Source organism: Hippocampus zosterae, chromosome 2, assembly GCF_025434085.1.
Source record: "Hippocampus zosterae strain Florida chromosome 2, ASM2543408v3, whole genome shotgun sequence".
Taxonomy (NCBI): Eukaryota; Metazoa; Chordata; class Actinopteri; order Syngnathiformes; family Syngnathidae; genus Hippocampus; species Hippocampus zosterae.
Genome location: NC_067452.1, coordinates 28,364,109 through 28,436,197, shown reverse-complemented (window position 1 = coordinate 28,436,197; position 72,089 = coordinate 28,364,109). Strand labels below are relative to the sequence as shown.

The 72,089-nt window shown below is 42.0% G+C and overlaps 4 protein-coding genes and 2 long non-coding RNA genes across 7 annotated transcripts in view; 2 read left to right on the top strand and 4 right to left on the bottom strand.

Moving 5' to 3' along the window:
* syt6a (synaptotagmin VIa) overlaps positions 1-809 on the top strand; it is a 56,267-nt gene extending 55,458 nt beyond the window's left edge. For both annotated transcript variants that reach the window (XM_052059479.1, XM_052059480.1), the window contains exon 7: positions 1-809. This exon is cut by the window's left edge and continues 1,685 nt beyond it. The gene's annotated coding sequence lies outside the window, so the exon portion shown is untranslated.
* Positions 133-2,062, bottom strand: LOC127596767 (uncharacterized). The gene is made up of 2 exons (XR_007961557.1): positions 1,096-2,062; positions 133-1,060 (listed from the first exon to the last, which is right to left on the bottom strand). It is a non-coding gene; the product is annotated as an uncharacterized LOC127596767 (long non-coding RNA).
* Positions 2,063-4,843: 2,781 nt separating this feature from the next.
* Positions 4,844-12,332, bottom strand: olfml3a (olfactomedin-like 3a). The gene is made up of 3 exons (XM_052059519.1): positions 12,008-12,332; positions 9,831-10,137; positions 4,844-6,361 (listed from the first exon to the last, which is right to left on the bottom strand). The coding sequence occupies exons 1-3, from the start codon at positions 12,116-12,118 to the stop codon at positions 5,580-5,582; spliced, it is 1,200 nt and encodes a 399-aa protein (XP_051915479.1). The 5' UTR covers positions 12,119-12,332; the 3' UTR covers positions 4,844-5,579.
* A 17,974-nt stretch (positions 12,333-30,306) lies between these two features.
* On the bottom strand, positions 30,307-48,932 carry c1qtnf12 (C1q and TNF related 12). Its single transcript, XM_052059534.1, has 8 exons — positions 47,862-48,932; positions 38,320-38,424; positions 37,716-37,827; positions 37,424-37,611; positions 36,189-36,297; positions 35,746-35,839; positions 33,457-33,535; positions 30,307-31,081 (listed from the first exon to the last, which is right to left on the bottom strand). Exons 1-8 carry the CDS (start codon positions 48,036-48,038, stop codon positions 30,983-30,985), a joined length of 963 nt encoding a protein of 320 aa, XP_051915494.1. The 5' UTR covers positions 48,039-48,932; the 3' UTR covers positions 30,307-30,982.
* Positions 48,933-50,754: 1,822 nt separating this feature from the next.
* Positions 50,755-51,175, bottom strand: LOC127596764 (uncharacterized). The gene is made up of 2 exons (XR_007961554.1): positions 51,106-51,175; positions 50,755-51,046 (listed from the first exon to the last, which is right to left on the bottom strand). It is a non-coding gene; the product is annotated as an uncharacterized LOC127596764 (long non-coding RNA).
* A 1,292-nt stretch (positions 51,176-52,467) lies between these two features.
* Positions 52,468-57,675, top strand: sdf4 (stromal cell derived factor 4). Its single transcript, XM_052059526.1, has 7 exons — positions 52,468-52,807; positions 54,253-54,569; positions 55,234-55,370; positions 55,527-55,640; positions 56,126-56,284; positions 56,542-56,717; positions 57,022-57,675. Exons 2-7 carry the CDS (start codon positions 54,259-54,261, stop codon positions 57,196-57,198), a joined length of 1,074 nt encoding a protein of 357 aa, XP_051915486.1. The 5' UTR covers positions 52,468-52,807; positions 54,253-54,258; the 3' UTR covers positions 57,199-57,675.
* Positions 57,676-72,089: the final 14,414 nt, after the last annotated feature.

Below are 72,089 nucleotides of genomic sequence, written 5' to 3'. Positions count from 1 at the left end.
TGCGTTGGTTCTCTTGTGGAAAATGTTATCATTTGTCACCTCAGATTCTGGTGTGGTTCAGTTGTATTGTTTTTTTGTTGTTGTTGGACCTGTCTTAGAATTAACATGAACTTGAAAATGAATTGAAAATCGTGTTGTGTTTTACATTGTAAATGAAGAAGTAAAAATTTTGTATCCCAAGAAAACAAAAACCTCCCCTTTCAAGCTGTGTGAATGAAAAGGTGTTGGATCAATATGTGAGTCTTTTTTTTTTTTTTTTTTTTTTAATCGAGGTTGTGATTTAAAAGCAGAAATGCTAGCGCCCAAAACAATGAGGATGCAGCGGGATTTCACTCTCAATAAAATAAGTAATTTAAAGTCCTTTCATTTTTGGATAATATTAATCACGTGTATGTGGGGAGAGGGGGTGGTTGAGTGATACTATTTGAATTATTCCTGCTGGTCTTTGGACAATGAAGAATGCTAGCAATGAATATGGAAATGCTTACTTGCATAGCATTTTTTCATATGCTGAAAACAGAACAGAAGTAGCAAAATATGATTTCCAATGAGTGATCACTATTTTAATTCATGCTGTCTGTTGTTTTTAACTTATCATTTTTTAATACCATTCTGTGAATGAATGAATGTTGTGTATCATTAGTTTTGTCACCATGATGTTAACATTAGTGGTTTGTTTCCATGTGGGAAGCATTTGTAGAAATTGTGTAGGAAAATGCTGGGACTCAAATTGGAAGGTGTTTGGATATTTCCAATGGCGAACAATCGGAGGTTGGATTTCAGACATCTTTTTACTGGGCCCAAGTGGGGAAACCCCCCCCCCCCCCCCCCAAACAAACCAGAAGCAACGAACAAATCACAAACAATTCCTGAACTAGTTGATGGTGAAATGTCTTTTCCTAAAAATGCAAAAACAAAAAATGAAAACAGATATGAAAAAAAAGTGTTTTGAGATTGAAGGTGATTGGGGAAAGATTAAATGCATCACAATTAGTAGCAGTCAGTCTTTTAATAAAAACATTCAGCAGGTTTGGGTTCAAAACTGGTTTACTCTCAATTTCTGCCCCATGTACCCCCTCCCCCCACCCCCCGCACCCCCCCCCCCCCCCCCAAAAATGATAAAATTTCCTTCAGTGTTGAAGTGAAGCGTCTTCCAAGATGGATGCCACAGTATCACTGACCTCAGTGTGCACGTGTCATTTATCACAGTATTTCTCGGGGGGCTTTTGGGCTTCAGGAAGTGTACAGGCGTGTCCGCCAGAATCTGTTTTAGACATTTACTTTTTAATTTTTTTATTTTTTGTTATGTTGACGAGTTGGGCTCAGTCCAGTCGGGTTGACATTACCAAGCGGTGGCTTTTGGTCTCATTGGCCCTTGCTTCGTGGTTGACGTCACAGCTCTTGGTATCATGAAACCTCCAAATTTGACAATTTTACTTCAGGAGATTTCATAGTCAGTGCTGGTTTTTATTTCCCCCCATGGTACAGGAGAAATTTATGCCGCAAAATATCAGGTATCCTCCAAAGGATTTTCTTCTGTATTTTTTTAACCTGTCTTGTTCATTGCTTAACCATGCAGTATGGTGGATCTGTGTGCCTTTTTATGACAGAGCAGTTAAGCCGTACAATACAACAGATTCAAAGTAAGACTATGGATGCACTGAAACCACTTTTTTTTTTTTTTTAGTATGAGTACTAGTACTTCCATTTGACTACTTGTGAATACCCAGTAAGTGCTTTATTGTAATCAAATATTGTTCACAAACACAAAGGACCACGGCAAAGGTTTCACTCCAATATCAAACTTTTTAGAAGAACAACCTTTCATTATTCACATTTTAATATCCAGCTGCATGTTTTTAATGGTCTTGCCAAAGGTTTCAGTCAAACGTAGCCTGCAACACAAGCCTTTTAAGTTACGTGGCGTATCAGTCTGAACACTTGCGGGCACTACGTAGAAGTAGCACGCACAGTAGCGGAGAGGGGACAAAAAAAATTAAGAATGCAGAGTCTGTTGGATATGTAGGAAAACGGATACCAGGTTACCTGTGTTTCTGAAATACCACAAGGTATAAATGAAACTGTGACTGGACAACGGAACTGATACTTTCACATTTCTACACAACACCGCTTACTATTTACCCGAAGCACCGCACTCACCATCTTTATGTCAAGGGCACGACTGGCTCAGCTAGCTTTTTGGTGCTAGCCAGACAGCCCGTCATTACAACTTTTGGTAAACCTAATTTTGGAGGGCCTCGTTTTCTTACTAAAATGTTGTTGACCATGCCCAAAAGTTACTGTTTATGTCAGGTTAGTCAAGTGATATCGGTGTGTTTTTATTGGAACAGTTTTTCAAATTGGAGTATGAGTATAGATAATACAAGATAGGCTAAAAATAATAGAACAACAATAACATTGCATAGGAGTTGGATTTTATCTGTATAGAAAATAGGACAGGGCATGGCAGGCCAGGTAGTACGACCCGGAGTGGGTATATAGTGGCAGTCGCCCCTGTAAAAAAAATTGGTGCCCAATTGACAGGATAATCCTGAAACGTAAAAAAAGAAAAGGCATGTAATGGCAATTAGAAAGTGGCCCCTCACCATTAAATGTAATCCTACATGTGCGTGTCAAGGGAGACATAAAATAAGCACCATCAGACATAGACGCTTGTTATCAAAGGTATCCTGCAATTCTTTTTGATCCTACACACACTATGTCTCATTAAAACCAATTCAACCAGTCAAATTTCCATAAGGTGAGCTCCAACTGTCTCTTGAATGCCATCATAAATAATAAATGAGAAAAATTCCATCATTTCATCAAAACTGATAAAATTAGACAATATTTTTGGCCCACGTTGACGTCTCAAGTAGCAATTACTTCAGCGCGATCAAAAATAAAACTGGAACATGAGTTGACTTCCAAGTTGTTCTAATTTCAAAACAAAAACATCCGTGAGAAATAATAGGAGTTGAAGGTTGAAACTGATACCAACATAAAAATCTTTATTCGCTGTGCACTACAGGCATTTTCACATTAGCAACTGTCTGTAAATATAATCATAAAAACTGGAACTGAACCATAACAATGAAATACGGTAAAATTAGCACTACCATTTGAAGACTACAATAAAGCGTGTGCTGGTTTGTGTCAGAAATTTTTCTGTGGTTGTTTTGTCAATAGGCGGCCCGGTAGTCCAGTGGTTAGCACGTCGGCTTCACAGTGCAGAGGTACCGGGTTCGATTCCAGCTCCGGCCTCCCTGTGTGGAGTTTGCATGTTCTCCCCGGGCCTGCGTGGGTTTTCTCCGGGTGCTCCGGTTTCCTCCCACATTCCAAAAATATGCATGGCAGGCTGATTGAACACTCTAAATTGTCCCTAGGTGTGAGTGTGAGTGCGAATGGTTGTTCGTCTGTGTGCCCTGCGATTGGCTGGCAACCGATTCAGGGTGTCCCCCGCCTACTGCCCGGAGACAGCTGGGATAGGCTCCAGCACCCCCCGCGACCCTAGTGAGGATCAAGCGGTTAGGAAGATGAATGAATGAATGAATGTTTTGTCAATATTTTCTGTTTAAGCAATTATATGCTCAACATTACATCTGTCTTGTCAAAGTAATTTGAGTGTGAGAGTCAAGAGCATTACCATATTTGTGCTTTGCTGATCCCCAGTGACACTCGAGTGAAGGGCGCAACACACACAAGAAAAAAAGCGGACATATACAAAACATATGGATGTGGATGTAAGGAAGTGACCGAATTTAGGATTCCTGTCACACTCATTTTGTTCAGGTTGTGGATTCCGTGCATCCTCTGAACCTCCATTTCTTTATCATTTTAGATCAACTTCAGATTTCTTCAACTTTTAAGTGTTTCCTGTGCTGTTTTGACACCCCATGCACTTTTAGGCAGTCACGTATTTGTAACCATGTGTGGTTGTTTGCTCTTTGAACTGTTAACCTTTTAGCTTCGCCTCATGTCACCACCATTCTCAAAATGATTTCCTTGAGTTTGAACGAAGATACCATTTCTTTTTTAATGGGCATTTGTATAATAGTGACAAGTGAGAAAATATTCTGTTGATGAAATGAGCACTTAGTCGAAGGAGTCTGTTATAGACTTTTTGTTCCCCACATGTCACTGTAAAACCTCTTAACTGTTTCCCTTCCATTGGGTGTGACGTGTTTTGGTTTGTGACATGATCTGCCTTTCGATTAAAGGATTTATGCAAAGTGAGCTGTTGTTTGTTTTTGCCGGATAATGATGTCAGCCTAACGAGCCAGAGCACTCTCCAACGACATGAGATGAGATTGTCAAATGCGCACTGCCTCACACTGCGAGGATCCTCAACATTTAATTATTTAACAATTCCTATGTCGTGGTACATTACAGTAATGATCCTGATGATATAGTATAGTACAGTTGAAAATATGAGACATGTTGGAAATACAATAATTGTATGTCCAGAAGTAATAGAAAATACACATTTGAAGCATTTAACTATACTATTAATTAGGGATGGACAAGTAACGATACAAGGTATCGAGTGTTCTCAAAGGCCGCCGATACCAGTTGTTGATAGTAGAAGGAAGTAATTGGCATCTATAGCCGGGAGAACGTTTTGTGGAACTACATCCATGTCAGTCCTCTCATATGCCCTTTAAGATGTAATTTCTGTGAGGTCCATCTCAATACAATACAGCTTTATATAGTGCTTACACAAAAGCTGCATCATTGCTACTTCAAATATTTACACGGTCAATTTGTGCTTGCATTTTCATGCTTTTCACTTGATTACTTGGGTGCTACTTGTATTATAATAATTATAATAATATATAATAATTCAGCGGATTTCTTGTATTGTCTTGTTTTGGACGGCATACCATGCACAACAGCTTCTTCCTCCATGCCGCTCTGGAGATACCGCCAGGAGAGGAACTTCTCTTGTCAAAATAGCTTAATTTCTGGAAGTCATGTTTGTCCATGAGCATCACGTTCAGATGTACGTTTCGTCAAAATTGATTCTATTACATTCTCTGCACTGCATCTTCTTTTATTTCTTGGTGAATTTCGATGGTGAATTCCACTTGCAAAACAATGTTAGAATGAGGACTCCGATTAGCTAGAGTTTCCGCCATGTTTGATGGCATAAACATGCTCACAGCTCGCCGCTGGTCACGTAATATCACGAATCTCGATCATAAAATTACCCAACCCTTTATATATTACCCTTTGGTAGTTAATCGACGGGCTGCATGGTGTTGGAGGCAGGTTGTGTGTTTAACCCATGCCCGGCAAAAACAAAAACAAATGGGCAGTCCGCGGACCGGTGGGTATGGGACCCCTCAACTCAACTCAACTGTGTTTATAGAGCACTTTCAAACAGCCATCGCTGCATACAAAGTGCTGTACGTGGAGCAACTAACATACAACAGTAAAGCAACACATCGGTAACAAACCTGCCTTAGACAACAATCAAAGTGTTTGTTAACATCGAAGACTAGTGGAAGTCTAACTAACATGTGTTTCCATGTTTTTGACAAAACATTTTTACCATAAATGACATTGGTTTGGCTCCGTCAAACCAGCATTTTCCTTTTGGTCGTGAGCCTGTAGAGGATTTGGTAGCCATCGTCCCAGCTGTAGATTTGTTTCTCCTCGGCGTTGTACTTGAGACTGGCGTGTCCTCCATACCGTCGGGGGAAATAAAAGAGGGGTGCCTCCTCACTCACCACCTTGTCATTGACATCAAACACACACTGGACCCGAGAGCGAATGGTCTGCGGTGTGTTGTAAACAACGTAGACGACGCCACAGACAATGAAAGCCGCCTCCGAATTCTCCCTCGGGCAGTGGGTGTCCCAGATTTGCTCGATATCCAGAGAGACGGGATCCATTTTTGCGAGGTTGATGTTTGGTTGGGTCTCACCGCTGGCATAGAGAAGCCAGAGGCCTTGGTCATCCACTGCGAGATCTGCTACCGTCTCGGGGTTGAGGCTGTAAACAGTAGCTCGGCTCTCCATGGGGAGAATGGCTACATCCATGAGCCTGCCACCAATGATGTCATACCTGACCACATTCATGTCTTCCCCCTCCTGGATGTAATACAGATAACCGTTGTAAACAGCGACGCCACTGCCCTTCCAATTGGACGGCAGCCTGATCGGCCGACCGAGGGCGACACCCGGAGAGCCCTGAAGAAACTCCTTGACAGAGTCAAACTGGTAGATGGTGTCCCCCGCTGTCCCGTTAAATACGTAGACCTTGGATGACCGGGGGTCCCGGAGCCACACACCCTTAGAACCACCCACTCGTTTCAGGATCTTCACCGACCGGATGGCAGAGATGATTTCCACGCAGTCTACGCAGACACAAAACGCAAAACGGATTATTTGTGCAGTGAACCCTCTCTTATTCGTGGTTCAGCTTATTCATGTCAATTTGCATATATGTGAATGCTTTTTGGGAACCTATCCTCCGTCTCTGAAAAGGTCATCACTATTTTTGTGCTCAGGCTAAAGCCATGTCGAATTTAATAACATTGCTTTGTCACTATTGGTCGCAATTATCACAGTACTCTTTGAATCTCATCATTCTTAAAAAATAAATGAACAGTTCCTCCATCCATCCATCCATCCATCCATCTATCCATCCGTCCATTTTCTGATCCACTGTATCTTCACAAGGCTTGCGGGTGTGCTGGAGCTTATCCCAGCTGTCTTCGGGCAGGAGGCGGGGGACACCCTGAACCGGTTGCCAGCCAATCGCAGGGCACACAGAGATGAACAACCATCCGATTTTCCGACAATTTGAGTGTTCAATCAACCTGCCATGCATGTTTTTGGAATGTGGGAGGAAACCGGAGTACCCGGAGAAAACCCACGCAGGCCCGGGGAGAACATGCAAACTCCACATAGGGAGGCCGGACCTGGAATTGATTCAGATTCAAATTCAGAACATTTTATTTATCCCCATGGGGCAATTAGAGTTGAACCCGGTACCTCTGCACTGTGAGGTCGATGCGCTAACCACTGGTCCACCAGGCCACTCTGAACAGTTCCTGTTAAACCTTTTTTTTCTAATTGATTCTGACAGTCTACTACTGACTTGGGCATTTCATTTCTTTTTATTCTCACTTTGCATTGATAATAAGAATTGAAATGGTTTTCAATGTCACCAGTTTTAGTAACAAATGATCTATTCACTTCAATGAATGAGAATTTTACCCATCTTGTTTTGACCTAAAAGTTCATTGATTGTTTTCCATATTTGTTTACTATTTTTCTACATGCATTACATTTATTTTGAATCACCAGACAAAACAGCAGTTCTTTTTTTAAATTGGTGCTTTTCTTGTCTCGTCAAACGCTTGTTTTTATGTTTCCTAATTTCTTTCCATTTTGTTTCAGTTTTGTGTTAGTGGACCGAATCATGTCTTTTTCTTCGTGTTTGTTTTGGGATACCATGACCCATTTTGCTTTGGACTTTTGTTAAATTAGTGATTTTGATCTTTTGGAAAATAATAAACATTTTGTCTTCGATCACATCCTGCCCAGCTTCCCGGCAGCCAGGTCTTCTCAACATTAGTTCAAAACTGGGTCTCCAAAAAAAAAAAAAAAAAGAAGAAAGCTTAGCAACCTCGCTGTAATTTCCTCATACAGTCAACAACTATATGCAGCAAAGTCCCATTGAAAACCTTCAGGGTAGAGTGCCATGAAATGAACATAAAAGTGGCTTGGGACAAAAGAGGCTCTCTCCTCTGACATGACCTGAGGCAAATAAACATTAGGCTCTCCAACAAAAAGTAGCCAATTCCTGACAAGAAAAATCAGTTCATCGCGGGGTCACCTAACAATGGGCACGACGTCTCTCATGAGCTTTACATTGATGTTTGTTTCTGGGAGAAAAAGCAAAGCCTAGTTCTAAACTGTATGACTGTGCACAGATGTCATAATTGTGCTGGATGTGTGTGTGTGTGTGTGTCTGTGTGTGTGTGAGAGAGACATTGAGAAAAGTGTTCATTTTGCCTAAATACACCCAAAGGAGTTTCACGATCAACCATCACCAGTTGGAGCCAATTAAAACAATTGATTTCGTGTTCCAGTGAAATGAATACTGATGTGATACAATCAAAACATTTTCACTCCATGCATGAACCCCACAAATGACTCTACTGAGTCTGGGAATCAGAAGTCATAATCATACATTTTATTTTTATCCCCTTGAAGTTAACGTTCAAAACAAACTCATTGCAGATGATTTGAAGTAACGTTTGCAGTCTACGATGTGCCTTCCTTACGCTTTAGCTTTAATGAACCAACCTTCACGTGTCCTCTACATATGTACATCAAAGATAATTGACTCTCTCTCATCACAGCATACTGCATGTGTTTTCAGGAAAAGTTAAAACAAAATTTTAAAAAATAGCCCATAAACATTGTTTGGTAATATTTGTCTTGTAATATATGTGCAGAGATCATTTAAATGTGAATTATAATACTCTATTATCCATCCATTGATTTCCTATAACACTTATTTTAAAGAACATGGTTGGCTTTATGTTGCCCATGGGCCGTACGTAGTTCAACCTCCTCTGCTTAAGAGTCTTTGATTAAAATCTAGCCGACATGAAATCATTTTGAAGACACAATTTACACTCACATTTTTATTATTTTGTTTTTAATTTTTTTAATGAAAGATACAAATAGAATTTTCTGATTCCGAATCTGCCATCTCAAGCACATCAAGTTTTCTTAATAATAATAACTTAATAACTAATAATAATTATAATAATAACTATTATTAGTTATTATTATAATTATTATTATATATTAATAATAATAATAATTTTTATTATACAATATGTAATATAATAATATCTTTTATAATATTTATGAGTTAAGAGTTAGGTTTTTTTTCTCAAGCGTCACAGCTATAAATTACAACACGTGGTAAAATTCGTATTGCGCAAGCAACTTTAAAAACAGAAAAAACATTTTTTGAAAAATCTGATGTGCTAGGAAAAAAAAGTTGACATTTTTGTCAAAATACTTTTAAGGTCACATACACTCAACTCTAATTTCTTTATAGAACAACCAGAGCCTAGAACGTGCTGTACATAAAATTAAACAAACTACACAAATCAAAATGGTAACAGGAATGAATCCAGAACATAAAATCAGTAAACACAATAAAATACAAAAACAAAGCCGAGAGTGTCATGCTGAGGGGAAAGCCAAAGAATCAAATTGTGTCACGTTGCAAGGTGGTGGTAGACCCCAAAAAGCAGGCAGGAGGGAGGATTTGAGGATGTATTTGAAGAATTGTATTTAAAACACAGAAAACTAAATCCTAAACAAAGTCCAAAGTAACAAACAAAAACAATGACTTAAACAAAAACTATCAATAACCAAAACACTAACAGAAAAAACATGATAGCAGCAAAGGAACAGCAAACCAACAAACATGACAGTAGCAAGAGCAAACAATGACCCAACACTGAGTGTTCGGGCTGGGAGTACTTTTAATGCCCAAATTCCTATGACCAACAGGTGTGCAGCTGCCGGGGGAGCCCTACAGTGCCACCTGTTGGTCCATAAACCGAATCATGACAAATTGTGTTTTAAGACAGATTTTAAGGATGGACATTTCACCTGAAGTCATTCCAAAGGGTTTGACCTATCCCTTGTCGGCGTCGGCTTAGTCCTCAGTACCCCAATAGTAGCTCCATAAAGCCATCTTTGATGAAAAGTTGCTGTTGACCAGTGTCATTCTTGAACATGTCTGACATTGTACAAGACAATTTTGAGTCCACAAAGAACATATCTCACCAGTCACTCTAGAGGGCAGCTCCTCCCAGTCTTCTTCCTCCTCTCCCCGACTCTCCTCCTGGCTCCACACTCCCTGCTCCAACACCCGGTCCGCCTGGTTTGCACAAGCCCTTGGGGATGTCTGGCTTTCCACAAAGTCCACGTTTTGCTCCACCCGATTCAATCGGGTCACAGCTGCCTCCACATCGGTGGATAGCATGCTGTGTTCTTGCGCCAGACCCTCTATAGTCCTCTTGGACCGTTTGTGTAAATCCTGAAGTTCCTTGTGGTATTGCCGTGACTGCTCTTGCCACAAGTGCATGTGGTCCTAAAAAACAACAAAAAACATTGACATTCAGATGGCTTTTACCCGGGTGCTTACGCTAAATGTATTCAAGTTTTAGCTTATGTGTGCGTTTATCTCCAGTAGACTTGATTATTGTAACAGTTTTTTTGAGTGGACTCGCTCAGAAGGGCATCAAACAGCTGCAGATCATTCAGAACACTGGTGCTCCAATTTATAATTGAACAAAGACATTAGAACATATTACTCCAGTTCTAAAGACTTTACACTGACTCCGAGTCAGCTTTAGAACACATTGTAAAATGATGCTACTGGTCTACAAACACGGACACCCTGATTAGGAAAGGACAGAGCCGACTCTTCCTACTCAGGAAACTGAGGTCTTTTGGGGTTCAGGGGTCACTCCTTAAGAGGTTCTATAACTCGGTGGTGGCCTCGGCCATCCATTATGGCATTGTCTGCTGGTCAGGCAGCATCTCAGCCCGGGACAGAAAGAGACTGGAGCGACTGGTCAGGAAGGCCAGTTCTGTCCTGGGTTGCTCCCTTGACACTCTGGAGGAGGTGGGCAACAGAAGGATGCTAACTAAGCTAAAAGCTATGATGGCCAGTCCCTCCCACCCCCTCCAGCCCGCCCTGACAGCACTTGGTAGCTCCTTCAGCCAGAGACTGTTACACCCGCGCTGCAAGAAGGAGAGATACCGACGCTCGTTCCTACCGACTGCTGTCAGGCTGATGAATAAAAAATAACAATCATAATAATAATAATAATTTTATCCATTTGTGTTCATATTGTATTTAATTGAAAGATGTTTGTTGTTTTTTTTCTCTTTCTCCTTTCTTCTTTCTACATACATTCTTGCTGCTGGAGGCTGTAAATTTCCCCATTGTGGGACGAATAAAGGATATCTTATCTTATAAATCACCGCCTAGTTTCGGTCCTGAATATATTAAAGAAATGCTTATGCGCCGGGTCAATTATTGGAGCCCAGAATTCCAAGCAAACATGGTACATCGGCATTTCGTTGTTCTTCTACGAGCAAATAGAATGAAATAGAACTGAAGTTAGCACCAAGTGTAAATGCTTTTAAATCCGGGCTAAGGCAAATTTGTGAATTTTTTTTCCATACCTTAAAATGAGTTTAAAAAAATGTTTTAGATCATCTCTCTAATCAGTTTTTTAAATCCACAAATGACTCAGTCACTGACCGATCTTAGTGTGCAATTTATGGAAACAACTATGGCATTCAGTTTTTGTTTTTTTTACTTAGGAGTTGGCAGAATTGTTATTACCGGTACATAAAACCATTGTTCAGATATAACATTCAAATATTTGCTTCAACTTACTGATCAGATGGAGCCTCAAGCAGCAAGCTGCAATTTCTCTTTTTTTTTTTAATTCATGCTGATAACAGTTTCAAGATTGTCGATTACGATTTGCGACTGGTGTGACGAGTGGTTATGAAAAAAACTCATTAAAAAAATCAGTCCCTCTGAAAATCATAACCAGAAAAAAAACCCTCCATTCAAATGAATTATTTCACTTCAAGAGAGGACGTCTCCATGAGGAAAACAAATACTGCAATAAAGAAAATCTCCTTGTTCGTCATTACCCCATCTGTTCGCACAGCTGCAATGTTTGCATATTCCAAATGATGCTTTTGGAGGAGACAAATAGTTGGTGTTGAAGTGATGTTTTTTTCTGACATTGGCAAGTTTAGTATTGTTGACATATGGTTTTGCTTGACTCTGAACATTTGGACAACTTTTCATGAATGCAACGTTTCAATGTTATTAAATTGCTGTTGTGTACAACATATGATAATAACCTCATAGGTGGAGGAATCAAACAAACACAATGTCGCATGCATCCGATGACAAGCCAAGGTTTGATTACCTCAATAGCCAACAATCTGTTCTCCAGATAGTCCATCAGCGCCTGGTAGTAGAACTGAGCTCCACACAGCATCCCGGTTGTGGAAAGTAACAGGATGAACACCAGCTTCATTGTCCTCTGCCCGCTGCTGGGTGACAAGCTTCACTTTCCGGGCTTCGGAACTTCCTCACATGCACTCAATGTCCACCGAGCAAGCAATCGGTGCGTTGTAAGACGGAGACTTTCCACTTCCTTTTGCACACTCTCTCTGTACTGGAATGTTTTCTCTCAGGGAGGAGCCAGATGGAGGAGGCCTCCTCGGTACCTTTCAGAGTCAACTGGGATACTGTTTGTTGCACAAGCATCCCGCATGCACAAACATTATTCAACTCTTTGCAGTCATAGTTCATCTTTTCTTGAACTTGAAATAGTCACTCTGAAACATTTCATCTTCTATTTCCAGGTACCTGGATTTACATTTGAATCTGGTACGCACCATGGAAGCTACCATGAATTGTAATAAAACACCACCGTTTTATGTGAGAAAATATTTTGGATTCAAATCTATCTGAGCGTATGAGATTATGTTTGCAACAAGTGCCGCATCAATCCTGTGACCCATTTGCGATCTTGATTCTTGACTTTTGTGTTTTCCGTTTTTGGTGCTTGTTTTAGGCTTTCATCACAGGCTCTTTGTTGCATGTTTTGACCAGGTTACTCCCTGTAATCACCTCTTTAGTCAGTAAAATACATGCACGTATCACAAGTGTCCAAGTCAAGGCCCGGGGACCAGATCCGATCCACAACAGTATTTTATGTGCCCCGCAAAGACAAATCACATATGTTGACAATGTTTCCTGCAAATTTTCTTCACCTTTAATACAAACTGGTAAAAAAAAAAGCTTTTTTCATTTCAGGAGAAGTCATTCTACAAAGTTCACACAGGTGAACAATATTAACTGCAAATCGGGGATCCACACCTTTATCCTAGTTTCCTTTGCCCAGAACACGACCGACATCACCACCTCCATAGGCAATGCTCTTGTTGACTTAACTTGATCATATCGTATGTCTACTTTTTACACTAAGTACAATGAAATGAACTAAAACCGGTTACTAAAATGTCTTTATATAATTCCTCATCATATAGAAAGCCACATAAATGCGATGATGACTCCTTTTCTTTTTTTACTGCGGGGCTCCACCCCTATTATTATGTTCTAAATCCCACAGACAGAGCGAGTGTTGTCATAGCAACAAAGGAACCTTTCCTTCGAACTTGCCACCAGCAGTTTGATTTATCGTGCGTGGTGCTTGACTAATCTAACTAGTATAAAAATAGTGATTTAAACATTTTTTTCAACTCACAAACCAATAACTCTTGAGCACCCCATAACAAGCCTTTTTTTCTGTTGTCCCTCCGTCTTGATGACCAATTTTCACATCAAATATAACAGCTAAAAAGCATTTTAAATAAGCTTTTTGTTTATGAGTTTGTTTACATGTGATTACATTAGGGGCGTGAGCTACATGGCTCAGGAGTAATAAAACATCATAACTAACCCTAATCCCTAACCGTAACCCTAACCCCGTGGTCCGCAACCCGCGGCTCTGGGGCTTTTTCAAAAATGTTTGGAAAAAGAAGGTGGAGGGAAATATATATATATATATATATATATATATATATATATATATATATATATATATATATATATATATATATATATATATATATATATATATATATATATATATATATATATATATATATATATATTTTTTTTTTAATGGTTTCTGCAGGAGGACAAACATGACACAAACATTCTTAACGTTTTCCAATGCTGTAAAAATGTGAAGGATAAATAATAAACGTCAACATTTCTGTCAACGAAGATTTGTCATAGCCTGCGTCACACGTTTCTATTAGCAGGACAGAATGCCGTATAGGTGGCTGTTCGGGGGGTGTGGTTGGGAGGGACGGTGTTTCTTATAATCTAAATATAATAATAAATCGGGAGGGCCGAGAGAAGCATTTTAAAACGGTACACGTCAGCTATGATAGTTAACACAGCAGTGTCTCCCATGCCTCATTCATCTTAGTTTATAGCTAATATAGATACATACAGCATATGTTGCCTTCCTTTTGAGGCTTATAAAAGGCTCTTAATTTTTTGCGGCTCCAGACATACTTTGACTCTTTCAATATTTTGGGTTGTCGACCCCTGCCCTAACCGCCTATCATAACCCTAATCCCCTAACTTCCTAACCCTAACCCAAACACCAAATCCTAAACCCTAACCGCTAACCCCTAACCCTAATTCTAACCCCTGACCCCTCAACCCGTAACCCTAACCTCAACCCTAACCCCTAACCATAGCCTTGAACCTAACTCCAAACCTGGACTCGAACCCTAACCTCTAATCTTCATCCCTAACTCTAACCCCCAACACTAACCTTGAGCCTAACTCCTAACCCCAACCCTTTGCCATAGACCCTAACCCCCTAACTCTAACCATCACCCCTAACCTTAGCCCAAACCAGAACCTGTAACCCTAACCCCAAACCCTAACGCTACCCCTACCCCGAACCCTAACCTTTAAACCTCACCCGAATCATCCCCCCTAACTTTAGCCCAAACCCTAACCCTAACCCTAAACCTTAATTAACCATTCTGTGAGATGACCTCAAGACTGATATTCATGACAATCATTCCAGGAATTTTTCAGAATATCAACAGTTGTGTAATCAGGAATGATTCAACTTCACCCTGTGCAAAAATACCTGAAAACACATAATTGTGTGGTGAAAGGCAGATTCTGTTTGTGTATTCTTGTTATGATCTGACTACATTTTATGATAAATTTATGCCGAAATGTAAGAAACTGCAAAGGATTTCCTTCTGCTGTACAAAGTTTTCATTCCCCTGCCGATGAACTTAAGTATGATCTCATTGTGTTTATGATGATGCCAAACCTCTCTTAGCAACTATCACAGCCACAGAGTTTCCTCAACTTTTAGAACTGGGTTTATAGATTTTTGTTTGTTTGTTTGTTTGTTTTTTACATTCCTTCAGAAGCACATTTGTTAGGTCATTCACTGCTCTCAGTTTCTGCTCACATTGTTCCCAAAAGTCTTATGTCAGGTTGAGATCAAGACTCTGTGAAGGCCAGTCAAGTTCATCTACATCAAAAACTCTCTTCATGGACCTTGCTTTGTGAACTGTTGAAACAAGGCAACATCAACCTGTTCCCTCAGGTGGGAACATTGAATTGTCCAAAAATATTGGCCCCTTTATGCCAGTGAAAAGAACTCTGAATGCTGGAGCATACTAAGAGATTTCATTTAGGTCGCATAGCAGGCTAGATGTTGGAGAGATGCAGGCTTGCTCACTACTGTCCTTGACTGTCCCAATGTGTCACTGTTTGTTCACTTCTATCAGTTCAATTTGAATTTGTTGTATGAATTTCAAAAGGTGGCTACATAGATTAATTGTAACCTCTGCCATCTAATGCATTCAGTTGTTCTGCCTGTCATCATACGTTGAGAGCACTGTTAAATGAACAAACATTGATTCACAACTAATAAATCATACTTTTTGGACATGTTAAGTGAAAATGAATAATTTCCTGGAGCACTTCTGATAATCTCCTAACACTGTTGTCTCATGGCACCCACTGCATGAGAGTGATGGTCTGTACATTGTTTCACAGTTGCGCCACCAGATGGGAGCATCATACCAGAGTGTCTATGTGGATGTGGCTTTTCGCTGATAAATAGGAATTGGAAGATTTTTCAAGCAAACTGTAAAACTTGCCAACCACTATAAGGAAAAAAATTCTCCATATGACATTTACTTTAATAATTCAGTTATTACATTTTCCTTTTATGAAACAGAAAAAAAAGCATGCACAATGAGGCCTCAGTTTGCAAAGTACAGGCAAATTACAGCTACGGAGCCCTAATGTATACTTTCAGTCAATAGTTGCATCAAAAATATTTGTAGTCCACAAATCCTCAAAAAAATAAATGGAAAAAATTAAGTATGGTGGTAAGTAAGTGTGCCTTCTTTTGCCACAGGTATTTTTGTCTGCATTTACCAGCGTGCCAAGTTAGCTATGTAACCAATTCGTAAAACTCATTAATCCATCCATTTTCTTTGGACTGGTGATTGTCAAAGTGTGGCAGACAGACTCCCTTTTGTGATGTACAAAAATATAATCAATACATTAAATGTTCTAACTCTGCATACAGAGAAAGGTAGTATAGCTAAAACGTATTTTTTTCAAAAGAGTTTTGGTACATTTGTCTTACAATTCAGTTGTATTTGTCTTTTATGTACAATGCGCTTTTGTTAATTTTTATTTGTTTTCAACCCTTCATTTGCACTAAGTTTACAAATTAAAATTTCAGTTGTTGTCTCCCCCCCCCCCCCGTATTTATTGGTGGTTACTGCACTCCTAATGATAGGAAAATGAAGCCTCAAATTTGCTTCATGAACCAGTAGTTTTTGGCTCCTCCAGATGGCTCTGCCGGTTTGAATTAAGCAATTTAAAGAATGGCAAGTTGGTGTGGTTTCAGGCCAATGTTAACAGACAGATGCCATAAGAGAGTCACAAATAAATCTGGTTCATGAAGGAAATTAGAGGCTTCATTTTCACTAGTAGCCACTTATGAAGGATCAGAGTGGAGAGTAAACTTACGTCATTTTCTTAATATCATTTGTTGAAATATTATGGCTGGCTTGCCATCGAGTGTTCATCCTAGCTCATGTTTGCCCAGCTGGAAAACAATTTAAGTCTAAGCCAGGGCTAAAAATACTGCCGTTTCCATTGTAAAATAAATTTTGTTAGGACTACTAGCATCAACCATCCATTGTCCTACGTTGTTGCCATGACAAAATAGCCCCTCACCAACACGTGCTCAATTAGCCAATGTCTTTCTGCTTATCCTGCTGCTTATCCAACCAACACCTACTCTTCGGAATTACCGTAATTAGCCCTTCCCTCAGTGATCATCTTAACAACGGTCCATCCGAATTTCCTCCATGTCTATATTTGAATCACTTTACCTCTGTTGGGTTTCTACAATGAACTCTATGTTTCTCTTTCAATCAATTTACCTCATGCAGAATCTTACATTTTTAACTGACATGTCGCACATGTGAACTAGCATTAGAGAGGAAGGCTAAAATCATCATTCAAGCCATTTAACATGTTTTCTCAATCGCCTCGGTGAGATGACATGGAATGGTTTGCTACTTGTGGTGCCACTGAAGGCTTTTGCCACCCGCAAATATGTCTGACATCATGGTGGAATGTCCTGTAACTAGGATAATAAAATAGGGCTCTCATCATAAATGTGGACTGACAAAGTAAACATGACTGCTGATGGAATAAACATTTTTAACTATATGTAAAGAGGGAAACACAATGACTGTCCATGTAGGGTGAGCGGCATTTAGAAACACATGCAATGATGTCATAGAAAGGAGAGGTGGGGGGGGAGTTAGCAAAAAAAAAAAGCAACAAGCCTGCTTGTTCATCACTGTGTGGGTTGAAGGTCATCAAAGCTGCAGCTCAGTGCCAGCTCACATGAGCATTCACACTGAGAGAACATGAAGATCATAAATCTTTAAGGCTGTTCTAAATGGTTTTAATTCGGCCAAGGCGCCAAGTCACTTGACCCGCGTGAGCCCTGCTGCTCGGAGGCTTTCTGGTTGACTGAGCAGACTTTTTGGCCCCTTTCAGTCCAGGTGATAGTCAAGACACGCTGAGCCAGTCTACAAGTGTCTCCAATACTGCAAGAGGATTTCAATCCAAAATATCCTACGTGCCCCACGTTTGTCCACCTGCTAATTATCTTTGCGTCTCTACAAAAAAATCGCAGTGCGTGACTGTGCTGAAAGATAATACTTCATCATCAAACCGACGTCTTGTGCAGTAGTTTGTGGATCGATACTGAAATATCGATACCACCGTTACCAGATTGTAAGGTTTTATAATTGATTCTAAAATCAAAATGTGCGCTGATGTTTTGTATATCATTACAGGAACAAAGTGGAAATTAAAATTTTTCTGATATTGTCAAAAACTATACCCAGTTAGTGGGCACTACTTTTTCTTCCACTCGGGGAAGTGCGTAGTCACTCAGTCTCAGTCTGACTTTGTATATTGGCATTTTGGCAACGCGTAAGGGGAGTCATGTGTGGAGTTATTTCAGCTCCAAACAGCCAAGATGTGGTTTTCTGATGTTTGTGGAAAAAGGATTTGTAGCAACACAACAGACCTTGTAAAAGACTTCAGGTTAATCCACAGCACAGCAGACATTATATTGTCGCCTGTGGCCAATGCGTGCGAAGGAGCACCATAATGCCAATCAAAGCAGAATGTTGCATAGTTTAATTCTTTACGTTCGGTAACCCCCCCCCCCCCCCCAAAAAAAAGGAAAATTCTCAACTGAACTGTATTTATAGAGCACTTTAAAACAGCCATCGCTGTATACAAAGTGCTGTACAAGAAGCAACTATCATTTGTACAACAACAAAACAATAAATCAATTACAAATACGGTAGAAAGCACCAAATAGTAAAACTAAAATCAGATCTGAGTCATGCTGAGTCAAATGCGAAAGAATACAAGTGAGTTTTGAGGCAGATTTTAAAGATGGTCAGCGAGGGATCAGCAACGGAAAAGGCTCGATCCCCTCTGAGTTTCCGTTTAGTTCTTGGTACTTCTAATAATGTCTGGTCTGCAGACCTGCGGCGCCGGGCAGGTGTGTAGGGGTGGATGAGCTCAGAGAGAGAGAAAGATCTGAAAAAAAATAATAGGATCTTAAAAAGAACTCTAAAATGTATAGGGAGCCACTGAAGTGATGCGAGAGTAGGAGTTATGTGCTCCCTCTTACCCAGTCAAGAGACGAGCAGCAGCATTCTGGACCAGCTGGAGACGCTTAATGGAGGACTGGCAGACTCCAAAGTCAAGTGCATTACAGTAATCGAAAAATCGGCTGATCCGCTACTTAGATCTATTTGATGTAACTTTTTGCATTGTTTTGTAAACGATGCAATTTCAGCCCATTTTTAACGCAATTTGAGTTACATTTGACACATCAGTTTTAAGAACGTTATATGTAATGGGTGGTGCCGCGTTACTCTGGTTGCACTTTAATGCAGGCAGCATGGGTTCAGCTCTCACTTAGTGACGCTGCACTCTTAAATCTGCTGGGTTGAAAGTGGGTTATTTATACCCACAGTGATTTGGGTTGACGACTTCACCTAGCACGTTGGGTTAAGATTTGAATTTTGCAAGAGATAAAAACTTAGTAAAGGCAGTTTAGTATAGTCACTGTTAAAAACAATACTTTCAACACAATGTTTACACTGGATGAATTTTCTGACGCAACCACCTATTTTCCATGGGTTGACCGGGGTTTGAATCCCAATCCCCATGTAGGATATCAACAATCCTACCCACTGTGCCTTCCAGCTGATTCCAGATGATTTCATAAGAAGGTTGCATTTATATGTACTTTAACTTCAGTACATAAAAAACCCCAAATGTCATCTGGCTTCAGCCTGTCCAATCTTCAACCTAGACTACTGGGTCAAATAATACCCAATCTTGGGTAAAAGTAACCCAATTTACCCCAAATCCACAGTGTGCGTGTGTGTGTGTGTGTGCGTGTGCGTGTGCGCGTGTGTGTGTGTGTCTGCGTGTGTGTGTGTGTGTGTGTGTGTGTGTGTGTCTGCGTGTGACCGTGAATGCTAGTCTGTCAGTATTAGCACCCTGTGACTGACTGGCAACCAGTCCAGGATGCAGTCCTCCTTTGACCTGAAGCAGCAGGAATTGGTTCCACCTCCTTTTGACCTCAAACCTGATAAAAAGAATGCAAAGTAGATTGATGTATGAAGGGATTAAAAAATACGACCCTACACCTCACTCCAACCACCTCCCCTCGCACCGCAGCCCAGACCACCCAGGGATGCTACATTTTCTCTTCCAAGGTATATCTCAGAGTGCTCCTCAGAGATCATATTGTCAGAACCATTGACGATGACATGAAAGCAAAGCCCATCAGGGAAAAAAAAATCTCTGCGAAATGGCTCTGAAAGTCACAAAATATGCACAGATAACAGCAGGCTCAATTGTGAGGCCACATATGCATATCCGTGTTACAGGGGAGACACATCTGGGACAGGTGTAAATAAACTGTGTTGACACAGGGGAGTGAGACAGTCAATCAATCTGGATGGTTTGAATGAATTGTTGTACAAAAATACGGTATTATAAAATAAAATCGTTGAGGGAGCAGATTTGATGAAAACATGCACAAAATGAGCTGTGGCAAAGCTCCGCTTTGCTGTTGAGCCGTTGTGTGCATTTTTTAAATTTAGAATTTGGAATTATTGTTCGAGAGCTGGCTCACTTGTACCTTCCCATTTGCACAGTTTTTGTTTCAATTTTGCTGTTGAGCAGTTCTAAACGTACCCCAAGTTTTAGGACATCACGGCGGGTTCACCGGTTGTAGTTTGATACAATCCAATGGCTTCTTTGTTTGATTTATTTGAGTTTTTATAAGAGACATGCGATAATTACAGAGGGTGGCAAACATTCATACTTTCACTCATCCAGACATGGAGCAAGCCGCTAAACATGTCATCGCTTTGTTAAAGAAATATGCAGAGTTTACATTGTGAGCCGGTGTTTAGTGCCAATCAACACTGAGGCACAAAGCCAACATGACGAGCTCCAGCGATTTATGCAAGTGGAACGTCAGTGATTCCCAACGTGTGAGATACGCGGCGACAACACGTTTTGGAATGGGTCTCACAGGTGGGCCCCCTGCGTTTACACATTTATTTTCACTTCATACTTTGGCAGGCATCACGCTGCAGGCATGTCTCTGCAGTGAGTCATGCTGGGAGACGAGCGTGGTGCCAAGTGGGGGTGGGGCATCGGACCGAGCGCCGCCACCCTCAGCGTGACGAGACTTGTTTGCTCCGATCGAGCACATGGCCGATGGTCCTGTCTGATGAGTGCTTTGTGAGATAATGGTATGCATGCAGTTGCGTACATGCCAAGCTTGCAAGGGGGTGGGGGGTGGGTGGGGGCAATATTGATCTATTTGGGACAAGTCGTTTGGTTCAAAATAGACAGCTCCCTACACTCATTTTTAGCAACAGGCCGTAAAACGGCTTTTGTAATCAGCGAAATATTCAAATCCTAAAACACAGATTAGGAGTGAACATTGGTGATTGGTAGTTACTACATCTGTCTTCCTGTCGAGAGGCCTCAGCATCAAAACTCATCATGGGCTTTCCTGGATGGAGATTTGCCCATGCATGCATAAGTTTTTTTTTTTTTTCCAGAATACGCCAGCTTTCAAAAAAAATGTTATTTGAATACCCGAAAGTGTGAGTGAGGATGATTCATGTTGAAAGTCAGCTGGGATAAACTGTACTTCAGCAAGCCGGCATGAACTATAAAAAGTAGATGAATGGATGATTGATTCTTTTATTTATTTTGTCTTGATATTATTTTTTTGTTGCTTTATGCTTGCTTGACTCCAACACCAATCCCTTAGTCCACCCTTCAAACATGAAGATTGAATCATCAACCATAATCCTACACGAACTCAATTAACCCTCGCCAAAGTATGAACCCTTAAACCCACTCCTAACCATGATCCCAATATCCTACCCCAACAAAGACACCTAACCCTAGGTGCTCAACCTAATCCTAACACCTATCTCTCAATGCCAAATTGAATTCCATCCATTCGTCATTCCAACCATTTTTAACCACAAATCCTTTTTAGGGTCACAATTTGAACCCAGATCGTTTGGACTGCCTGGGAGACCACACTAATCACATAACCAAAACCCCAAACCCAGAATTCAGGATATGTTTTTGTGTCGGCACATGACCAATTGCAACCCATTTCAGATGTTCCACGCTGTTAATCAGTGTTGACACACTCTCGTGGTTCATTTGGAATTTGGTGAGAACATGAAACAGCAGCCAGTGAGAACATCAGAGCAATTTTTACTTGAAGAGGATGAGTTATGGAATTGAAACTGGGCCAGGCTGTTGGCACAATCGGTCCATTTCTCTCTCTCAAGTCCAGTCAGCCCATCCAGCGGATCTTGGAAGCTCTTCCAAGACTGAAAAGGAGCGAACGTGGAACCAGATGTTTAGACCTTATGTCTTGCCTCCAGTTCATCAGCACTGTATGCTCTGGCATGAGTTTCTAAAAGGGGCGGGACGCGCAGGTTAATTTAACCCACGTTCCAGTCTTGTCATGACATAAAATAGCCTGTAAGGTAGATGCGGACAAACGATTTTACTCAGGAGTCACGCCACATTTCATTGTCAAAACAGATAGTAAGGTCATTAAAAAAGACGTGTATGTACAATATATATTGTAAATAGTATGTTTGAAAAATAAAATAATATGTCTCCAACTATTAAACAATTACTTAATCACATAAAAGTGTTAAATGTGCATAAATATTTACTAATATTTGGTATTGTCTTGTTTACAGAAACTGTATACACTGTTTGAAAGATTATCATGCATCGGCACTATTATGCCGAAAAACCCACATCCCCACTGGTGTGATCATGTCCTAGCCGAAAGGTAAGCAGAGCCGCAATGAGTTTTCCTGGATGCACAGAGTACTTATTATCGAACGCATGCTCAAGTGGCACATTGCTCTGTTTGGTAGTCAAAGCTGAGCGGTGTATATTTGTGTTTGCTGTTTGTGTCTATGTGTCGCATGTAGCCAGTGGAGTGTATGAAGTGCTGTCTTCTTAAGTGAAAATACCTTTATTGTTTTTACAGGCATTTGCTTCAATTCAAAACTCTGGGCTTTGCTCCCATAAGTAGAGCACCCGTGCCTGCCTGTTGTGTTCAATTCTCTCACTCCACCCCTGGTTGTCATGGTAACAACATGTACTGATCATTTGCCCAACCGTATATGGGAAGGAGATGTCCAATCGCTCACGAGATGAGACACTGCCCTCTCACACGGCCCTCTCAATTTCATCATATTTTGCTGTTATGGCTTCCTTTCATTATTTGAAAATTGCGTCCCTCTTTTACAGTCCAGATTTGTCAGCCAATACAATCCTGTGTAATTCTATTGACACACGCTGTGTGTGTGTGTGTGTGTGTGTGTGTGTGTGTGTGTGTGTGAGTGTGTGTGTGTGTGTGTGCCCGTGTGTGTTGCCTTTGATTCCAGGCCAAGGCCATGATCCAAAGGAGCTATTAATAACATGTGTTTGTTCATGAACCACAGCGTTGTGTCCAAGATAAAGCAAGGGATGTGAGGAGAGAGGCCAACCTAGGAGAAAAGGGAGAAAGAAAAGGACGTGTCGGGATAAGAGAGAGAAGGCGTTCTTAGACAGACTGTCTGGCTGCAAAGGGGTCTCCAAGCACTCGGCGTCATGTGATTCTGGGGTCAAAGGTTATCCCCAAAGATGGATATCGGGCAAGCCTTGTCTGTCTTGCAAAAGACAGGGAGGTTTTCTTCCGAGAAAATTGCTTTCCAACTCATTCTGAGTAGATTTTTTTCATTTACCTGCCCAAATACATACTGTGGTGAAGACTCATCAAATTTGAATCTAGGGATGGGATTTTTTTATTTGCAATATGGAAGTCTCTTCTTGATACTTACTTCACAATGAAATGAGATCCAGGAGAATCAAATAGTCTGCCTTTCCAAACAACAATGCTCGGTTTGGATTGAGACGCAATATGTCCTGTAGACAGATGTTCTTGGTCTACCATCTTCCTTTTTGTCTACTTATTTCCCAATCCACGCTTGCACACCATTCTTCGAATTCTCTGGTCCTGTTAAACCGTGGATGGCCAACTTAACTGATGGAGGGTACAACAGTTTTTCATCAGCGCGACCGGAGGGCCACATTGGACAATGTACTTCTTAACCAGATGTATGACATAACGGCATTTTAAATAAGGATAAAATACAGGCATATGACTGTTTTTATTGATCCAAACACAATTTTTGAAAATTTTATATTTCTTAGTCGTTGGCATGCCAGTTTTTCAGATCTTCTCTGTGTGAAAAATGTGTGCGTTTATTGCCAGGAGTCCCAGATCACTTCACCCATGTGCTACACCCCCCTACCCCAATCCTTGGTGATCACCTGGAGAAAAGATAATGGGGGATAGTTGCCCTTATTAGTGTTAATAGTGCAATTTAAGTTGCTACCATGGAGAGGACTAACCCGTCCCACGCATGATGTCATATATCACAAACAACTGCATAAAAAAAAAATCCTCATCTCACCCCTCGGGTGGTGTCCGTCCCTCATTCAGCTCGGGTCCTCTACCAGAGGCCAGGAAGCTTGAGGGTTCTGCGCAGTATCCTTGCTGTTCCCAGCACTGCACATTTCTGGACTGAGATGTCCGATGTTGTTCCCGGGATCTGTTGCAACCACTCATCGAGTTTGGGGGTCACTGCCCTGAGTGCTCCGACCACCACAGGCACGACTGTCACCTTTACCTTCCAGGCTCTCTCCAGCTCCCCTGAGCCCTTGGTATTTCTTGAGTTTCTCATGTTCCTTCTTTCTGATGTTTCCATCACTTGGGACCGCTACATCCACTACAACGGCTTTCCTCTGCCCTTTATCTATGATCACGATATCTGGTTGGTTCACCATTACCATCTTGTCAGTCTGGATCTGGAAGTGCCACAGGATCTTCGCTCTGTCATTCTACACCACCTTCGGAGGTGTTTCCCATTTTGACCTTGGGGTTTCCAGTCCATACGCCGTACAGATGTTTCCTGTAGACTATGCCAGCCACCTGGTTATGGTGTTCCATGTAGGCTTTCCCTGCCAGCATCTTACACCCTGCAGTTATGTGTTGGATCGTCTCAGGTGCCTCTTTGCACAACCTACACCTTGGGTCTTGTCTGGTGTTGTATATCTGGGCCTCAATGGCTCTGGTGCTCAGTATATATATAGATTCTGTACTGTGTACAGTTCTTTTGCCGAAACATTCATTTTTTTTTTTGCATGCAGCACTTTGTTTTTTCTCCCCCCACTCCAATTTTGCTGCTGTAGACTGCAAATTTCCCCAGTGTGAGACAAATAAAGGTTACTTAGATACATAGATAGATAGATAGATAGATAGATAGATAGATAGATAGATAGATAGATAGATAGATAGATAGATAGATAGATAGATAGATAGATAGATAGATAGATAGATAGATAGATAGATAGATAGATAGATAGATAGATAGATAGATAGATAGATAGATAGATAGATAGATAGATACAGTAGATAGATAGATAGATAGATAGATAGATAGATAGATAGATAGATAGATAGATAGATAGATAGATAGATAGATAGATAGATAGATAGATAGATAGATAGATAGATAGATAGATAGATAGATAGATAGATAGATAGATAGATAGATAGATAGATAGATAGATAGATAGATAGAAATCTCATCTTGCTTCCTTTCAGTCTTTGTCAGATAATCACTTCTGTTGGTGTCCCTGTCATGTTCCTGTCAGTGAGTCTCTTCCCCTTGTTGGTTTGCTACTTTGTCTCTTGTTTTTTGGGCTTGTTGATTTCACATTTTTGACTGCATTTTTTTCTTGCCTTTTTTTTTCCTTTTGAGGTTAAAGTTCTTTTCGATTGCAATCCTGCTTTTCCTTGCTTCTGGGTTCTCAACCACCCACATCTCTAATAGAATGACACACTATCCTTCCCAACACGGTAATTACACTCTCACTGACGGGGATCTGTCACTGGTATTGATTGTTTGTCCCAATGGTTGCATTCAGGAGCCCGCGGGAGGCCCGGACTGGAGCCACTGGTCAGATTGGTATCGTGTTAATGGCTCAGCAGGCTCCAAGACACAAAACAGCAAAATCATAAGAGGCCCTGGAATGTGGAGCTCCCTTAAATTGTTGTCATAATTAAAGACAATTGCACACTGAGAGCCATTTATTGTATCAGCTGTCTTATTTTTCTCATGGAAACGTGAACATCTAAAATCTAGAAATTGCAATTCCCTCCAAAATGTACTTGTCTGGGATACTTGTGCAATCCCTCCATACCACATAAAAATGCCCAGTAGTGGCTATAAGCAGCACAGAGAAAATTTAATCCGGTTGAACAATTAGTAAATACTCATACTATAATAATTCTACGCTTCTGTTCTATCATTATACCTTGTTTGCTTGTCAAATCCAGTAAATGGAATAATTTTGTGTCATGGATCGTTCACCGCCCAGAATTCTGCTAATATACAATATCTATCTATCTATCTATCTATCTATCTATCTATCTATCTATCTATCTATCTATCTATCTATCTATCTATCTATCTATCTATCTATCTATCTATCTATCTATCTATCTATCTATCTATCTATCTATCTATCTATCTATCTATCTATCTATCTATCTATTTAGTAGCTAGCTAGCTAGATGGCTATTGCCCCTTAGCCCCAGCTAGCTATTGTCCCTCAGTATTGTGTTGGACTTCCGAGGTTTCACTGAGTACATTTTGTTGATCTGCTTTTTTTCTCCATCTCCTCAACCTGGAGGAAGAAAATGGTAACATAGCAACTGCTTTGTTTAGTCCCGGGTCTGTATCAGCAGGACGTGGACCGCCAAGGCTTTGTTTGGAGTAACCAACAGCAGCTGCGAAAAAATCCAAGGCACGCTAAAGACATAATATACAGGAGCCTGGCATCTTTTCCACACAGTCTGAGTGTCTGATCCTCTCTGCAGGTCGCCATGTTTGGAAGTGCTGACAAATCCAGAGGGAAGACAGGATCCGTAGAGTCCAGGCCCAGTGGCTGGCCTCCTCCCAGAATCTCTCATCCTCTTCACATTTGGGCTCCTACTATGGTCTCGAATCCAAACTGTGCTTCAGTGGTTCGTGTTTGGGGTGAAGTGAAACACTCAATGTGACATGGTTTGATCTTCATGTTTTATTTGGATTCTGTTGTAATCAAAAACTGGAAAACCCTGACCAGGAAGCAGAAGCAGTTGTCTCATTAAAAAATCTTAACTTTATCGTCGCAGAACTTTGGCTGGTCTTCATTGTATTCAACCCTGGTTCTCATTTTGATCTGTTAACATCTGAATGAGTGATCATTTTTAGCAAGACTTGAATGTTAGGATGCAATGCTAGCACAGGAGAACACAAAACTTCATGCAAGAAGGCCAAAATTGGGATCTTGACCCTCTCAACTGACACCATTGTGTGGCCAAATTGAAAGTTTTTGTTTTTTTTGTTTTGAGCAGCAAATCGTTGGCAGGTAATTTGAAATACTTAGGCCCAAAGTTAGACAGGTCTAGCGCTGATTCAACTAATTGACTGATTTGACTGCTTCAAGAAATCCTTTCTGTAATTTAATCCCGGAAGGTTCAAAGATCAGTATCGACATCATGCTATTTTTGATAAAATGAGGGATTCTTTTCCGTGATAAACAATCCTGCGACGTGCTGTCTCCATGACAAGCCCAATTTAGTTCCGGCATGGAATCTTCCCGAGGTGTGAGACACGCGCTCGTCAGGTCATGGAGGTGGAGGAATGTGCTAATCAAATCCTCGTTAAGGCTGTGCACGCATGCACAAACACACGCGTGAGCAAACATGCACACAAATGCACACACACTTTACAGATTCACAATGGAGCCCATTCATGCGGAGAGATTTGACTCTGGAGGGAAGCTCAAGCAAGAGTGCAAGAGTGTCTCTCAGCATTTGGACACATGTAATTGCCATTACTCAGCCTGTCTAATGCTGATAATGGCGCGATGGGAAATTCCTGTCAGAGCGCTTTCGCAAGCCCTTTTTTTTCCATGTTCCACTGCGGGGCAGTCAAATGCGTTATGGCATGCACGCATAGCTGTCATTAAACACAATTTGGGAAAAAAAAACCCAGACAGCATCAAGACAATTAAAACTCACTAGGCACTGTGTGTGTGTGTGTGTGTGTGTGTGTGTGTGTGTGTGTGTGTGTGTGTGTGTGTGTGTGTGTGTGTGTGTGTGTGTTATTCCATGGCGTCTGACTGAGCAGGAGCTTGTCTGTCAGTTGGACATGTTGACGGACAGTCTCCACCCTCTTCTTTTATTTTTAGTGCACTTTGAAATGACATGAAACTGAAGAGGAGTAAAAACATGCAAAGTGGGTCTCGCCTGAGCTGGCGCGACGTTCCTGTGGTTGGCACTAATGTCTAAAGTGTATGCGCTTGGTGGATCGCTAACATTCACTTTTTACTGCATTCTGACTCCATGAATGCCTGGCAGGCTACAAATGCTTTTTTAAAAGGAATAAAACACTCTCATTATACCTCATTTGTGTGGAAGTGGAATGAAGCAATGGGACTAAAAAAGATTTGGAGTGTTTTAATATTTGACCAGAGAGCTTGTTGCTACCAATAGACCAAACTTTCTCCCAACAGTGGAATGGAATGCAATATAAGAGCTGAAACAAAGATCTTACCAAAAAAAAAAAAAAAGACACCATACAACCTCAAATAGTGGACTCCACTGTAAGAGACGTCACACAATGATAGTATTCACAGTCCTTCAACTGTTTTTTTTCTCCAAATTTTCTGTATGAGTTAAGTATATCGACTAAATGGATCAATATCTTAAAAGGATGTTTTGTTTATGATCGCCAGCAGTGCTGATCATGTTGGTGGCTCACCAGGCAGACGCATCAATAAATATCGATTAAATAGATCTATTGCTCCATCCCTAAGATATATACAGTGTATACAGTATATATATGAAGCGCGAAAGAGAGAGAAAAATACCTTTCAAAACAAATATACTGTAAATATTCAAAGCCTCTGCTCAATAACTGGTTGCACCATTGGCAGCAATGATGTCAAGTCTTGGTTTCTTCTGAACAACAAGAACAAGCTATTTGGTTGAACGGGGAGCATGCATTCACTTGTTCAATCACAAGGCGACATGTTGGGCGACTGGTTAGCACGTCTGTCTCAAAGTACAGATTTGCAGGGTTAGATTCTGGCTCCGGCCTTCCTGTGTGGAGTTTGCATGTTTTCCCCGTGCATGCGTGGGTTTACTTTGGGTACTCCGGTTTCCTCCCTCCAAAAACATGCAAGGCACTCTAAATTGTCCTTAGGTGTGAGTGTGAGCGCGAATGGTTGTTTGTCTATGTGTGCCCTGCAATTGGCTGGCAAGCGGTTCAGGGTGTCGCCCTGCCCACTGCTTGAAGACAGCTCAAATAGGCTCCAGCACGCCCCGTGACTCTTGTGAGGATAAAGCGGATCGGAAAACGGATGGATGGATGGATGTTCACTCACATTGGGCTAATCAAAGCAGCAGAGATCTTTTCCCCCTCCGGATCTGTGTCTTGAGAAAATCCGGTCTCAGAGCTCGACAGACAATTCCTTCGCCGTAATGCTCTTCACTCTTCCAGTGTCCAGCCACACCACTTGGGGGGTGAACTGTCGCCATCACCGTGTCACTGGCTGGGAGTCAAGTACACTGAGCTAAAGGCCTGGACCGCTAACTAAGTGGCCAGCGCCCTCTTCGAATTTTTTTTTGGGGGGGGGTGAAGGGGGCAATGCTCACTGTAATCTGTTATACTTTTACATGCACTGTAAACTGTGGACAGTTACAGATTCGAGACAAGTGTGCGCCTTTCCAAATCATGTCCAATCAACAGAATAGTTCACACTATGTTCCCATGACATGGCTATATGACTTTTTTTTCATACAAGAGTCAAGTTAGTGAATTAGCTGGCAGAAAAAAGTATTCTCGACTATTTAATGAGCAGCAATATCTGCCCCCAACACATCCCCGCTGACTTAGCTCTCCCCAAAAAATATTTACCGGTATGTCTTTTCACACTCCTCATGTTCAACCCCAGATGCTTATTTTTTTTTTTTCAATTTTTCCAAGACTTAGGGTAATAAAAAATGGGTCTAGAATTGGTCTGTACTGAATGAGTTAAAGGGTTAATTGTAAATGTTACTTGCAACTTTGCTTGAGCAGTTCATGAAGGTACAAAGTACATTATTTCTACTTTGGCAATATGAAGTGTCAAATAAGTGTATGCTCATATTTATGCAGTACATATTGGAATAAAAATAAAGAGTACACATTAGCGTTGTGTGTGTGTGTGTTTTTACATCTGAGATAAAATTTGCTACAGTGAAAAGCCCCCTGTTGTGAAAAATGTCTTGCTGCAAACATGATTTCGTTGTAGAGGAGTTTCACCGTATTATCACAACTAAATGACTAGGTCAGTTTAATCATAGGTGCATGTTGTACAACGGAGTAAAAAGATATATCTTTATTACTGTAGGAATCTAACAGTCAAATAGCACAAGGTTGATACATTTTCTCAAACATAAATATCATCAAGTACAAATCTAAACAACTTTATGCAGTTATGATAAATTACAAATATGTGACAGGAAATTTAATAAACAGTCGTCGAAAAACAGTATATGATGAGACAAATGGGCTGGTTCAAATCAACATTAATGGGACATACAAGAATGTTACCATGACAACGACACCCTTAAAACAGAGTTCGATGTTGTGTTGTCGCCATGTTGTCAAACCATCACAGTTAATGTCAATAAAACATGGGATTATAATGTTGAGTAAATGAACTAAAAACACACTATGACTCATATATATACACACACAGAGACAATTCATAAAGTTGGTTCTATGCTTTAGGTAAAAGACTTACGGAACAAGCATGACAGTGACATGCTGAATGTGCAGGTAATTTTACTGCGGTAGCAGCACGCGTTTGTCCAAGAAGCGGAGCGGTGAAATAGAAACCACAACTCACTTAAGCCCCACCCCTTCAACCCACACTTTAGCACACAGGATCGCGTCAAAAGTCAGCTTGGACTTGCCGGAATGCCGATGTGCCATCATGGCGGTGCTCGTGAGCGGGTCGTTTGAGGAAAACCAAAGCAGACTCCCGCTAGGTAACGCTACACGCCAAGGAGTATGCCCATGAAGTCGGAGCCATTCTGTATCGTGACGGAGGCCCCGGCGGCGTTGTCCACAAAGATGGAGGTGTATTGGCCGGCCTGCAAGTGGGCAACAAATTGTGTCATGCATAAGTCCAAACAGTACACCTCCAGAACCCACCCACTACAAGTGAGAATCCGTGACCTAGATTTTTTTTTTCATAATTTTACCCCCACCCAACTGCTTTGAATACATCTCAACTCATTATAATGCATTTAAACTTTGCATACTGTTCATTTTGCATGCACAGTAGCACTCTATTTTCATAAACAGGGCAACTCCGCTGCGGCGCAAACGTCTTGTGTCTTGGAGATGCGCATGGTTGAGTGGCAGAAAGTCAACCTAAACCTTACGCCAGCTCAAACCATGTCTAACACTGGTGGGCTGCTGGTCTAACGCAACATATTCATTCATAAATATGTGAACAGCGCGTATCAACACTCGTAATATGGTATTGTACTTTTTTAATCATGATATATTCAGTAATAGGGCGGTCAAATGAATGCTTGTGGGTTGAGGGTGGTCTCCAAGTGCCCACTTCATGACGCATGCTTTCGCCATGGCAAGACTCTCGTGGCCAATCTGCTTGAAACATTTATGTCAGGAGCCGCTTTGATTGGGCATTGATTGAAGTCTGCTCGTCCCACAGCGGCGCAGCACTCTCTCACACAGATCCGCTGGCCTGGGCAAATTATGGTCTAAACTGGAATTATACAATGTGACATGGAAGATTTAGACTGGTCAAGAAAAAAAATGTTCCAGGTCACTTGTGACCAGGGTCGAGAATAGCCTCATTATAATTGTTGGTCGCAAGTTATTAAAATGTGTTAATGGAAAATTTTAAGTCTACTTTTATATTCACCATTGCAGGTACTGTGTCTGACTTTTTCTTCAGTTTAGTAAGTTTAACCACTCTTAATTAGAACTGTATGTAAGGGTTAAAATGTTCAAAACACATCTCAATTTGTGAAATTACAAAAAAATAAACCCAGTTTATTAATACATTGCAGACATATTTGAACATACATGTCAAATGAAAAGAGCAAAAAGGCAAATAGGAATAAGGGTAAATAATGTCTATATAACATTGAGCGAAGCTAATGCATGACTATCAACAGAGCAGGGAGCAAACGGCAACATTTGTTGATACTTAATTTCTTACAAGATAACAATCTTGATTCATTATCTTTCTGCACTAGGTGAAAAGAGGCCATGTCGCTATCAGTTGTCATGCGGGTTCATACATGCTAAACTGAAGACATGTTTGGTAAGATTTTCTTTCCACATCACTGTTACGATTGAATGCGATGCAACCAGCACGAAGGAATTTAAACGTTACTTGTCAAATAAGAATTATGTTGAATGTGGGGAAATTATTTTTCATCAAAAGCAAAGAAAAACAAAGCGCATGACTTGGCAGCAGCCAGCAAAAGTGCTGTTAAGTCAGATGACTCGTTTGTTGTCTAGCTTAGGTTGCACACATTTGAGTATTTTCTCATATTTATGATCAAAATCATCAAACATCCAATTATCCTGAGTGATTTTCCACTTCTTGTGCGCTGCTCAGTTTTACCATGGAACATCTGGGAGAACACCAGAAGCACAAAATGAAGTTTGAAGTGACAATTGGAAGTGCTTGTTGAAGACAAACAAACAACTAGTCAAGTCAAGTCAAGTCAACAGTATATATAGAGCACTTTCAAACATCCATCGCTGCATACAAAGTGCTGTACATGGAGCGATTTAACATACACAATAAACAGTAAGACGAAATGGTAATAAAGGCGGTAGAAAGCACCAAGCAGTAAAATCATGCTGAGTCCAACGCCAAAGAATACAAGTGGGTTTTGAGGAGGGCTTTAAAGATGGGCAGCGAGATGGACTAGCCGAGTTACCAAAAAAAATCTATCACCTTGATCATTTTGGTGAAGCCAACAACCACATAAAATCCATGTTTTGTTTTGTTTTTTTATGTCTTGGGTTCCTCCCTTGTGTAACGTTGTGTTAAAAACTTGAGGCAGCACAACATGCCACACTTTCATGTGCCTTTGTTGTTGTTTTTATGGGTCGTGGACCAGTAGTAGGGGACCACATTTGTCAGAGGTCTCTTACATTTGAAAAATGTTAACGTCCACACTCTACTTGAAGGAGACGAACATAACATCAGCTATAAGAAGGCAAGCTGCATCCAGAACTAACTCTGCCACAGCTTCCCTGAGCTATATTTGTCAGTCAGCCAGACAGGAGTTTAGAACAAGAGATATTTTATGATTCCATCAAGAATAATATCAGTACGAACAATTAATCAGTTCATTGGTTTGCCCTATCGCCGTTCAATGTAGTGAAATGCCCGTCCTTCCCATGTTCATCCATGACCAAAAGAAATCACCGAATTAAGTCGAGGTCAATTAAGAAGATACGACAGGATACTCACCTGCAGCTCCAGGAGTCCATGAACACTCACAGTGAAGATCCGACTGTTACTTTCCAAGCCGACAATCATCTCCAAAGAGCTGCAAGAAAACCATGATATTTTGAGAACAGCATTCACATTGGCATAATGACGCATATTTGCATCAACGCCATATTGTAGAGACACCGGGGGTCAGAAGCAATCTGGAAACTTTTTTTAAACTTATGTTTATATCATTTTGAATAGAATTAACATATTCCTGTCTTTTCTCTTTCTCCTTTCTTCTTTCTACATACATTCTTGCTGCTGGAGGCTGTAAATTTCCCCAGTGTGGGACGAATAAAGGATATCTTATCTTATCTTAGCTTATCTTATCTTATCCAAGCAAGCCGCAAACATCTCTTCAGCGGGAAGCACTGGCTCATTTTAAGTGCAATCTACAGCATGTTTTATGGCAAATCAAGCTACGTTCATCTTCACATCGACCGCCATCGCAAAAAGACTGACTGCACATTCTCTGCATTTTGATATTGGCGAGGGCGGAGGGGATGTGTGTAAGACTGTCTGAAGTGCCGGCTCATAAAGGTAAAGCTTAGGAGTCTTTATATAAACCCCAATTCCACTGAAGTTGGGTACAGTAATGTAAAACTCAATGACAACAGAAAATATTTGATAATCCTTATCAACATATGTTGTATACCGTATAACGTATAATGATTACAAAGCTAAGAAGGGCGGCACGGTAATAAACATTTTAGCACGTTGGCCTCACAGTGCAGAGGTTCAGGGTTCGATTCCGGCTCTGGGTTTCCTGTATGGAGTTTGCATGTTCTCGCCGTGCCTGCATGGGTTTTCTCCGGGTACTCCGTTTTCCTCCCAAACTCAAAAAATAATGCATGGCAGGTTGGTTGGGAAGTCCAAATTGTCTCTAGGTGTGATTGTGAGCGCGAAGGGCTGTTTGTCTATGTGTGCCTTGCGATTGGCTGGCACACAGTTCAGGATGGGTCACGAAGTCAGCTGGGATAGGCTCCAGCACGCCGCCGCGACCCTCATGAAGATAAGCGGATTAGAAAATAGATGGATGGATCGGTGGACAAAGCAAAGGACATTTATATTGCAGCTGATAAACATTCATTTTTGCTGTTGTTTTGAAATTATGTGACCTGTGCCTTCTCAATGGCTGCTTGGTTTCCCCAATAGCAACACCTGAGCAAGACCGTGTCACAAAACAGAAAGGCCAGCTCTTCCGCTCATAACTTCAACAGCCTACCATCACCTCAAAGGAAAAAAGCACTTGTGAAAAAAAGAAATGTACAGATTCAGGACAGAGAAGACAAATTGTTTGGAAGAGGAATTAGGGAGGCCATCGACATCAAGGGTGAGACTATCTCTAAACAGAAGAGGCTTACGAGTTCTCCCACACACACAATACTGTCCTTTCATCCCTTCCCAAGAGATTCTATAATTTAGTATCTTACAAATTACAACAAACAAACAGGGCCACCTCTGGCTTCATTCACAACTGAATGAATCCAAAGTATAAACAAGGATGATTCCACCCAAAGGACTGTCACTGGCAGGCAGAGACCAATGTAGCAATGACCATTTTGCATCAGAAAAGAGTGACACCATTTTGGCTGGCACGTGCCTTGAATTTACAGGATTGATTCTTGGTTTCCACCAGGGCTGTGCACAAATCTGTGGTTAGTTGAAGAGTTGAACGAATTGGCCGTTAAAAACGAACACTGAAACACAATGTTCTGATTTGAGTCAGAACATCGTCATGTTTATTTTCACGTACAGTATAAATGTGAAAAGAAAATAGCCACACTCCTCATATGTGCGATGGTCAGTATAGCATATGCATCCTTTTAACAGCCATCAATGTCGGTTCCCTTGGTCGAATGATTTACTTGCGGTTTGCAACTAAAGTTAAAAAGATGGAATTAGACAGCTCGAGATAAAACAAAGCTAACAATGCAACACTCCATCATGAATAAGCCGTGCTAGCAATGTAGCAGCTATGGCTAAAAATGGCTTACTTCACATCTTCTTTTGTGTTTCAAAACCGTAAACCGAATTTGTATAAGGGTAAGGATGTTAAAATGTTACAGAATACACTGCATGGGCATTTTGTTTCATGATGGCTCCAGTTTGTTCCTGTAACTGATTATTACACTATATATCATTATTTCATCGTGAGTATTTCAATGTGCCCTTTTTTATCTGTAAAGTATGAATTTCATCAACATGCTAGAATGGATAGTGTTTAGAGTGCGCACTGTAGTAGCCATAATGTGTCACACTTACGTGTATCTGTGGCAAAGTGACTCGATGCAGATTAATACACGAATATTGTCCCTGGCCTTCAGCTGGGTCTTGCTTCTCTTCACCTCACTGTGATCTGAAAAAAAGTCCACATGTGTTGTTACCTCCAAAGCAACACTCTTGTATTTACATTACAAATTGTGGCACTTATTCAAGTCATTTGTATGCTACTCTGGCTTGAAATAAACAAAATAGCACATTTGGCATTGCCTTAGTGACCTCAACTAACCAATTTAGCGGTTCTATATGTGCACCACCAAGCAAACCTACACTTACATTTATGTGAGTTGTGTGCAGTACTTCAGTCATGATCAATGTTTATTTCAATGATCAATGTTCCTTGCAATGAGGTTTAGCAATGAAGCAACACGGGTGGCCACCAATTTCCTAACTGCATCTTTAGCGGTTTGTGGAATTTGATTTACCAATATGGACATTAGCAGAAAACTGGTAGATCCCTGTGATGGGGGCGGTAAATCTGCCAGTAGACTGATCCATGCCTGACCCTCTCAAGAAGGCTCCCTTGGCTGGCGGCTGAAAACAAAGTCAAATCAGAGGCGGCATTTTTAGAAATAAACAGTGATTTGATTGGGGTGGTGGGATAATGTAACAGAACTGAAGAAGTATTTTTGCTTATGTGTTGACAGTGTGCTGACTCCACTTATTATTTTCATTTTTTCCTGCAATAGGGTTGGTAATTTTTGTTTCTTGATGTATTTGTATGTAACCGTTTCAAGTGACAGCTACATGTTGTTATGTCACCATTATGATGTTGAGGGTAACTTGAATTATGACTGGTTCCTTTTCCAGTTGGATTCAGACCACAAGGAAACCGCTTCAGATTATTGTTCGCAAAGGTTGATACGGTCAGCATCTGTACGTCGATCACTAACGAAGCAGAGGAAAGCAAACTAATATTTTATTCCAACGGACTAAAGGGCTTCATTGTAGGATCTTGTGTTTTTCAATTATCCGGGTATGTCAGAAGTCCACACGATTAGCCCCCAGCCTGTCTCCGTCCGTTTATAAAGGTTCTGCTATGCCCGCCTCGTCAACAGGCTTCTTCCACTAAAGCAAGCTGTTTCTTACAGTGTCTATTTCTGTCCTCTCCAAACTTTATTCCAAGTCACAGACAGAGTGCCTTTTGTGTGCCGTCCAGAGAGTGATGTGTGGAATTGAACTGATATTTTTGACTGGCTGGTCTTTGGTTGGAACTTCAGGCTTTACCAGTGCCAGTTACCACTGAGGGGAGGATGCCTCGCACAAACTAAACAATGACGAACAAACACAAGTCTCTCCCCTCTACTGGCTTACCACTGTGACGCAAATGAGTCTGAAAAGCAGTTTCTTTCAGAAGGATTGGACAATTCTTCAGATTATGGCCACGTTATCAAAAGGAATGACAATAAATAAGTCAAACCCTGCAATAAATTATTCATCCTATTGTGTTTAAACATATTTGGAAAAAAGTAAGTATGTCATCTGTAACCTCAAAATGTCGAATGTAGGTAACATTGTAAACCGAGGACCAGCTTGTAGTTTTTTTACCCACCTAAATGGCTCCTTGACCTTGACAAACCAGTTGAGAATCACAGATTTCGAGTTATGACTTGAGTCACATGCAGTGAGTTGGATGCAGTTGTCAACATTTGCAACATACTGTTTGAAAATTCTGGAGCTCCACCAAAGTCTTCTTGTCAACCACCACGGGTCCCTTGAGTTTGCAATGGAAAGCCTCATCGATTCGCCGGTAGGAGGTCATGCCCTCCTGCAGCGTGAGGAGGGCTACGGGAAGCTGGCTGGAAGCGGGTTGACGATCCACAGCCCCGGTCCGTCTCTCTGTAGCCTCTGTTAGAAACACAAAGGTCATCACCACAAAGGCCCAGTTAATACGATCTGAACCCGGCGTGTTATGAGCCCTATACCAGCTGGACAACCAACATGCTTCCTACCTTTTATCATCTCTTTGAACTCTTGGAGAAGAACTTCCTGGGTCACCTCAGCTCCGGGTGAGCCAGGTGGTCCTTGTGGTCCCGGAGGACCTGGAGGACCAGGTGGGCCTGGCTAATGAAGGACAGAAACCAAACATTAGCAACCAAGCAGGTCATAAAAGTCACAAATCAAACCCTGATGTGTCCTGTGCGTGTCGGCGCGATAGTGATAAGAACAACAAGAGAAAGGTCACGCATGGTGAGCAAAAAGGACAACAACGCAAGGCAACTTTCCTCATGAGGTGTGACTCTTTATTCCATGAGGAAGGCTTTTGGTAGCCTATTTGTCCTCTTCCCATTCTGGAATTTGTATCTAGCTCCACCTTTTGGGTAGCCTACCACTGTCCTCCATACACCAATGCCAAACAGTGTTGTGGAATGGATCTGTAAATTCCAGTTTGATCGTATTGCATCATATAACCTGTGGACAAATGATTAAAGACAAGCAAACTTGATTGCTTGATCGAAAGGCTGTTTGTGTGTTTGTGTGTGTGTGTGTGTGTGTGTGTGTGTGTGTGTGTGTTTTTTTAACACTATGACATTCTCTGCCATCTTCTGGGTTTACCAGAGGTCTTTTCCTTTTGCGACATTTTGCTGGGTAGTTGCCAACTGGTCGCTTGACAAAGTCCATCCATGATCCCAATGGATCCACTCTCTGGTTGTCAGAAACCTGCAACGAGAAAGTAAAATTACCTTGGGTTTGCAAAGGAGGAACAGTTAAAAAAAAATGTTGCTGAAAATTTTGCAGGTTTAGCTAACTAAATCTAATTTCTTAGAATAATAAAACTTGATTCCCAACACGGCAATAAAGCACTCTTAATATGCATTATTAGAGCCTGGCCTTTTCCAAACACAAAGTGGCTTTTAAAGCTACAGTTGAAACATGTGAAGAGCTGTACATAATATGGCAAATTGATTTTTTCCGTGCCTCCACTTCATTTAACCACCAAATGTCAATGTCATTTTTTATTTGGAGAGCACATTTCATATGGCAAGCACAAAACAGTGTGCTTCAGGATAAAAAGCACGATGGCAATACATGAAAAAGATGTTTTAAAACAAGCAAACAAATTAAAAGCTAGTGAGATTAAATATGCTTGGGAAGATATTGATGGAAATGAATCATCCACAATAACAACAGAAGTCACCCTTTTTCCCCCACCAGGAGAAAAATAAATATCTGGTTCTACTTATCTGATACGACTTTGTGTCAACACATAGCCTGCAGAGTGATGTGGCATTTGTAAAACTAAAGTTTAGTTCATTATCATAATTTAATTCGAATTCTATCCCTTGCACAATGTCTTTGCACTTCATGAGATGCAGACTTTTGATTTAGCAATTTACCCATAAGTTCGGTCTTTTCAAAACAGTCTATTACTGTACTCCCAAACCATTCCCTCTAGATAGTTCACTTGGTCAAATCCTATTTTCCAGAAGAGCCTCAGACAAATGTAAACAAAGTGAATGATTTCTTAGAATGTGGAATGTTCCTTGAGCAAGACGGTTTGAAAAAAAAAAACATCTAAGTGTGGCGGACTGTCCACATTTGCTTATAGTAACGTAAGAACACATTGTAATAGTTTGTACTGCATGCCCAGGCTTTATATGATTTAATATTGTTCGTTTACTTTCCAATTTGCGTACTTATATGAAATAACTCACTTGTGACACGTTACTGCACAGCCTCCATTAGCCAGACATGAAACGTTCCAAGATATCTGGACACAACATTTACATGCACAACACTGTGCATTTTGGTTGATGTCAAATGAGAGCCTGAATGAATTCCAATTGCATTCATGGTAAGCAGCCTTTCAACCAAATGTCAAATCGTTGCGGTCGAGATAGACGAGGAGATAAAGACGAGCCACGAAAGGTGAGTCGTCTGAAATGGAATTTGTTTCGTTTTGGCAGCAAGACGCAGATCACTTATCTGTAAAACCAACACAACATTTTTTTTGCACTGTACAAGTCCTGCCTGCCTCTTGTTCCACTGCAATAAAAAGTGTTTTCTTGTTTGCCATCTCAATATCCTGGAATCAAAACACTTTTTCCCCCACAAATATTTGGAGTGTATGTCTGACAGCAGACTAAATAAACAAGTTAACATGTTGGATTTTCTTCTGTTTTTGTTGTGCTTCTCAGGCTGGGAAACACACAAATGCAATGAAAATGAGAACATATGAGACTACTTTTATGGCTCCCCAATACAATTTCCATAAAATACTTGTGGTAATTTTCCACTGACAGTTTTTTAAAAATAAGTACACTTTTAAAGGGATATCGTGTGTGTGCGTGTGTGTGTGTGTGTGTGTGTGTGTGTGCGTGTGTGTCTGTCTGTCTGTCTGTTTAGTAGCGAGCAGTCTCTGTTAACATGAAAAGTGTAAAACTAGAAAATGGATTTCTCTTTTGTCTTTAATAACCAGGAGGAGGATTATTACGTTATCATCACTGGTTAGCTCGGCAACCAAAAATTGACAAAAAGATTTTCAGCAAACAATATTTCTCAAGCCAAGTAGCCAGCACGGTTAACACTCTTGGTCGTTCGTATTAAGTGTCATAGGACTATTAATGAGCATTAAAAGTACAGCATATACTCCACTGACTTTGTCCAAAGGGGGCTTACAATTTTCTACAGTGAATCAGATGGAGAGTTTGTCAACGGGGGTCTTAACCCAGAGTGCCATGACAAGTTGCCAATGAGCATTTAGTGCTGTAAATTGATCAGCAAATACTGTGAAATTAAAGTGACAACTCAACACTATGGTACCACCTATCCTTTTGTTTTGACATCATTGGGGAAAAATAAAGGTTAGCAAAGCCAAATTGTTAGCGGTTCAATTATTTTCACAGAACTGATGGATCTCAACTGTCATTTTCTGTTTCTTACCTTGTGTTATTTGTATTTTAGTGAATAAAGGCTTCTTGATTTTGACTTGGAAGAAATCACTTCTATTTCTATTTGATTCAACATTTCCTATGGTGGGTTGGGGGGGCGGATGTTTTCACTGTCTTAAATATTTACAATTCTATTTGACAAATACCCATCCATCCATCCATCCATCCATCCATCCATCTTCTACCGCTTAGCAGACACCCCTGTAGCTTTAGCAGGGAAGCCCAGACTTTCCTCTCCCCAGCCACTTCTTCCAGCTCTTCCCAGAGGATCCCGAGGCGTTCCCAGGCCAGCTAGGTGACATAGTCTCTCCAGCGTGTCCTGGGTCGTCCCCGGGGCCTCCTGCCGGTGGGACATGCCCGGAACACATCACTAGGGAGACGTTCAGGAGGCATCCTAATCAGATGTCCGAGCCACCTCTTCTGGTTCCTCTCGATGTGGAGGAGAAGCAGCTTGACTCTGAGCCGCTCCCGGATGACCGAGCTTCTCACCTTATCTCTAAGGGAGAGCCCGGACACCCTGCGGAGAAAACTAATTTTGGCCGCTTGTATCCGAGATCTCGTTCTTTCAGTCACAACCCATAGCTTATGACCATAGACAAATACCCAAGAAAAGAAAATGTAAATATTCTATAGTGCAGAAATGGTCGCTGAAGGTACCGTATATGAGTATCCAACACTGAAGCAGGTATGGGGGCATCAGGAAAGACAAACACCACTAATTAAAAAGTAAGTCAAAGCTGCGCATTAGTCATATGTTTATGTCATAAAGCAGACATATGAATCGGTATAGCGCCTGCTTTGCCTACAAATAAAGACAGCATATCAATAACAGGTATTGACCTGCACACTTGAGCTTGTCAGCCTGTTCGAACACGCACACACACACGCATACATACCCAAACACACACAATTGTGATTAAACTATGACAATTTCACCCCTCAAGGATTTTCTGTGCTCAAGGATGAATGCCAACAGACAAAGTGGTTAGTACCTTAATTTATGAGCTGAGCATCACAGTAATTATCACATAATTAATTTAATCCCTATTTAAAGTATGATGCACTTGTTCCACCATAATGTTTCTTGTTATTCTTTATTGTGAATGGTTCCAACACAATGGAATGCGCTGTCATCTTCAAATAAAGATGCCGTTACCAAGGGATCAAGGAAGATGTTTTTCAGGCTGTTTACATAAGAACATTTGAAATTGAAAACTCTTTTTTTTTTTTAAGAAACAGTTTTGTTTCCATTTGTGTACACAAAATACATAATTCTGGGTATTCCAGACTTATCTGGTCGGCAGCACAATACAGTACTGTGATAATATGGGAATGTACGTTGTTGCGTGATTTCTAACATGCAATTGCACATGCATGTGGATCAAAGTGCTATTGTTGTATTGTTTTTTTTTTTACAACACTTAACTACAACAAAAATAACATACTGACATATTTTACATTAGATTAGGAACCCATATATATGTAAAGATAGGATATTCAAAAGATGGGTAGGATTAAAATTTGGGAGGACAAACCTTTGGCATGCGCATTTGTTTTGTTTTGTTACATGGTGACAATGGCAACTGCAGCCTAAAGTACATCAGAAATTGGTGAACAAAATCATAGGTTCCTAGTTTCATGCCCAGTGCAAATCCTGCGTCAAATGTGGACTAAATGTGCCCATGGGTGTGGTTTTCTTTCTTTTGGTATTTTCATGAAATGGGCGTGAACACAGCCAACTTGATTCAAGGACAATGAAACTACTCCTAACATTCCCTTCAAATTCAACGCTGGAGAGGTGTGGTCTCCATGGCCGAAGCATAAACGGACTCACTGGAGTCCATGCAGGAGATCGCCATGTGCAAAGTACGTTTATAAGGAAGTGTTAGAGGATCCCCACTTGCGGATGATGTAAAGTTGGCCGCTGTGAAGCAGGCACTGGAGACTGCCTTCCACCAGTGAATGTGTGAAAACACAACTTGTCTGCCTGCACAACAATGAAATCCTACAAAATTGTGCTCCACCACCAGCATCCAAAACTTTTTGAACTGGTCTAAAGTTTAGTCTACTTTCAGCCACCAAATTATCACGTGCGCCGGGGGTCTGTAAAAGAAAACAGCCTCAGTCCCCTGGAATGCCCAGCGAAGCGTATGGTGTTCCACAAAATTCCCAAACACGGTAAGCTAGACCAAAATCACAATGCATAGCATACTTGCACTTTCTACAAAAATAGAACCCAAGTAGTCAAAATCATCTTTACAGGGCAACATTATGCAAGTGACGATGCTACGACAACAAATACAATAAAGGCAGCATAACAGAAGAGTGCAAAACAATCTGTCCCATTGATCATATGATTTAATTGTTTGCTTTTATGGAACGGAGAAAGAAGCTGTCAGATTGTCAGGTGCTTTAGGTGTGCAGTTTTTTGTCATGCAGACCAGAAGGCGGGAGTTTGAAAAGGCAGGAATCCAAAGTAGGATGAGTTCAACAGTATTTTGATTCTTCTTTATTCTTAGCGAGTGCAATCCCAAATAGTGGAATGAAGTGCAAAGATTCTTCTTATGCAATTTTAACTGCATGTTGATTGGTCCGATATGTTCAAGTAGGGATGGAGCCCTGGTACCAGTCTGACAGCTGACAAAGAACACCGGGGCCCCATCTTTGATCACTACCGATGTATGAGTGCCTGGAAGTGGCCTCGTCAGTCAACAGCCCAAACTGAGAGAACGTGTCAAGAAGTCTGCCTGCCGATGAGAGGCTTTGAATCTGCTCGACAGTTTACCGTGCTCAGTGGTGCTTCTGGCAATGCCACAGATACACAAGTCTGGACCAGAGCAAATTTGGAACCATTAAAAAAAAAAAACGTTTTTAAATGAAAACAGATGAAAATTGGGACGTTTGGCCATTTGTTGACATGACAACAGCAGAACAACACAAATGAAAACGGTCAGCCGTGCAAACATAGGATACCCATTAATACTAGCTGTAGAATTAGTGTATGACAGCGTTTCAAACTGATGGATGTGTGAAAACATTTTAGTCTATTTTATAAGACAGGAGCCTTGGACTAAAGATCCTGGTACCGAGAAAATGTTTGGTTCCGTGTGAACAATCATTTTACATACCTGTTATACCTGTAAAATCCATCCATCCATTTTCTAATCCACTTATCCTCACTAGGGTCACGAGCATGCTGCAGCCTAACCCAGCCGTCATCGGGCGGCCAATCCAAAGTGTGATGTGGATCCGGTTATTTTCAGGTTGATCCAAAATGTCACAAAGACATCACCAGGAATGAGAGAGAGGAAACAAAAGCCTCTCCCTAAACTAAATCCAGCCATTTATCAACACGCCAGTGTGGTGTTTGACTTGACTACCCCAATTACAGCCATTGCAGATTCCTCAGAGCGCTCAACAATGACAGATTGCTCTCATCCTTTGTTTGGAAAGCAATGAGGCTTCCATTCTCTTAAGAGTTTAAATTGGGACAAGAATAGGGGTTGGGCAGCATTAGATTTCGTTGAAACGTCTATCAAGGCCACATCTTACTATGGTGATTACAGGACTTTTAAAGGGAAAATGATCTCAGGCTTGCCCACAGCAAGCAGCCCACACGCAGGATTGGCCATCCTGAAAAAGTGTTTCCAGTTGGCATATGAGGCCGGGGGTAAATGTGGGGTGTGAATGTTTGGCTGGATTGACAACATACATTTCATGCCAGGACACCTCGAACAGACATGTTGCTTTCCTTGCCATGTGTCGAGTGATAAACTTATTTAATAAGCAGTCTGAGTTGTCTAAGGGCACACTTTTGCCTCAGAAAGCAGAAAAGTGTCTAGAGCAGCGACACATTTTGTAGTTTACTTGAAGATGGAAGTTCAGGTTCTCATCAGAAGTGACATTTGGCAAAAACAATTTTCTGGCATTCAACTGCATCTTTTTCGGAGTGACTACAAAACATGACCACGATCTTGTAAAAACTGGAAAGTGTTTTGAAAGATTTCAGAGACAGATGACAGGGTGTCACAACAATGTTTGTTCAAAAGTTGCAAAAGCGAGTAAAAACACAATGTCACTTTTGAATAAAAGGCTACACACATGCACATGGACAATCGGCTTGTGCTCCCGGGTATTTTGAATAGATTTCGTCACTGTACGAGTGGTTTGGAAATGTGACATATGTAATGTTCCAATCTTTTTGACACATTAGTAAATGTGGTGGTTAGCCATTGTTGTGGTAGTGAAATACTTGTGTACGGGTAGACTCGAGACGGCTCCAGTTTTGAGTGTTTCAATGTGTTCAAACCTTCCACTTTGAGATGTTAAAAATGTAATTGTGTAAAAAAAAAAATCTTGAGATTATTGAAATTCTGGTACAACTCTGGTTGTAGGAGATGAAAACAAAATTAGTGGGGAGGGACACAGGAGGATTTGAAGGGGGGCCTAATCCTGACCAAGGTGTTCTCTTTCAGGATCCATTCTAACGGGTTTTGTGCCGACCTTACACAGCAGGTTGGCCCACTTTGCAGGGCCACACCACCCCCCGATTGGATGTCCCAGACACAGCGGAGTCAGACCGTGTCTTTGAATGACAGAATCAATTGACCGGGACGAACACTGCCCCGGTTCTCAAAATATCCACCCACCCTAACATTCACAGGAATTATATCATGGCACAGGGCCTACAATGTTGGACTTCTGGTGAGGTAGGTGGATGTTGGGAAGGCATTTGAGGAAAATTAAATTAAAAAAACGAGACACCCCCGCACCTTGTTGGATGGGCCAGAGAAGTGGAATTCGAGCGGGTTACAATCTTGTCAGACTTAAGAGTTGACACAAGGTCATTCTTCATTGGTTCTGCTTTTACAGGGTGGCCCAAGCCAAATACACAGCAGCGGACCACAACCACCTATATGATGTTTTAGAGATACAAAGGAGAATCACTGCTTGTTTCCACGGGAGTAAGATTCCAAAGGTAGGGGCTGATGGGAAAGAAAGCAGGTATATAGGACATGAGCTTTGTATGCCAACATAATGGGTGGGCTGAAAGCAAATGGTGGATAACCCACACAAATATTCATCACCAGTAACAAACCAACTCCTAAGACCAGACAGTTTCAATGAATTTCTTCTTGTCCTGTGAACTGATGGTTTTAAGTTCTTGCTGCGGGCTTCCAATAGTCGTAACGAGCGTGTCGGTATCATTCACTGTACCACATACTTAATCAGCATTGGCCTTCTACTTACTTGGCTTCACCTCCATCCAGAGGAGCATCTGCTGCAAGAACTTCCCAAAAGAATCTGTTAAACAAAACATCTGCGTGTAATATTTTGTACTTGTGCCTGAGAACTCACAGGCACAAGTCCCCTGAATTTTGTTAACAGTCATCGATTTTATGCCTCAGCTTTATGGAAAACATTGTGATCTCATCACTCGGGCTTTTATGGCTTTTGGTGACTTTTGTTCCTGCCATCGCAAAAATATTATACGAGTCTTCAATCTCATTCTGGATTCTGTCAAAATTCAATTCAGGAGGGCAGCCTAAAGGCTCAGGGATGGAGCCTGGCAGGGACACCCCACAATCAGAGCTGCCCTGAAGACACACTGAGACCTCTTGAGTCTTTCCACAGACTGTGACCAACGATATCATCCATCAGCGTCTCAAATTGGATTTTCAAAAACCCTGGCAAAGCAGTTTTTGCAGTGAAAGACTTGGCGGTGGATTGGCTGTATACTTGACGCAAACATGTTTGAAGATCTAGGCTGCTGGTGTTACTATCCATATCTGAGGCATAGTGAAGACAATAGCTGTGACAATGTCAAATGATGCGCCATTAATATCTGGTGGGGACTTTGGTTAATGACGATGAGTTAGTGGCGTCCTTGGATTTGGACCAATTGTGGAGGATTTCAGTTACTGCCTCAGTTTCCTCATGATATTTGGTTTGGACTAAAGGATGACATTTGACTTGGTAGCTCCTCAAAAAATCTCGATCGAGTCGGCATGGTCATGAGGCTCCTGGACTAACAGCTGATGCCAGGAGTGTTCTCGACACTGAGTTGTCAACTCCAAGCCAGACAAATCCACAGTGCACCACAAGCAAGACATACCATCTAATAAAGCACTTTTAGATTGGTAAAAGTGTTATGAATGTGAGTGGCAACAGAGGCTAAGCGTCTACGTCAATGGCCAAAGCCAAAGGATGATTTACCCTTCGAGAAATCTCCTCTGATGACATGAGTCCAATCTATTGGCATAGTCACACAGTCGCACCGAAATGCTAAGCGCTGAAGCAAATGCATGTTTGGGCCTTCCAGGACAGGAGTTATTTCATCAGGCTTTGTATCACCAAGCAGCTGGTGGAACACTGGTATGATACTTTTCAGGGCATCAGTGGATCGTTTTGGGGTCATCCCTGTGCACGGCCGCCAGTGTTGCACCTGTGTTAGAGCGACAATCACCAGCAGCTAGCAGGCACCACTGGGCTGGCAAGATTTGAACAAAATGCTTCGACACAATGGGGAGAAGTCTTCTATTCCACTGCAAAGTGCGTCTACATTTGGCCGAATACGCGTTAGGTAAACATTGAAACACTGCGTGATAGCAACCACTGATCTGCGCGATAACAACCACTGATCTGTGAAACCACACCGAGCATTTTCGGTCTCCCTTTCTGACAGAACTCAATCTCACCTATGATGTCGCTACACTCTATCTGTATGAGGAAGATGACATCGGCTGAAGTTGAAAGACAAAATGTGACTGACAAGTGACCATAAAATATCACGGTCATGCTTCACCACCCAAACAACCTAAAACAAAAACCCTCATCATCTTTGCTTCAGGGCTTGTTACAGAAGAAAATTCCTGTCTTGACATTACGACGCCTTTTTGTCTCCACAGTAGTTTGAGGATATTCACACTAGACTTCACACTAATTGATGCTCTGATCGGCCCTTCAGCGATGCACATTCCTGGCATACCCGTGGAAGTCATCCATTAAGAATTTCACACATTTCGATGCGGCCTGCTGAGGTTTGACCTAAGAGGTCACACCTGTCCCCTGCAACCGTTCAACTTTTCCTCTCTGCGGCTGCAAAATGGTGGCAAACCTGTTCATGTCACTTACGAATATTAGTTATTAAAAACCAACAGTAGTATGGTACAATTATACTTTGTTTTTAAGTCTTTCAATCACTACCTTGGGAATTCCAGACTCTTCTTCGCTGTTGGAAAGAGTCATGTTGTAGGTCTCTGTGTGCTGCAGTGGTGTCTCTTTCAGCTTCTTCCTCTCCTTTTTAGCTTCCACTCCATCCAAGATGCAGTAAATCCAACAAATGCAAATCGCCACAACCAGGGGAGCAGTCCTATACCACATCTCCACAAAACTGCACCAGGATCCTGATGGAGACGGAATATTCTTGCAGAAGCGCCTATTCTAGGATACACACCAGCTCCCGACGTCCTGAATGATGATAAGGTGCCAAAAAGAATGCAGCAACTCCAAGAGACAGTCACACTGACTACTGTGATTGAGTCCCCACACCCCTCAACCCACTTCGGCCACTTGGTGCAGGCTTACTCAACTATGAAATGTTTCAAGCAGAATGCTCAGAGGGAATGACACATGGGCTCAGATCTGACAGCAAATAAACCCATTAGTGAGATTTTTCACGCTTTCTGCTCTGTTGGGGGGTGAGCTGAAAGATGGGAGGTAGGGGGGCAAAGGAGGTATACCAGAAGAAGCAGCAGGAGCAGAGAGGAGGGGTGTCAAAAACTTGAGGGTTTGCAGCGGCTGCTTCTTCTCACTCTCACCGTACAGTGGATCCGGCAAAGTGATGCGGTAATGGCTAAAAGTCGAAGGTCAGCCAAAGTTGTGGAGTAGTGAAAAAGATGTTGTTGCTGTTCAGTGTGTCCACTCGTCAGACAATTGGACACAATAGTGTGAGCTCCAGTCTTTTGAATCTCTTCCTGGTGGTTCCCCTCGAATATTCCTTAATCCTATCACAGGGTCGAACTGCGATCTTTCGACCACATGACACTCAGGTGTCGTGGTGGTTCACTGAAGGTTGCCTCCCCCCCAGCAAACTCACATCTGTTTGACATCAGACGCCAGGAAGAGATTTTGTTGTTGGTCTCTGTGTATCCATGTTCTCCCGTGTTCACTTTCTGAGCATTCAGAAGGGAGCATGGTGGAGTTTTTATCAAGAGCTATCCTCCCACCCCTCTCCTTTTCCACTCTTGGCAAACCCATAAGCCGGCCCAGGTCTGTTCTATCTCACCTGAAGCACAAGAGATTCTTAGGCAACAACTTGTTTATGCATGAGAAGTGTGTTCAAATGTGTGGATCTCCAAAACTCTAGAGTCGAATCCAAGTTGCCTTGAGCGGATTCATCTAATCTTATCTTGAATAAATCCACTGGAGAGATTTAGGGAGGTGTTGAATGGTAAATGGCAATTTGGCCATTAAAAAGAAAACCTGGCATCTGGTAATTACTGCAATCAGTTCAAATATGCGTAAAGGAAAACTGTAATCTTTTGCGTAACCTGTCAAAATACTTGCTTTCGATTCAGATTTTAGCATGCAATGTAATACATTTTAGCATTGTGCCACCCAGCGGCAGCAGCGCGAAGTAGCTGTGTCACAATAGACTTATACATGAACGCCGCCATAGCATAACATACTCCGTCGACAGCACCGCCATATTCTATGTGGCAAAGTGGAGCGATCAATTCATACGGTCCAGTATGAGCCGCGGTGAAGCCAGCTTCCAAACAAATAACTCTTTCCTTGCCCCAAAATGTGTTTGGGGCCATAGAAATGGTATTACATACAAAAGTCGCTGTAAACTCACATTTGAGCATATTTGTGTTCAAATGAAGCTGAGGGGATGTCAGAAGTAGTTCGCTAGGGGAAATAGAACTATAACCATACGCCAAATGAGATCATTTAAATAGAGACTGATATTCATGTATTGTTTTGTAGCCACTTTAAAAGATTGTTCTTTGATATATCCGTTCCTGTGCATCCTTTCTGTTGTTTAAGACGTAGCACTTAAAACTGAGACTGGTCTCTAGTTGTTTAAACTTCTTTTAATTTTTTTTCTCAAATAAGGGAATCACTCATTTCTTGAACTCCCTCAGAACTGTACCTGTCCTTACAGACCTGTTTCAATGTTTGCAAACAACAGTGACTTCATGAAGATGCGCGCGCATCTCGAGGCAAAAGGACTCGTCGATGAGCAGTCCGTTCACACACCGCTGCATGTATTTGATAAATACCCCGAGCGTTTTCACACACGAGCCTCATCACACATCACGATCCTGTCCGTGCATGGAATGACATGTCCAGAAAGAAAGTGGAACGTGTGTGTGAAATCAACTTGAAGAAAAGTTAAGAGCACACGCAAAATCATCATGTGCAACGTCATTAAGCAGGATATCCAAAGACAGCATTGTGGTAACTTGGGGTGAGTCACATAATGAAGCAAAAATGTCGACATAATTTGCTGAAAATAGATTGCAATAACAATATCCTAATTTAACTAAATGTGAATAATGATACACACATATTGTCACGTTCCGCATTTGACAGCAGGGGGCAGGTGTTCTCGCTTGCCGCCTGCACACCTGCCACCCATTTATCGGTGATTGCACCTGCTGTATTTAGGCGCTCTGGCAGTCGACTCACTGCCGGAGTATTCCATGCCGTGCCATTGCTATTGCATAGTCCTTCTCGGTTAAATACTGCCTTAAAGACTACTGATAATTGTTGTGTTCCTAGACATCCTCTCATGTGTAATTATAGTATTTTGCCTAAACTTTCTCCTTGTCGTTTTTTCGCAAGCGTTTTCTGTTGCCTCGTTATAATTATTTCCTGGTTCTCTTTTTGAACAGCGTTTTCTGTTATCCGTTTAGGCGGGGGGTTTGTGTTGTAATAAATATAATTTTCGTGACAAAGTTACTTTCTGTGTCTGCTATTTCGGTGATCCACTTATCCCCAGTTTGTTGCGCACGAAGCGATTACTCTGTCGCTTCAAGCTCAACATGACACATATGAAACCGGCTCCTGTACTCAACTTGTTAAATGTAGAATGTTTCAAATGCTTTTATTCATAAATGTATATTTGATTTCATATTTAGAGATAACCGACGAACACATAAACTTTCTGAGATCAATTACATCACAAGCATTTATTCACACAAGGACTCCACAGATAGAAACACTGCTTCAGAGTGCAAGGACTGTCTCCCTGAGCCAGTTACAACTTTGGATGAAGAGTCTGCATGTGATCTCACACCTGAAGAACTTTCATTGAAAGTTGATCAGACATTGCTCTGTTGTGATGGAGGCAGCTGCACAATCAACAGGTACAGGTTGATCGTCTGTAAAATAAATCATATAACATCAACCTGTGGGCTTTTTTGTTTTGTTTTGTTATCACCAAATGAGTGGACATTATTTTTCAGACGACTTTCAGGTTACTTGTAAATGAAGGCTCACTAAACCTTATGTCATAGTATCTTTATGGTCGGGCGTTGAGAGCTGTGGAAAATATATATATATTTTTATATATATGCTTGTGGGCGGCCCGGTAGTCCAGTGGTTAGCACGTCGGCTTCACAGTGCAGAGGTACCGGGTTCGATTCCAGCTCCGGCCTCCCTGTGTGGAGTTTGCATGTTCTCCCCGGGCCTGCGTGGGTTTTCTCCGGGTGCTCCGGTTTCCTCCCACATTCCAAAAACATGCGTGGCAGGCTGATTGAACACTCTAAAATTGTCCCTTGGTGTGAGTGTGAGTGCAAATGGCTGTTCGTCTATGTGTGCCCTGCGATTGGCTGGCAACCGATTCAGGGTGTCCCCCGCCTACTGCCCGGAGACGGCTGGGATGGGCTCCAGCACCCCCCGCGACCCTAGTGAGGATCAAGCGGTACGGAAGATGAATGAATGAATGAATATATATATGCTTGTGTGTTTTTATAAACTCATGCATCTATACTTTTTTTAATTTTGGTGTTCATACAGCAGTCTGTACAGTACTGTATTTTTCTTGTAATAAATTCATTTTCAAGACAAGTTATAATTCGCTGGGCTTTACAATTTTACCTCGCAAGTTTTGATTGTCAACTTGGTGAAACAGCTGCTGTATATGAAAATACAGATAGAACGAATTCTGGACTACCATGTTCTAGGGATGCTTTTCTTGTAAAATTTTAAAATTACATTTAAGGATTTAAATGATGAATATGCAGTGAGAAAGATATATGCGTGCTCGCGCGCGCACACTCAAGCACACACACACACACACACGCACACACGCACACACACACTCACACACACACACACACTCACACGCACACACACACGCTTGTATGTGTTGTGAAGTATGTTTTTATCATTTGGCGTTCGTATGGCTGTCTATATTTGTGTTTAACATGTGCATGAAGCATTGAAGAGTTACTTCCCACACAAATTGTAAACACATTTGACTGTAAAGACTAAATATCAACTGCTTCACTAATGCTATACAGTACTTCATTATGTTCACCCATTTGTTACTTTCACTAATTTAACATTATTCTGGGCTTTCACAACATAGAATATAATTTGACATGGTAGATCTAATTCCCAAAATACTTACCAGATATGAAGTGAGCACTGCACAGGTCATTCCAGCCCGATGTCTGGAATGTCCTACGTAGATTTTGAGACATTTTTGTTCGGGGCGGTGCCATTATATTTTTCCACTGTAAAAATACTGTACGTACATCGGGCTCGGCTCAATTTAAAGTTTGACAACACTGCTTTATTCTGAAAGTCTGCCTTTTCTGTCGTCACTTCCATTGTCATAACTTGACTGGGAGCACTATCGTGCCAGATAGTGTGACGTATTTCTCAAACCGGCGAGTGAATTAGAACTTTCCAGACCGTTTTGTAGTCACTTTCGTTATCGAGCGGAGAGCCGTCCCACACTGGACACCGGAACGTGGAAGCCACGTCTACAGGAAGCGGCATTCCACTTCGCTAGCCCTGCTGCGGAATAGACGGAGCCTTGGTTTAGCTTTAGCTGCTTGGCACCAGCTTGGGTAGTGGCTCTCACCTACTTTCGACGTCATCGGCAGAGTTGCCTTTATAACGGTTCTTTACGGGTGAGTGGGGTCATATTGGCTATTTTAACAACTGCATTACAGCTCGTCTAGCGGGGCTACGTTGGCCAGCTGGTCGTGATGTAAACACGTCGTATTGAAGTTGTCCGTCGTCTTTGGTTGCTTCCTATTTTATTTTGGGAATGCACCTCAACGCTTAATGTCAGAAAACTCCCACCAAACGTTGTCAAAATTCACAATCCCATTCCTACCGCTGGCCACTTCAACCTCTTAAAATATACAAACAATCGCCATCGTATTTTGGATGTTCGAGGCGTTAAGCATTTTTGTCCCAACTGACATCCACGATAGAGAAAAATCGTAACCAAAATACACGTGCACACCCACCTATACCCACACCAACATCTGAAAATATCAAAACAGCCGCCCAAGTATTTTTCATTTTAGGGACGTTAACTGTTTTCCTGTTTATATAGTTTACGTCACTCGCAAGAAAACGGTCAATCTTTACCTCTAACCACATCAAGCTCTGAACATATCAAAACAACCACACAAATATTTTGGGTTGTTGGGGCGCTAACTGTTTTCCTCTCCATAGAAAGACCTTTATGTCTCGATGTCAGAAGACTCGATCACAACCTACACCAACTAATTCTCTGAAAATATCAAAATGATCTATGCAATAAGTGTCAACCTCTCCACAGTTGCTCACTATAGCTCAATGTGGAAAACGCCGAGGTTGAAGTAGGCATGAGTAGAAATGTGCATGTGAATTTTGGTGACGATGCACAGCAGTTTGCCGACATTAAGATACGTTACTGACATAAGCACAAGGCTTTCTTTGTCGTGGATAATTAAAAATCGTCTCTGAGAGGAAAATTATTTTTGACCAGACCGAAACTAAACGTCTTTGAACAGAAATGTGAATATAAGCACCCGGGATACAGTGTCAATCAAAAATAAATCAACTTATAATTAGAATACAGGTGGGTGCTCAATTTTTTTTTTACCATATTGAGGGAAAGTCCATTGACGACAAAACAACCTCAATAACTGAAAGTTGTACAGTATATCATTGTAATTCACCACACACAAAGTGAAATGTTTAAAGCCGTTTTTCCATATTGATGACAATTGCACAACGACACAATAATAAAAAATTGTAATATTTCGCAAAATGAGAATACAGTAGTTCATGTGACTGACAAAAAAAGGATTTTAGAAATATTGGCCTTCTGAAGTGTATTTTATTCATTCATTCATTCATTCAATCCCTTTTAGCCAGTGGTTGTACTTGTAGTTTGAGACTAAATGTACTCCAATTCAAATCCTCAAGGGCTGCCAAAAATGTTCTCAGTTATAAACACCCGCTGAGCTAATGCCTTTAAATATTGAAGAGCTACAAAGTTGTCTATAGATGTGTATTTCTCGTTTTTAGAGCTACTGGAATTTTACTTGTATTCTGATATGATGCTACCTCTCCACAGAAAAATATGGCAGTTCAGAGAAGACTTGACTGGCAAAGCCTCTTGGCCGTGTCGCTGTTCTTGTGGATCTTATTGATGGGCACACACGTCGGGGCTCGGCCGGCCAACATGTCTGCCTCGAAAGACAAGAGCGCAGCCAACAAGGACGACAATGAGATTCTTCCGCCGGATCACTTGAATGGCATGAAGATGGAGTTGGATGGCCACCTCAACAAGGACTTCCACCAAGAAGTCTTCTTGGGCAAAGACATGGAGGAGTTTGACGAGGACTCTGAGCCGAGGCGGAACAGGAAGAAGCTCATTGACATCTTTGCCAAGTATGATGTATATTTAGTCTAAAACTATTTGGAATCCAGTGGTGAGGACATCCGCTCACTGTTTTATGTCCATCCATCCATCCATTTTCTGATCCGCTTTATCCTCACATGGGCCGCGGGGGTTGCTGGGGCCTATCCCAGCCGTCTTGGGCAGTAGGCGGGGGACACCCTGAACTGGTTGCCAGCCAATCGCTGGGCACACAGAGACGTACAACCATCCGCGCTCACACTCACACCTAGGGACAATTTTGAGTGTTCAATCAGCCTGCCATGTATGTTTTTGGAATGTGGGAGGATACCGGAGTATCCGGAGAAAACCCACGCAGGTACTGGGAGAACGCACAAAGACCGGAGTTGCAATCGAACCCGGTACCTCTGCACTGTGAGGTTGACGCGCTAACCACTGGGCCATAAGTCTCAACAATTAAAGAGAGTTAAAAATGTGCACCATATCAGTGGTCTGTGTGGCGAGTAGCTAGTTGAGACTGAAAACCAATCCCCCCTGGCCAATCTGTGCACTCCCACTGCTGTAAAGATGGAGCAGACACATCATTAACAACAAAGACAAATGCTACATTTTTTATGAGCATCGAGATAGAGAGGAAAAAAAAACAATGACATGAAAAATGTGCGAGTGCTAATTTTCCTAACTCCTCTCTCCCAGAGTGGATTTCAACAGAGACCACAGTGTGAGTGCCAAGGAGATGCAGCGCTGGATTATGGAGAAGACGGAGGAACATTTTCAGGAGGCCATGAAGGAGAACAAGAACAGCTTCCATGCTGTCGATCCGGACGGCGACGGTAAGAGTGTGTGCATTTAGAAACGAGACAGGATTTAATTTTGACTTTAGGGTGGAATAACAAGCACTGGATACAATTGGCCCAGCTTGTCATTTGAAGACATAACTAATCTTTGTCCTCCAACAAATGTCCCCTTTTTTTTTTTTAATATTGCAGGTCACGTGACATGGGATGAATACAGAATCCGTTTTCTTGCCAGCAAAGGTTTCAATGAAAAGGAAATTGCAGAAAAAATCAAGAATAACGAAGACCTTAAATTGGACGAGGAAAGTAAGTAGAGAATCACATGCGATATTTCCTCCATTTTTGTTCTTTACTATTTCAGGTGGTGTGAATGATGGCAAACTGAAAGGAGGGGGGAGTGGAGCGTACTAAGATGTGGGGTGGGGACGTACTATGAGAAAAAAATTGATGAATCCTAAAGGTGATTTCAAGAACAAAGGCAATGTTGTGAATGTGGGGATTTTTTTTTTCAAGCCATCCCAAATTCTTCAGAAAACATTAAATATAATATATTCCATGTGAACGGGGAGAAATGCGGCAGAGCGACAATTTAAATATATTTTTAATTAACTATGAACAAAAAATAATGAAGACAATTGGGGGTGGAAAAGTCATTGGATATGCAAATCTGTGGATGCCAAACCACATGTATGCAGTAGTCTTGCATACATTTTATGGAGTGGTTTTGTCTTGGTGAGCGTTTAAGAACATGGGTGCACGTTTGTTGTTTTTTTTTGTGGTGCTCCGTGCAGCTCAAGAGGTGCTGGAGAGTCTGAAGGACCGCTGGTTTCAAGCTGACAACCCTCCGGCCGACCAGCTACTCAATGAGCAGGAGTTCCTGTCCTTCCTGCACCCGGAGCACAGCAGAGGCATGCTCAAATACATGGTCAAGGAGATCATGCGTGACTTAGGTGAGGTCCGACTCCTGCTTTGCTCTGCAGTCCTCATGTCGTTGTAGGCTCATTTATTTGCCCTTCGGCACAGTGTGATATGTCTTCGATATTAATTGGTGGGGGTGGTGTTATTGTTAATTACATTGGACAGTGGTGGTCTACTTTTGGTGGCATAAACATGCCAAATGAGTTTCAATATGAATGTGTCCGTCACCCCAAAGTCGTTGGCGTTTGGAATTGAATTGCAAATGGGATGTCTCGCGCTTGTGCCGCAGACCAGGACGGCGACCAGAAGCTGACCGTGTCGGAGTTCATCTCACTCCCTGTGGGTACTGTGGTGAACCAGCAGGGCCAGGAAATGGATGACGATTGGGTCCGCGAGAGGAGGAAAGAGTTTGAGGACGTCATGGACTCCGACCGCAACGGCATTGTCACCATGGAAGAACTGGAGGTGTCCACCCTCGCTGCTTCTTCTGTTGCTATTTGAAGAATATTCCTCCCATGCCGATCATGCACGTTTCTGTAACATAACACAATTTAGTACCTTAAAACTCAAAGGCAATAAATAACCAGGATTGCATGTCACGTTTGAGTGAGGTCAGTTTAGCATGGCCCTTGAAGACTGAAAACTAACATGTACCCTGAGGTAAAATAATTGAGGAAAAAATGTCAGTTTTTTTTTTTTTTGCTCCCACGTTTGGCAGCTTTGGACTAGCATATGAGACCTTAATTTGTGGCGTCTCTCTGTGTGGCAGGAGTACATGGACCCTATGAACGAGCACAACGCTCTGAACGAAGCCAAACAGATGATCGCGGTGGCCGACGAGAACCAGAACCACAATCTGGAGCTGGACGAGATTCTCAAGTACAGCGAGTACTTCACGGGCAGCAAGCTGATGGACTATGCCAGGAACGTTCATGAGGAGTTCTGAAGTGGTTGCGCCGTCGACGTAGGCGATCCAATACTAAAGCTCGTTTTTACTATCGACCCGACTTGCCCGGTTTTGTTGTTGCGGACCCACGTGCAGGCAAAGCGGCAGTCCTCTTGAATGTGTTGCACTACGGTCACAATTGATTAGTGTGCTTAGCCCATTTGCAATATGTGTATATGAGAAGTATCCCCGGACGAGACTGAAAGAGCAGCTTGTGAGTGTGTACAGTGTAAATATTCAATATCACTCGCATGCAGCAGAGCTACCTTGCTCATTAGCGGGGGTCCATTGACAGTAGCTCAATAAATAAGAAGACTAATATTAATATATGATGACAAAAGCTCAGGTGTTGAACAAAAAGCTCTTGGGGATATCTAGGTCTGCTAATAGATTATTCTTGCCCAAGTATATATTTATATGAGCAGCACTGTGTCACATGCTTAATAGGTTCATTTTGTAATTTTGTCTTTTTTTTTTCCAAGCGGACTTTACGGTGTGCATAAGTGCCCAGAAGTCTGTCATTTTATTCCATTCCATGTCGTGTTGAAATGCTGCTCATTGACGTGTAAGAAAAGGGTGTCCATGGCAGCTTTGTGGCACCTATTTGTGGCAGAAGCACTGTATAATAAATATTTGGTATCCAATTGAAATTTTGGGATGGTGTGAAATGTCTCACTTGTATCCGCATCACTTGGACTGTATGGTTGCGAGAGTGACATTAAAAAGAAAAGCGTCATGAACCGTTCCACAACTGCCAGGTGCCACGCTGCCCTGGGATGCCAGAGAGGACCGAATGTAGCATTTCAGAATAAAAGCTCTTTGAAATCTACGTATGTCATTTCTTCTGATTTCATAAATAATGACTGTGTTGTTATTCAACCATTCCAATTTGGGCGTCCACTAGACTAATTAGGATTCCATTTCAGTCAAAACTAAGGTAGCATTTGAAAACTGTCGCATGTAGATTTTAAAAGGCATTACTCTGAAATGCTCTTTCTGATCATTCATTCATTCATCTTCCGAGCCGCTTGATCCTCACTAGGGTCGCGGGGGGTGCTGGAGCCTATCCCAGCTGGTTTTGGGCAGTAGGCGGGGGACACCCTGAATCAGTTGCCAGGCAATCGCAGAGCACACAGAAACGAACAACCATTCGCACTCACACTCACACCTAGGGACAATTTTAGAGAGTTCAATCAGCCTGCCACGCATGTTTTTGGAATGTGGGAGGAAACCGGAGCTCTTTCTGATCATAATGAAGCTTAATCATTCAAGCGTGGTCTTCGCTACATTGTTGGAACTGGATTAGTTACGTTATTTTTATGGATAATGACAGTCATACATTTTTCAAAGGAGTTTTGTTCTATATTTTTTACAAAAATGCCCTGGGATTTTGTACAGGTGTCTGCAACAAGTTGCCCGCAGGCATCATTTTAAATTCATTCATCTTCCGAACCGCTTTATCCTCACTAGGGTCACGGGGGGTGCTGGAGCCTAGCCCATGTGACTTCGGGCAGTATGCGAGGGACACCCTGAACCGGTTGCCAGTCAACCGCAGGGTACACAGAGACGAACAACCACGCACGCCCACACTCACACCAAAGAAAATTTAGAGTGTTTAATCAGCCTGACATGCATGTTTTTGGAATGTGGTAGGAAACCGGAGTACCCGGAGAACGCCACACAGGGAGGCCAGAGCTGGAATCGAACCCAAAACCTTAGCACTGTGAGGTCGACGTGCTAACCCCTGGACTACCGGGCCGCGTTTTCATTAAAAAAAAATAATTGCAGTGTTTTAATATCCCCCCCACTCCCCCCCAAAAATGCATTTTTGTTCATGTGAGTGTCCTCAATGCTATACACTTGCATCCAAGACTCTAAATTGTTGTTTGTGGGTTTAATGAGTACCGCATTAGCAGTCATAAAAACACAGTTTAAGCATAAATCCAAAGAGGCCCTCTGGAAGGTGAATTTCCTGTGTGGTAATTCAAGCAATTAATCGTCCGTTGAGTGTTTAAAATGAAGGTACATTTTTGAAAAGTTCAAACAATGCTGCATCTTTTGCTTATCAAGGAGTACGTACGTACGTAACCAAAATCTTTGACACAAAGTGCAGTGACATCATAAATGTTCTTTTGTCATAGAGCGAGACGGACGCTGCCCAGTGGGCTTTTACCGAGCGATCGACAATCAAGTTACAGTCTGCCGTCTTGTCTCCAACCTTCACCATCCAGAATCCACCACAGCCATGACGGATTCCCCAGCACCTACACCGAGCGTCGACGGCGCATCCCCTCTGCAGGAGAAATTGGCAAGGAGCATTGTGAGCTCGCTGATAATGACGCTCGTCCAACGCTTCCCAAAGAAAGTCAGGAAGTCGATTGAGCAATACGACTTACAGCTGATCATCGGATGGATCTACCGTAAGGTTATGAAGGAGGTCAGCCTGGAGCCCCTGGCTGCTATGAACATGGTTGCCTACAATAAATTCATCAAGATCATGATTGAGGACCTCTTCCAACAGTATCATTCACATGAGAAGCTGTTGGAAGCTCTCATCTCAGATGAGCCATCATTTGACGATGTCGTGTCCAGTCACTTGACAAAAAATCTCCAAATTCTCAGCCGTGTTTCCGAGATGAGCTCAATGAAAAGGTTCTTTCTAGCCGTCGGCAAAGCTTTACTCAGGCCAACCACTCCACCAATGGGACTGCAAACGGTCTCATAATTGTTGCATGACACTGCAGTTTTGTGCTGATGCAAATGTTGTTTTGCACGAATATTAAATACTGTCAACTTTGAACCATTTTGGCGTTTAGTCAGTATTTTGACCACCCATACTCATCCGATGAGGAGAAGTGTTCTGTGAACTAACAAATTCTTAACTCAAGATACTGTATTAGTGAATGAATGCGCATGTACTAGGTGCATCTGTTTGTGATAGACAAAAACGGCCATTCTCCCCCGGACAGGTAGAATGCTTCGCACCCCGTTGCCCAATGCTTTAAATGTGATGTAAATACAAGAACATAATCGCTGCCGTTGAGCGGAACCACTTTTCAGGAGACAGAAAAATTGGTGAGTTTGTGAAAGCAGAAACACTTTAGATTGCTCTATAATCTGTTAAAACAGTGCGCACACGTGGAGTGAGCATTTGTTTAGATTTGGGAGAAAATAAAATTTAGCAAATTTTTACATGCGGGGCTTTCGTCAGGATTATTACAAAACAATCGTCAGTTTTCTGCTTGCCAATTAAAACCGTACACCCGCTCGAATGGATTCAAGAGCGAAATTCACCAATTTTCCCATTTTCTCCACGGCGGTTCGAGGAACTATTACTTCACATAAAAAAAGCCTGGTTATCCAGCTTTCAAGGAACTTGCACAAGTGCACAAGCTATTCAGTTTTGGATCTGACGATTGTATTGCTCAAGGGAAATGGAAACAAGGAACATGAGGAGCATAAGATGACATCAGTAAAAGCTTGAGTCACTTGGAGAGCAAAATTCCTCTTTTAGCCAATGAGGGTGGCACAAATGTCAGCGCAACCCATCCACTGGATCCGACTTTCCCGATTGGCTTACGCAACTTAGTGGTGTCTTTTGGCTTACGCAACTTAGTGGTGTAGTTTCACTGCTAGAGAAAGTAGACGGTAGTTATGCGCATGATGAAAGGTTGCCTTTCAAGCTCTACTGATGTCATCGCTCTCTTGCAAGCGTGGTTGAGTCACATCACATCTTTGTCATAGAGCCTGACTGAAGATTTGCTAAGAATGATGTCATGCCCCGCTCAGTCGTGATCAACTCACGTTCCAAATTTACAATTTGGATTTAAATGGGTCACGCTGGACAAGGACAATGCATTCAGATATTTCAGTGGAAAGGGAGACGCTCCTGCCGATTGTGTCGAAATATTTTGGAAACATTTCTCCAGCCCAGTGGTGCCTGCTGTCCGAAGGGAATTTTGACTCCAAAACGGGAGCCACGCTGGCGGACATGTGCACAGAGATGACCCAAAAGCTCTCGACCGATGCCTTGAAAATCATCATACCGGTGTTCCGACAGCGGGTCGGTGACACAAAGGTTGACCGTTTGACTCCGGTCCCGGAAGGGGCAACGAACAGCGCTTTTGCTTCAGCGCTTAGTATCCCGTTACAAGAGTGCGACTCCGCCAGCAAGCTGGACTCGCTCTTAACAGACGAGGTTTCCGAAAGGGTAAATCGTACTTTGGCATCAGCTACGCACAAGGACGCTCAACAGCTCGTGCCCCTCATGTACATCCCAGGAACTTTTACCAGCATCAATGTGCTTTACCAGATGGTGCGTCTTGCTTGCGACGCATTGTGGACTTACCTGGGTCACGTGGAGTCAAGAACTCGGTGTTTGGGAGCGTGCTGGCGTCAACCGTCAGGTCACAAGCACCACGGTCGCATCCAGGTGACACAGATTGAGGAACATCAGAGTCCTAGGTCATCCTGTAGCCCCAAATCAAATATCAGTGTTGATGAGACAACCGAAGCGGTAACTAAAATCCTCCGCAAATGGTCAGATTGCAATAATACAGAACCTGCAGACGTGCCACTTGAAGCTCCTCCTCCAGATGTTCAAGGAACGGCGTCTGACATTGTCACCACGATTGTTGGTGATCTTCACTACGCCGCAGATAGGGACAGTAACAGCAGCAGGCCGGTAAGCCCTCATTTTGATCTGAGGTTGATTGAGAAGACCTTGACCAACTTTTTTTCCACGCATATACAAATGAGCCCGCACAAGAACAGGTTTATCGAGTTCTCAAAAATGAGGTTTGACAAAATGATGGCTGACGTGGTCAGTCAGGGGCTGTGGAAAGACTCTGAGTACCTGGTGATTTTCCCTTCCCTCCCGGACGATGTCGGCGCAGTTCATCCTGAGGTGTCCCTGCCGGGCTCCGTCACTACTATCAGTTTTGAGGGAATCCGGGACGATGTCGAGGGCTTGTTCAACAATTTTGCAATGGCAGGAACAAAAGTCATCAAATGCCACGACACCCTCAATGATGAGATTACCCTGTTCTCAAAAAAGCTGAGGGATAAAATCTACAACCACGTTCAGGTAAACCGGACGACCGGCGCCTCCGAGTTTGCAGGCACACAAACACACGGGCGCAGAAAGCGCAAAAAACGGCACCCGGATGTCCTGTTTAACATTGTGGAAGATTCCGTAGGGAAGTTTTTGCAGCAGATGCTCCTTTGGATGGAGATGGAGTCCAGAAAGAAGAAGGCTAGGACCAACGCGGTGTGCGGTGCCTTAAACGATATTGACATGCTCATGTCTTCACTTGAGAGTTCAGACGAAAGGAACTCCAGTTCGCAGCTCGAAACGTCAGCGTCTGCATCGCAGCAAAGGGAAATGCAGTCTCACGCGGCATCACTTACCATCACACCGGCGACGCTGGAGAAGCTGGCTCGGAGTCTCATAAGCATGCTGATCCTGTCGCTGGTGAAACACTTCCCAAAGAAAGTGAAGAAGTCGATGGGGCAATGTGAAGTGCAGCTGATCATCAGTAAGGTTTATGGTGAAGTTTTGAATGAAGTCAATCTGGAATCGCTCGCCACCATGGACATGGTCACCTATAGTAAATTCATCCAGGCCGTGATCGAGGACCTCTCCCATCAGTATCGTTCTAAGAAGAAGCTCTTGGAAACTTTCAAGTCCAATTCAGATTTGTTTCGAGACGCTGTGTTGAAACATCTCATGAAACACCTCAACGCTTACAAAGATGGCGTTGGCAGGAGCAAAATGAAAAGATTCTTTGCCGTTTTATTCAAACCTTTTACACCTTGACGCTTGGATCACAAACGCCGGGGTTCTTGAAGAAACTTCATAATCCCCTTTTAATACATGTAACTGATCTCCAAAGGGGGTTTCTGATACAAAGGTGGATGTATGCTCATTAGAATGTCCATGAAAAGGCGAAACTACGTGGACTTGGGTTCTGGCTGTGCAACTCACAGCTGAAGAAAGGTCAGATAGAAAACAAAAGGACCGTATTAGAAACTTTTTTTAAAAACCAAATCTAGTTCATGTTTGAACCTTTCCTGTCAGACTGGTCAGTACCTGTTGGGTACTGCAAATGCTCACCTCCCAACGGGAGTTGGTGCGGTCAATGTGGCCAATCCACGGTTGTTGTGCAACAGGTGTGTCATGGGCGTCATCGGTATATGCCAGCTTTGACCATTTGTGGCAACACCATTGTGTTTTGAACAGACACACAACTACAGCTTCGAACTGTACACAGTTTATTTTGATGACATTGCAAAATCTTAAACATGACCTCTTTCTAATATGAACACAGAGTAGCCTTATTTCGGCGGTCCTGGGTTTGTCGACTTGGGTATGCCAACGTGAATTGTTTGTATTTGTGTTCTTGTGTCAGACCACGTAGTTGAACCTCGTCTCAACGTACCTTTTATGTTTTCATCGCGATAACGTTCTGATTTCAAAGTCTCGATTTCACGCAATTCATTTTTCGTTTGCCGATTTTGCTTACAACGAACACCTGTAAAACATAAACTTCATTATTATGACCAGATTTTTCCCCACAAAGGCCTTCTCTTACTTTTGAAAGGGAGCCTCCCAAACGAAACTCAGCCGAGTTGCCAAAGTCAACGATTTCGACGATTGCCTGTAGCGGCAACAAAATCATGGCAGAGTCTGAGGCCAGCAGATTGAAAGATGATCGTCAACGGGTTTGGGCCGCGATACATCCTGAACTGGAGAAGATTCAGATTTTTTAACAAACTTTATTTATCCCCGTGGGGCAATTAGAGTTGTGCGAGATCGGCTTATTATCGAGACAGTCAGAACAAAGGAAAAACATAGGTAGTGGTTGCAGCAACAAAACAGTATTGCACATCGAGTAGTATTGCACAGTAAGGACACAGTAAGACAGTATTGCACAGTGAAAACAGTATTGCACGTCAAACGTATAGCACCGTAAAATCGTATTGCACAATGGGGTGTTCGAGTCTGTGTGGTGAGGGGAGGGGTGTCAGGGTTCCTTAGAATAAGAGTTTAAGGCACTTCTCATTTGCTGACTGAATGTAATCAGAGATAAAGTAGTAGTTCTTTTCATGTCTAATAAAATATTTTTTCTTCATATACACTTATTTGTAATTGACATTATACTGCATTACATGTTCATGTTTTTACACCTCTAAATGTTCTGACTGCATTATACATCGTAGTTGGTGGCCATTTTATTAGTAAACGTAACAATGCACAGATTCGCTATGTCCCTTCGAGATACGTTGTAACGAGCTTCAACTATCCATTTAAAAGTGCACATCTCATTCATTCACAGAATAAATGGGTTTAATATACACCCATTTTGACATCAGTGCTTCGTGTTGGAATTCTACAGATTTTTATTTTATTTTTTCACTCCATTACTGCTGAATAGTAACACTACATTCTCAAAGAGTTTTTCTGATTAGAACTTAATACTGGGATGTTTCTCAATCGGCTTGCTTTCTATTATTATACCTATTATGTCATATCTTGAATGGTATGTATCAAACTATTCATTTGGAATAGTGATTTGATTCATATATGAGCAGCACGTGCTGCTCACTGGTTAAAACTTGGAAGTAAATCTGATGCCTATCAGCTGGTCTTGAACTTGTCAGATGGGAGTGTATCCTGACAGTTTCCAGATACACACCATAGTATCAAGATGCGTGAATAAAAGTCAAAATGAGTTCATTTTCTTCCACATCAAGGTGCAGTTTAATCAATACAATAAAAAAATGTTCAAAAGTGTTTTTTAACATGTGTCTCACAATAACCGCTTCATGCACTCAGCTCAAAATGATTTTTCTCACCCCGCTGACACTTTTTCAGGCCTTGGAGGTATTTTGGCTTTAATCATCGTCATTCATTGTATAGGCTGTTTTTAAAATCACATTTTCAGTATGTGGTGACAATGTTCACCGAGGAATGCCTGCTTTGAGCTGGATTTTCGGCCAAATTCTGCTGTTGGATTTGCTTGTTCTCTCTCAAGACGGAAGTCTTATGAGTAGTGCAGGATGTGCAATACATCATCCATTTTCGAATCTACTTTTCCTCACAAGGGTCGCGGGCATGCTGGAGTCAATCCCAGCTGTCTTCGGGCAGCAAGCGGGGTACACTGTGAGCTGGTTGCCAGCCAATCGCGAGACACACATATAGGAACACCCATTCGCACTCAAAATCACACCTATGGACAATTTTGAGTGTTCAATTGACGCGGCACACATGTTTTTCGAATATGGGAGGAAACTGGAGTACCCGGAGAAAACCCACGCAGGCACGGGGAGGACTTGCAAACTTCACACAGGAGGGCCGGAGCCGTAGTCAAACCCTGGACCTTTGCGCTGTAATTCCAGCGTGCTAACCGGTCATCCGGCGTGCCGCGTGCACTATACCACAATGACTTAAACAGGTTTCATCAGCAATGATGTCCACTTTCATCTGCTGCACCATCATTATCATCATCCCACTTGGTGATGCCGAAAATGGTCTGTATTACTGCTTCTGGATATGAAGTACCACTGACCATAACTTTTAAGAGCTCTTTTCGCTTCCCAGTCGCAAGAGATAAGTTGTCCTCTGTCTGGCCTTCATCCACATGAATAATTTCCAGCTGACGATTGAATGGAGACCACCACCGTCCTACTGCATAAGGATGCTTAACTGGGGGGTATTCTGAAACCCTCTACATTCAAAACGGAGAAATGCATACCATGCCAAAGTGAGTCGCACCATGACGCTTAATAGAGAAAGTGATGTGAAAGTGTCCCATTAGAAGACAGGAGAACAGGCACCATCCCCCATGTTAAGGTCATTCCTTTTGCGTAGTAACACAAGTACATCCCACAGCTAGCTTGTAAGGACACTCGCACCAGACTTCGGATGGCTTGCTGCGTATTCTCTCGTACACCAAAATCTCGATGAAAATGGGCTTGGCGACCATATGTTCCACAGTGCAATCCTTGCAGACAGCATGCTCGATGTGTTGAGGCTCTCTATTTTCACGAACATTCCGCCTGCAATGAAATGCAACTTTATGAGGACACTAACAACCCAGTGGTTTATAGACCCTTGAACTTATTATCAAAACACCTAAAATGCGAGTGCCAAATCATAAAAGCTATGGGCAACTATGAATAGGCCCCCGGCATCCCATTTTTCAAGGTGAATCCTTGAAATGACCATCAAAGGTTTCCAGCTGCTTAAAATTGGGGCTCATTCTGTCAAATTCTCGAGTGGGAGTATGCCCAAAATGACCACTTTGAACCAAAATGGCTGACTTCCGATTCAACGCATGGGACTTTGAGTTGTTTTTGAGCGTCCTTTATGATAAGTCATGCCCATCAAACATGAAGATGATCAATGAAACTGGTGTTGGGCCGTATTGATACTGAATAAAAGTACATGAGCAGTTTCCAGTAACTTTGTTGAAGGGTTTTACTTTCAACACGTGTGCAAGAGTGTGAGAGATAATCTAATACAGTACAATATTGTAGACCATAAAATTATGTTAATATTGTAAAGCTAATTGAACAGAATGGCATAAATGTCTTGAAGATTTAGGCCTTTGACTTTAGGGTTAGGGTTGAACATTTAGTTTGCTGTTAATGATAAGAACTCAAACTCACATCATTTCCCAGGGAGCAACTGAAGAGCTGCTCAAATCCGAAATATGCTGGAAGTACGTGTGATGAAAATCTGAGGTATTTTGTACCGAAGTGCACTTCTTTGGACACACAGGTATGCTGCACACTGTACCGAGTATGACCAGTGACAACTGGAAAACCTAATAAAGAAAATAGAAAGCACAATGAATGGATGCATCATTAGTATGTGTTAGCATCACAACTATCTGTTAGCGTATGCTAACATGTAGCTAATATGTATGCTACAGGGGTGGCCAACCCGCGGCTTGCGAGCTGCATGCGACTCTTTGGCTGGTTCGATGCGGCTCCTGGGCTTTCACACAATTGTCGAATACGCCTCGGGCGATGGCGCCATTCAAATAACGGTGCTTAATTAATACACAGAACGTACTACGTCAGCCTATCAGCAATCCCGTTACTTGATTGACATAGAGGGCAACCAATCAGATGACTGAATCACCGCTCACGCGCAGACAAGTGCTAAGCCAGTCAGCGAATTACCTCTGTAATGCATTATGGGTGCCCAATACGTCGATGGGAGGGTGGAAAGGGGATCGGGGGAGATTTGTGTGTTTGTCTTGAGGTTTCATTTTTTTTCGGGCAGTCCGGCTGTTGCTCGTCTTGGCGTGCACGCATATGTGCGTGAGTGCATGGTCGCGTGCGTGCGTGTGCGTGTGCATGTGCGTGTGTGTGCGTGCGTGTGTGTGTGTGTGTGTGGCTCTTTGCAGTAACACAGTGAAAGAATTGGCTCTTAGTCTCTGATTTGGCCATCCCTGCAGTACTCAAGCTCTACTGATGTGACCGCTCTCTTGCAAGCGGGGCTGAGTCACATCACATCTTTTGTCCTAGAACTAGACTGAAAATTTGTCAAGAATGATGTCATGATTGATCACGTCTGACCGGGGTCAGTCGTGATGAACTCACGTTCAACTCTGCAAGGGGAGCTGGCAGTTTTTTTTTCGTTTCATGAATGAAAAGATAAAGGCTACATGCTAATCAGCAGTTGAACAATCAGTATAATAGGATTTTTTTGCAAGTTATCTATCAAATTTAAAACATATATAGTTTTGTAATAGTAATTTTTTCACAACATTAATTACATATATGCTATTATATGTACTTACTTTGCAGAGTGTTTTCCCCTTTTGGTAAAGTTTTAAATCTGTTGTTCTGTTGAACCAGCTAGCTAATGCTAAAGTAACCTGGGTGCGTTCGTCTCCTTTGTCCATCATCCACATTTGCAAACTCCCATCATGACATGGCGGTGTCGGAGGCCAAGAGCGAATTCGCAATAAAAGTGTTGATCCACTGCTTATAGCCTTAGTGACAGTTCAATTTAATGCTCATTAGCCGACTAAACGTTCCTTTACATGCGCAAACACTTGCGTTTTGCACACACCACATATGTACATGCGTCACACCAGTTGTCGTTCAAATATTCCTGTCAAACTAATTTATGTGACAATACGGTCTGATTCATTCTCACTAGATTCTGTGAACATTTATACGGGATTAATTTTTAATGATCAGTTAGAATCTCAATTACAATGACCACTGAGAGTCGAGGTTATTTTCTCATTTCAGTGGCCATGTTACTACTCCACTCTACTCCACTCTGATGCCGGGCTGGTAATGTTTGCTTTCTAACAATATTTGCCTACAGCTCCCCGCAAAGAGCAGCATATGTAAGATATTCTTCCGCATCTCCTGTGCGCGCGCCACGAAGAACAATTTGCAAGATATAATTTCCTCATAATTCATTTCGCATGCTTTCAATTTTAAATGCAGTTGAACCCAAAATACACTACCCACAAAAAGTTATGAATGTTCAACAAAATGCACAAACACCTTTACAGGGGATGCATGTAACTGTCTCTAAACCTTTTAATGCACATGTCCATCGGTTGTAGTACCGATTGCATAACTTTCTGTTCTCTAACTAGGAAGTGAAAGACATAATGCACAACAGGCCTTTGACCCTTGAAAATGTTCAATGGCCATTCTGTGACTCCTCCAGTCTCTCCATTGCCTGCAACCTGCTCATGACACTCTGTAACACCTCAAAGATCAGTGGCCATTTCCCTCTGTTATCATTCTGCCTCTTTGAAAAGACATGCAATGGTGAACGATTATTTCAATACGAATTCTAATTGATCCAGGAAATTATTGGTCCGTTGATGGATCAATCACCCTTTGTGAATTTTGCCATTGAGTTCCTTGATAGACAAGTTGTGCAAAAAGTATTGAGACATTGAACAGTTGGACAATGACAATTCTAAAGTTCAGCAAGTAAGTTAGTTCAGCAAGTAAGTCAGTAAGTTCACCTGGAAAAGACGACAGAGCATTTTAGGCTCATCCCAAAATGTAACTCAAAATCCCAATTCTGCTAACTTGTACTGAGTAGTATATTTGAGGCATAGGCAATGCCAAAATCACTCAGTGTCTTATGAACGTAAGGATAACTACAACACTACCTACTATTAGCATTGTTTCTCATTGCCAAAGCATGAGTTCTATTGATGGTGATAGCAATCTGGATGAGGCAATTACGATTGGAGCAAAAAAAAAAAAAAAAGTGCCTACTCACCAGAGTTGTGCTGGCAGTCATGTTAATGTTGTAATATAGTGGAATCTTAAAAAACTTGATCCGCTGAGCTGCCCAAACTGAATGATTGAGTGACGCTGCAGTGCCTTCATTTATACATTGCCATCCCCCGTGACGTCGACATGTATTTGCATGGTGCAATGACCACAGGTGAGTTACTGAGGTTCCACAATCCAAAATATGTGTGTGACTAAACAGAAACTTAGTCATCATTTTTCATCCTCTCATTGGTTTTGTAGGTCTCTCTCTCATCCAAGATGCTTGAGCTCATTGAGGCCCCAGTTCGGCATTTTACCCTTTTTCATACTACCTTTTGACAGAGATTTGTGGACTCCTGAATGTACCCAAAATACACCTCGTCTACTGCTAGTGATGTTGTCTTCTCAACCTATGAATTCAAGTGTGTCTAGCTTGCGGGAGATAATTCATCTGAATGAATGAATCTAAATATTGTTGCATTTTGGATTCATTCAGATACAGGAGCACATTGTGGGCATAATGGTCGAACAGAGGTTCTGAGTTTCTGGGTCTCGGCTCAAGCCCTGAATGGGTTGCGGGGTTTTCTCTCACCAATGTTAGGGTCATCGAAGAAGTTGTCCATATTTATAAATGTGTGAGAGAGCGTTAAAAAAAAATCCCAAAGACTGACCAATGTATTGTACACTGCAAACCACAATATTTGGTTTAATGCTGTCATTACAAACATATGCGTGGATTGTGGAAAACAAAGTTTTTTTTGGAAAAAGAAGCGATCGATTGGGTCGTGAGAGGTGATCAGGATGTCTAAAAGTCATTTCCGCTGTTTGTCAGAGCCTATTCCAGCAAATTTTGGGCAGTGCATGTTGCCATGCACACGTTGCAAGTCAACGCAGGGCATCTATTGAAAAACAACCCCTCACATTTAACTATACATTCATCAATGTTGCTTATTTACAGTCATCAATTAATTTAACATTTTCTTTAAAAAAAACATGCATGGGAAGAAGATGCAAACTCGACATCGGAGAGCTGAAACTGGTGCAACCATGTAGACAAGACTACTTAGTTGACGAAGACTAATGAAAAAACTAAACGTAAAACTGGTAAGACCTTTTCTTTCACAAAATAAATAAAAACATAACCAGTTCCCTTTACATTTTAAAGTGCTTTTGAAGATGACATTTTTTTTGTTTTCAAATCTGTAAATGGCCGCACCCCACCTCATCTCTCTGAGCTCCTCTGTACCTGCCCAGTGCCTCGGGTCTGTGGACCAGACACAATTAGAGGTACAGAGAACTAAGCATAAGGTCGGAGGTTGATCGAGCCGTTTGCGTTGCTGGTCCCTCCCTCTCTTTGGCATGAGCTCCCTCTGCACGTTAGGCAAGCCATCTTGCTGGCCATCTTTAAAACTCATCTTCATTCTTTGGCTTTTGACTTGATGAGACTTGATTTGTAGTTTCATGGTTTTTGTGCATTTTGTGTGTTATTAATTTATTGTTTGTTGTTGTCTGAATTATTTCCGCACTATGTATACAGCGTTGGTTGCTTTTAAGTGCTCTGCAAATACTTTTACAATTCAGTTCAGTTGAATTGATATGATCCAGGTGTTTCCTATCTGAGTCAGACCTAGCAACGCTATTGTTTGTAAGCAAACAGCACAGAGGCTTAATTTCCGCGTGTCTGTGTATGTGTATATGAGAGACAGAGAGAGAGAGTTTGTGTGTGTGTCAGGCATTCCAGGTAATAATGAGGGAGTTACCGGTCTTCCCCTATGAATTCATTCTTTCATTTGCTGATCCGCTTAATCCTCACGAGGGTGATGGGGGTGCTGAAGCCTATCCCAGCCGTCTTCGGGCAGTAGGTGGGGGACACCCTGCATTGGTTGGCATGCTCACACTCACACCTAGGGATAATTTGGATTGTGCATTCAGCCTGCAACACGTTTCTGGAATGTGGGAGGAAACCGGAGGACCCGGGGAAAACCCACACAGGAAGGACGGAGCTGGGATCGAACCCACGACCTCCTCACTGTGAGGTCAACGCGCGAACCACTGGACCACCGGGCCACCCTTCCCCTAGGAATTGACAAGTGAAAAAACGGCAAGTCAGAGCTCTGACCTGCTGTGGTGCAATGAGAAAAAAAAACATGACCTCGTTGATTTTGTGCAACGTTAAAGGTAGATGATGGTCAAAAACATTGGGTTTCTTTCTCCAAAATAAAACAATACTTTTAACTTTGAAAAAAAACCCTAAATAAAACCAAAAAAAGGGGCAACAATAATTTTCTTTGGTCTTGGTATTGTAATGTTACCATTCATCCTATATTCTATGCCGGCAGCAGTCGCGTGCCTAAATGTAATTGTTGACTTGGGGGCGTGTTAGTGCTGTGCGGTGAACATCACATTATGAAAGTTAATTGACGATGGGGGGAGGGGAGGGATGCATTCCGCCATGCGGTTTGACCGCAACATATAATCAGACAGCGTTAATGAATTAGTCCTCTCCGTTAGTTACATCTGACAGAAACGATAGAGAATGCTGTTAATAGTTTGTTCTGAAATAAAAGACATTTCCTTGAAATTCACGATCGGCAGCTTGCCCCTGGTTGAAAGTAAGC

Bases quoted from the DNA above. Each gene is read 5' to 3' on its own strand.
- sdf4 (XM_052059526.1), top strand. From the start codon at position 54,259: ATGGCAGTTCAGAGAAGACTTGACTGGCAAAGCCTCTTGGCCGTGTCG. The intron at 55,641-56,125 runs GTAAGTAGAGAA...TGCTCCGTGCAG, and splicing joins CCTTAAATTGGACGAGGAAA to CTCAAGAGGTGCTGGAGAGT. The intron at 56,718-57,021 runs GTGTCCACCCTC...TCTGTGTGGCAG, and splicing joins TCACCATGGAAGAACTGGAG to GAGTACATGGACCCTATGAA.
- c1qtnf12 (XM_052059534.1), bottom strand. From the start codon at position 48,038: ATGTGGTATAGGACTGCTCCCCTGGTTGTGGCGATTTGCATTTGTTGG. The intron at 37,612-37,715 runs GTAGGAAGCATG...TGTTTCTAACAG, and splicing joins GTTCAAAGAGATGATAAAAG to AGGCTACAGAGAGACGGACC. The intron at 35,840-36,188 runs GTAAATCAAATT...ACTTTTTTTCAG, and splicing joins TTCTGCTAATGTCCATATTG to ATCACAGTGAGGTGAAGAGA.
- olfml3a (XM_052059519.1), bottom strand. From the start codon at position 12,118: ATGAAGCTGGTGTTCATCCTGTTACTTTCCACAACCGGGATGCTGTGT. The intron at 10,138-12,007 runs GTAATCAAACCT...GTTGTTTTTTAG, and splicing joins ACAGATTGTTGGCTATTGAG to GACCACATGCACTTGTGGCA. The intron at 6,362-9,830 runs GTGAGATATGTT...GTGTCTGCGTAG, and splicing joins GCTGCCCTCTAGAGTGACTG to ACTGCGTGGAAATCATCTCT.